Genomic DNA, 72,089 nt, shown 5'->3' with positions numbered 1-72,089 from the left:
TGGGACACATGTTGACTGTCCATGAGACAGAAGGTCCTGCAAGAGAAGAAGTCTCTCTCTCCTGGACATACCGATGACTCTAAACATGGTCTCCAGGTATTAACGCTTCTTTCTCGTCTCCTCAGGTGAGCAGCAGCCATGCTGTCATTGGACGAGCCGCTGGACTTGAAGCTCCCCGTCAGAAAGAGGGCGTGTCCTTCATCTATCTCCGCCCCTTTCTGCATCGCACGACCTCGCCTGCTGTGCTCCACATTCCCGTCTCCTCCCTCCTCACCAGGTAAGAGTTAACCAGGTGAACTGACAAACGTCTCCTCAGTCGTCACTTCACTGTTCTTCAATAAAGGATTGTATTTTTATCATCATTATGTTTACTGAAGTGTAATAATGTGTTTAGAGCTCGTGTTATGATATCATCTCTAATATCTATTTTATATTAACATGAAAACATCTCCTTCAAACTACTGGATCTATTCAAGTTCATCACCAGAACTACATTTTACAGATTACACATTACATTACATTACATTACATTACAGTCATTCAACATTGGTAATCAAAAGAACTACTAGTCACCAGAAGTCATAAGTACATTTCCTTTAAACAAGCATCTAAGAGCCTGAAGCAGAGCATAACTCAGAGCCAAAGTACAGAAACAAGAAAAACAGTTAGTGCTATAAGTAATACGAATACAATAAGTGCAACAAGCTAGTATGAAAACAATAAGTGGTGAGTGGAAGACTCAGGGTAGCACTTCCTGAAGAGGTGGGTCTTCATCCTGATGAAAGATGAGCAGCGACTCCGCTGTCCTGACGTCAGTGGGAAGTTCATTCCACCACTGAGGAACCAGGACAGAACACAGCCATGACCGGGTCGATCGGCCGCCAGGACCTCTGAGCGACGGGGCGACCGATCGCCCCGAGGCAGCAGAGAGAAGTGGTCGGGCGGGGGTGTAAGGCTTGACCGTGGCCTGGAGATAGGAAGGAGCTGTTCCTTTCACTGCCCTGTATTCTAGCACCAGAGTCTTAAACTGGATGAGCTCTTACAGGGAGCCAGTGTAGAGAACGGAGAAAGGAAGTTGTGTGGGAGAACTTGGGGCGATTGAACTCCAGGCGTGAAGACCAGATTACACATGAACACATCACGATAACGTTATAATTCACCTTCAGCCAGTACTCATCTTCACAGAGCAGAGCCTGAAGGCATCATGATGTAACTGAAGTGAACCTCCGTTGGTTAGCCGTTAGCGGTGCTGCTAACGTTACTAGCTCTCCTCTTGATTAGTTGTTAACAATGAAACATGATCAGAGATCAGAGACTAGAACCACATGTTCTACTCAGTACTGGAGGAGAACCAGCGTCAGTGAAACATGTTACCTAGAGTAGCTCTTCAACTTTAATGATCACATTCTATTGGAAGGTTTTACTTCGGTGTGACAAATGTAACATCATCTTGTTTTAACTCCGATCCAGAGTCCCAGTCCTCCCCTCATGAACGACCCGGGTCCTGCTTCAGTCCTCCAGCCATGGACCTCAGCCTGTCACCTTCCTCCCGCCATGCCTCCTCCCTCTCCCCGTCTCCTTCCTCCCCCGCCTCCCCCTTTCCTTCCTCCCCTATGGAGTCCCCTCGCAGCATCAACAGCCCTCAGCCACATCTCTTCTCACGGGTGAGTAACGGCTTGAACGTATTCTGTGATGCGCCTTGAAAAACATCCGCCTGACCATATCTGATATGAACAGAAGTCAACCACTGGTTCTTCAAGTGTTAAAGCTGCATTCTCTCTAGTGACCACCAGGGGGCGACTCCTCTGGTTGTATAGAAGTCTAGTCTAAAATGACTCTACTTCTCTCTTGATTTATTCCCTCAGTAAACATAGTAAACATGAGTTTATGGTCTCAATCTCTAGTTTACAGTCTTCTTCAATACAGCATGATGTTCATTTAGTACATTATGCTCCATTTAGAGTCAAACACACCATAAAGAGGGGGATGATTTAGGGGGGGGGGGGGGGGGGGGGGGGGGGAGACTTTAGTTGTCTAAACCTAACTCAGTAGTTTAGTTGTCTAAACCTAACTAAGTAGTTTAGTTCTCTAAACCTAACTCAGTAGTTTAGTTGTCTAAACCTAACTAAGTTTTGTTGTCTCGGAGTAACTATCCGTTAGATATCATACGGGCAGCTGTTTGAGATCATGTGGTTAACCGTACCTTCCTCTTCATCATCCTCTCTTTCAGGAGCCGACTCGTCATCGCGGTCTGGAGGGCGGAGCTTCACCGCAGGGTTATCCGTTTTATCTGCCGATTGGAAGCCCGCCGAGGGCGTACAGCTTCTCCTCCTCCGTGTTCATTGGTCAGAATGGAGATAAGCCAACGTCACCAGAGCCCTCATTGGACGGTCAGCTGGCCTGCCGTTGGATGAAGGTGAATATACAAAAATCAATGCACACTTGTCTCAGTACTTGTACTGAGCTGCAGGGATGACGTGTTTCTGGAGTCCAACAGGAAGTCATCATCACTGGTTCCTTCCTCAAACAGCCAATCACATTATTCCATGTGATTCTGGATTATTACAAAACATAATCTGTGTCAAACAATGGTTTATGATTCTTCCAGGTTTAGCTCATCAAGATAATCTTCACTAATGAACTCCACCACGGTCACGTGACTTCATGTTAGTCTATAAAGGAACTCCACCACGGTCACGTGACTTCACGTTAGTCTATAAAGGAACTCCACCACGGTCACATGACTTCACGTTAGTCTATAAAGGAACTCTTATTTAGACACTTTTTAGGATTCACCAGAGGGGCGTTCACTGACCTGTTTTATATCAGACAACTAAACGCTGGTGTTAAACACAGACCTGATTTCAGACTTCTAACCAGAAATACATTAAAAACATCACTATTTGAGAAGAGCAGTCTCACTTCATAATGGTCTTAGTTGTTGATTAATAATCAGATGCATTCAATTTGTCCTGAAAGAATATCAGAGAGAAGAAGACTGCAGTTATTTCTCTGACCACTAGGTGACGCCAAGAACCACATCTTTATTACTGACAGAAAACAGAAGAGAAAAACTAAAAATTGGTGCTGAAATGAATATTGGACACTCAACCAATCATTGTATTAATCTAGCCAGAAAATAAAACAAACATTTGTGTTTTGTTGAATATAAAATGTGAAGATTTGCTTCTCAAAATTTTATATTTTGGGGATTGAATAAAAGTGATTTATTATTATTTTAAATACTAAAAGATTAATTATTACAAAGTGTTTCACAAAATAAAAGTCACCCAGCACATAATCAGACGAATGGTATGTAAGTTTATTAAGTTGTTAATATGACAGAAGTCAACAACTGAACAAGGATTTAACATGGTTTAAAATGGTAGAATGTATACCTAATTTTTGTAATTAGATTTCAGATTTGATGAACGCAAAATTCAAAATAAAAATCAATTAGTGGAGTGGAAACATTTAAATCCAAAGGAAACCCGTAAATCGAGGATGTGAAGTGACATAAATAACTAAATGAAGTTTAAATCTGTCCTCTAGTGCCACCTGCTGTTCGACTCACTGCAGGACCTGGTGGACCACATCAACGACCTCCACGTCAAGCCTGAAAAGGATTGTGGGTACTGCTGCCGGTGGGACGGCTGTGCTCGAAATGGCCGGGGGTTCAATGCCAGGTATGATCTGACTTTATGACTGCAGGTATCCTGTTGATGGGGGAGGAGCTCCCTCAGGAACGGGTTCAGAACAACAGAGTTTATCGGCATCATGTTTACTCTGAAGTTATTTTTCAAGTTGTAGTTTGAAGTATTGTTTAAAAAAAATACAATAAAAAAAATGCCCAGAAAAAAAGTGCCGTCAATCACAATTACTGGAGTAACAATTGTTTGTAAATTATTGTTGATTATTATTATTTTTTAATTTACTGATTTATGTTTTTTTTAATTTGTATATAAAATATAAACAAGGGAAAATAATCCAGCACTCAAAATCATGTGTGGACATTTATTTAAATACAGTTATTTTACAAATAATAATAAAATTAATAATAATAATTATATTTATAATAATAGTCGGTGAGGTTCAAGATGTTTAATTATAATTATCAGCATGTATCAACTTTAAGGGATGTATAGAAGCCCAGAGGGGACTTTATTACAATTTAAATTTAAATTTGTAAATGTAATTCCACAATAGCATTGCAATTTTCCACATGTGTATGTGTTATTTGAGTAAAAAATGCAAATGTATTAATCCAATTTCTTTTTTCAAATTCCACGTTGTATTACCATGTGAGAATAAAAAATGGAGTATTACATTTTCAGTTTTAATAATTTGAATAAAGTCCCCTTTGGGCCTCCATATCCTGGTCCTACAATACCTCTGTTTAAAGAGAGTTTTACATAAACCAGGACACGGATGACTTAATGCGGCATGCGTCAGGTTTGAAAGTCAAATCATTTTCCAAAGGAAGCAAAAAGTGAGACGAACTGAAAGAACGTATGTAAATTATATATATTTAAATCTAGTCCAATTCTACACACAAAAGACGCAATTATCCCGTTGAATTATTCGGTGCTACAAGTGAGAATGTGAAGAGTTTATACTATTCACATTGCTGTAGGTTATTTCCCTTTTATTTGTTTTTATGCTTTTTTTTTTTAAATTAAAAAAAATCCTACCTCATTTTAATTTATCTATCAATAACATAACTTTGTTGCTTCTTTGACTGTTGAGATGCTGTAACTATTGAATTCCCCCCCCAATGTGGGATGAATAAAGTTATTCTCTTGGAGGCAAATCATCTGCGGTGTTCTTGAAGGGTGTTGTGTTTAAAGTGGACCAGAGCAACATAAAGTGCTGTCGTCTCCTGGTTCACAGGTTCTGTGTGGTGTTCCAGTTCTAGCAGCATAATAAAGGAACTGCTTCTGACATCTCCAGAGGGAGATCACGAACACTTCAAAAGCCGACGTAAACAGAATGTGTTTGATGTTTCTCAGGTATAAAATGCTGATTCATATCCGCACTCACACCAATGAGAAGCCGCACCACTGCCCCACCTGTAGCAAGAGCTTCTCCCGACTGGAGAACCTGAAGATACACACCCGCTCACACACAGGTGAGTTCACCAGGACACGTTCTATCTTCTGATTATTGATGATCAACTAAATGTCAAGAAAAGAACCAAACAAACAGTTGATCCTTTTATAGGTATAGCTTTGGTCATGAGGAGAAACCAGCAAGAGTACTCTAGATTTAGGTAGGTATGCAGATAGACAGGCAGCCAGGTAGGTAGGTAGACAGGTAGGTAGACAGGTAGGTAGACAGGTAGATAGACAGGTAGGTAGACAGGTAGATAGGTAGACAGGTAGGTAGACAGGTAGATAGGTAGACAGGTGGGTAAACAGGTAGGTAGACAGGTAGGTAGACATGTAGGTAGACAGGTAGATAGACAGGTAGGCAAACAGGTAGGTAGACAGGTAGGTAAACAGGTAGGTAGGTAGACAGGTAGGTAGACAGGTAGGTAGACAGGTAGGTAAAAAGGTAGGTAAACAGGTAGATAGGTAGACAGGTAGGTAGACAGGTAGATAGACAGGTAGGTAGACAGGTAGATAGGTAGACAGGTAGATAGGTAGACAGGTGGGTAAACAGGTAGGTAGACAGGTAGGTAGACATGTAGGTAGACAGGTAGATAGACATGTAGGTAGACAGGTAGATAGACAGGTAGATAGGCTGTATTTCATGTAACGAGCAGAAAACGACACGTGTTGCTGAACTTTTGTTGGAAAAAGGCTTTATAACTTTATATAGTAGTATAATAACTTTATATAGTAGTATAATAACTTTATATAATAGTATAATAACTTTGTATAATAGTATAACTATATAATACATTTATATAGAAGTATAATAACTTTATATAATAGTATAATAACTTTGTATAATAGTATAATAACTTTGTATAATAGTATAACTATATAATACATTTATATAGTAGTATAATAACTTTATATAATAGTATAATAACTTTATATGGTAGTATAATAACTTTGTATAATAGTATAACTATATAATACATTTATATAGTAGTATAATAACTTTATATAATAGTATAATAACTTTGTATAATAGTATAATAACTTTGTATAATAGTATAATAACTTTGTATAATAGTATAACTATATAATACATTTATATAGTAGTATAATAACTTTATATAATAGTATAATAACTTTGTATAATAGTATAACTATATAATACATTTATATAGTAGTATAATAACTTTGTATAATAGTATAACTATATAATACATTTATATAGTAGTATAATAACTTTATATAATAGTATAACTTTATATAGTAGTATAATAACTTTGTATAATAGTATAACTATATAATACATTTATATAGTAGTATAATAACTTTATATAATAGTATAATAACTTTATATAGTAGTATAATAACTTTGTATAATAGTATAACTATATAATACATTTATATAGTAGTATAATAACTTTGTATAATAGTATAATAACTTTGTATAATAGTATAATAACTTTGTATAATAGTATAACTATATAATACATTTATATAGTAGTATAATAACTTTGTATAATAGTATAATAACTTTGTATAATAGTATAACTATATAATACATTTATATAGTAGTATAATAACTTTATATAATAGTATAACTTTATATAATAGTATAATAACTTTGTATAATAGTATAACTATATAATACATTTATATAGTAGTATAATAACTTTGTATAATAGTATAACTATATAATACATTTATATAGTAGTATAATAACTTTATATAATAGTATAACTTTATATAGTAGTATAATAACTTTGTATAATAGTATAACTATATAATACATTTATATAGTAGTATAATAACTTTATATAATAGTATAATAACTTTATATAGTAGTATAATAACTTTGTATAATAGTATAACTATATAATACATTTATATAGTAGTATAATAACTTTGTATAATAGTATAATAACTTTGTATAATAGTATAATAACTTTGTATAATAGTATAACTATATAATACATTTATATAGTAGTATAATAACTTTGTATAATAGTATAATAACTTTGTATAATAGTATAATAACTTTGTATAATAGTATAACTATATAATACATTTATATAGTAGTATAATAACTTTATATAATAGTATAACTTTGTATAATAGTATAATAACTTTGTATAATAGTATAACTATATAATACATTTAAATAGTAGTATAATAACTTTATATAATAGTATAATAACTTTATATAATAGTATAATAACTTTGTATAATAGTATAATAACTTTGTATAATAGTATAACTATATAATACATTTATATAGTAGTATAATAACTTTGTATAATAGTATAATAACTTTGTATAATAGTATAATAACTTTGTATAATAGTATAACTATATAATACATTTATATAGTAGTATAATAACTTTGTATAATAGTATAATAACTTTGTATAATAGTATAATAACTTTGTATAATAGTATAATAACTTTGTATAATAGTATAACTATATAATACATTTATATAGTAGTATAATAACTTTGTATAATAGTATAATAACTTTGTATAATAGTATAACTATATAATACATTTATATAGTAGTATAATAACTTTGTATAATAGTATAATAACTTTGTATAATAGTATAACTATATAATACATTTATATAGTAGTATAACAACTTTGTATAATAGTATAATAACTTTGTATAATAGTATAATAACTTTGTATAATAGTATAACTATATAATACATTTATATAGTAGTATAATAACTTTGTATAATAGTATAATACGAATCGTTGTCAAACAGCAGAGAGACGTCAGAGCGGTTGAGTGAGTGATTCCTGACATCGTGGCAGACGTTAGGCCTCACTGGTCATCTGAAGATCTTTGACATCAGGGATGAATCAACATGAGAACAGGACTTCCTGGTGTTAAGCCAACGTTCCACACCCATTCAGTCGTGTACACAGAGTGAACAAACACACATTTCACACCGTGTGGTAACTTAGAATTTATGACAATGAAGAGTTCTTAGGAAATGTGACCACGGTGAGGGTGTCCCATGTCTCAAACAAAGACAGTCTTTGTTTGAGACATGGGACACCCTCATCCACTTTGTTTGAGTTTTAAACCCTTCTTTGGTTCACTGGTGTCCCACCCTGTGACGACGGCAGACAATCACCTTTTTATTTTCTGAGCTAAAATGTGTTGAAAACACATCGTGGTGTTCTGTTCTATTATTATTATTATTATTATTATTATTATTATTATTATTATATCATTTCATTATTTACAGTTCGCTTGTCACGAGGAGGACGGATGAGGAAACAACCGCGACACATAAAGTCTGTGTTACACTACACAGAGGTTCAAACAAAGATATCATTCCCAGTTGCATTATGGGAAGTGTTCTGAAGTGTCTACCGACCTGTCTATCTACCTACATGCCTTTATACCTACCTGTTGATCTGTTGTGCAACTTGCTGCTTTAAAGCGAAGACGGGATCGTTCTTTAGGAATCGGTGACTAACGAGACGTTAAATGTTTACACTGAGAGAAGAATCCGTTCAGTCCTGATGACAAATAAACCACTGAGAGCTACCGCACACATTTAATATTACTTAAATCCGCATTTGTGTTTATATATATTTTGCATTATGTTTGTGTTCATCCTGTAATGAAGTTCTTGTCTCTCCTCCAGGAGAAAAACCCTACGTCTGTCCTTACGAAGGCTGCAGCAAGCGCTACTCCAACTCCAGCGACCGCTTCAAGCACACTCGCACGCACTACGTGGACAAGCCCTACTGCTGCAAGATGAGCGGCTGCGTGAAGCGCTACACCGACCCCAGCTCGCTGCGCAAGCACATCAAGGCCCACGGACACTTTGTTTCAACGGAGCACGGCGCCGGGAGCGCGGCCGGGTCGGGGCCGGCTCTCATGGGGCCGCAGCGACTCTCTGATCTGCAGGGCTTGTGTGGGGCCCATCTCATCCTCCCCGGGGGCCCTTTCTCTGCTTTCTGCCACCGCGGGGCGCCGCTCTTCTCCTTAACGGGAGGAGGAAGCGCCGTGGGGCCGCTCGCCCTCTCAGACTCTCCTCTCTTACACTTTGGACTGTCGGCCGCGTCCGTGTTGGGGCTGGGAGCGCTGGGACGGGTGGCAGGGAGGCAGACGGACGGCGAGGAGGAGGAGGAGGAAGAGGAGGACGGAGAGGAGAGGGGGGTGCTGAACCTGTCTGCGGGGCACAGGCGAAGGGACCCCCCTCTGTCCTGGCTGGTCGTCCCCCCGAGGGCCCTCCTCCTCAAACCGGCCGTCGTCAGCTAGGATGTGCACAGATAGCAGGTAGTGTGTGTGTGTGCGCGTGTGTGTGCGTGCGTGCGTGCGCGTGCATGCGTGTGTGTGTGTGTGCGTGCGTGCGTGCGTGTGTGTGTGTGCGTGCGTGCGTGCGTGTGTGTGTGTTGTCACCTGCAGAGCCATAAAGAAACAAAACACTTCCGTCATTCCAGCTCAGAAAACAACAGAACTCGTTCTTCTGGGTGTCGGGTTGCAGAAGTCTTCAGTTCGCCTCATAGAACATAGTACGACAGATCTCCAGCTCACATTTCTGGTGGAAATTAAAAAGTACATTTTTATGAAGTCCCTGTTGTTTTTTGACGAGCATCGCTGACAACTCATTTTCTAGTGTAATGGGACTGATGTGGTGCATTCATGGTCCCCAGGAGACGGTTGCTTCTGACTCTGGTGATGCTGATGTTTTTCGATATGTTGAAAACCACGTCTGTCTGCACGGCTTGAAACACATAAGTGACAGAAATATGTGTGACTTAGGTGAACTGACCCTTTAATGTTTGTCTGAACCTCGACGTCAGATTCACTAATCTGATTATTTTACGTTTGACAACCTCCACTGACTGCTGAGCCCGTTCCACTCATGAATAAATACGGGAAAGCAGGATTATGGGGAGCAACGAGGAACAAAAACACAAATGAAAAACGTGTTGCAGACTTTATTAATATCCAATGTGACGTCCATCTTTATTGTCTCCTTCAGGCAAAGTGGGTTTGAACTGTACACAAAATTAATTTTAAAGAAGGTTTCTGTGGATTTAATATCTGGGACGTTAAGTCATCACGAGCACCTCAGAGGACCCGGCTTCAGTCTCAAGCCCACAAACAGAATAATTAGCCCCCTGGAGGAAAGCGAAGCTCAGAGGCCCAGAACCACGTGTTACGATGAACTCCTCAGCTGCTTCTAAAGAGAGACATCGAGGTTTACGACGTGTGACGACACTTCATCATCAGTTTGACCGTGTGACGCTTCAAGTCGCAAGAAACAAAGAAATAAAAGCGCGTTGACTGGATGTCGGTTTGTGGTCCACTAGCAGTGTAGTTGAACTCATTCTATTGTTCTATTAACCATTCCTCGACAACGATCTCGACCGGATCGGCCCTTTTAGAAAGAGACCAACACAGTAGACGAAAGGCGTGCATCTGGACGCTACGAGTACACATTTGCTTTACAAAAGACACACATTGGTTTTAAAAAGCGTCTGAATGTTTGACGACGGCCACATGCGGCCGCGAGCTGTTGATGTATCTCCTGTTCTTGTTTGCACATCCATACTGATCAAGGGGATCAGTATTTCAATAAGGTGCCTTGTGTTTCATCTGAAATATATCACACAATATATGAAACATATCTACACAGATGTAACATGTATGAATGTACTTTTCATTACATTTTTAGAAAAGATTGAATAACTTGGCGACAGATGTGATTTGGACGTCACCAGTGTCGATGACGATGACTTGATGTCAATAAACACAAATAATAATGAAAAAAACACTGTGTTTCTCGTTCTTGTTGTGTTTTATTTTGCCTGTAGAACTTTTTCACAAACAGATGTGAACTGATATAAAAACGTTAATACTTTGAACGCAACCCCCCTTTTATACGACGGCTGTGAAGTGATCGTCTGTTTGTTAATTTCCATTTACAACAATAGAGATTTACTGTATAGAAATAAATGAGCTAAAGTCAAGACGTAACCCGAAAGATTAGGGACGCCCCTCGAAACCTGGTCCTAAAAGAGAAAGACCCGTGAGTACTGATGAGGTCCGGAGTTATCGGTTCTGCTGTCGATACTTTCTTAGTTCCTGAGTCAGACGTCCTCTTTGTGCTTTACTCTGACACACACACCGACTCTACATATTAAAAAGTACTAATAAAAAGCAACAGTAACGTCGGGGTTTATCAATATTACCATCTTTAGTTATTTAGCACCGAGGCACGTTTATTACCCGATATGAACCAATATATGTTCAATATCTGCAATAAACCCTTCTACATGTTACACACTGTCCCTTTAAGAAACACTATTTACACGTCAAATCAAATAGTTTACAGGATATTTCATCTTAGTTTCTTTATAACACATTTAATACTTGACTTCTTTCTTCACAGGGTTTGTATGAAGGTAATAAAGTAGTTTATGAATATGAGGTATGAGTTTATAGATATTATAATCCCTCCTCTCTGTAGTGGAGGTTAGTTTATGGAATTTAGTCCGTTTCACTCGTTGTTTGTTTGATTCTTCACATTTAGTTTGTTCGTCCTGTGTTTAAGAGAATGAAGCAGCTCCTTCAGTATAAGCGTCTGCGGAGGCTACGATGCCAAACACGAAACAAAGCTTCAGTCATGTGTCAAAGGAGCCATGTCACTGACCACAACCACAGACATCATTATAAAGGATCTAAATTCTTCATCTTTATTTAAAAGAAATATGGCTCCTTTTCCATTTAAAGAGTTAACAGAAAAACAACAACATCAACATAACACACAAAGTCTAGGAAGACTTGTTGAGCTGGCGGACTTTAACGTGTGGTTCACGGTCATACTGGTGACAGACTTAAAGCTCACGTCTTCTACTAATTATATTGTGGTTCGGTTTGGCTGACACAAAGTCATTTTCTATTTGTCAGACCGCCATATGTTTTATTTTAGCTATGAATCCACCCTGTATTGCACAAGGTCAGGCAGACGGTTCTCCCTCAGAAGACGCCTGCAGGCCGAGAGAACTGTTGTAACAGATTATCAGGTTAACGAGGGGGAACCCAGTAACGTTAGCACAAAGACTAACCCAGTAATGTTAGCGCAAAGACTAACCCAGTAACGTTAGCGCAAAGACTAACCCAGTAACGTTAGTGCAAAGACTAACCCAGTAACATTAGAGCAAAGACTAACCCAGTAACGTTAGCGCAAAGATTAACCCAGTAACATTAGAACAAAGACTAACCCAGTAACGTTAGCACAAAGGTTAACCCAGTGGCGTTAGCTCAAAGACTAACTCAGTAACATTAGCACAAAGACTAACCCAGTAATGTTAGCGCAAAGACTAACCCAGTAACGTTAGCGCAAAGACTAACCCAGTAACGTTAGCGCAAAGACTAACCCAGTAACATTAGAACAAAGACTAACCCAGTAATGTTAGCACAAAGGTTAACCCAGTAACGTTAGCTCAAAGACTAACCCAGTAACGTTAGAACAAAGACTAACCCAGTAACGTTAGCGCAAAGACTAACCCAGTAACATTAGAACAAAGACTAACCCAGTAACGTTAGCACAAAGACTAACCCAGTAACGTTAGCACAAAGACTAACCTAGTAACATTAGAACAAAGACTAACCCAGTAACATTAGAACAAAGACTAACCCAGTAACGTTAGCACAAAGGTTAACCCAGTAACGTTAGCACAAAGACTAACCCAGTAACGTTAGAACAAAGACTAACCCAGTAACGTTAGTAACGTAACATTTAGTAACGTTCTAAATAAAGACGAACATCTGTAACAAAAGTGATTCCAGAATCTTTGAGCGCCGCTTCAAGAGTTTGAAGCATATTGAGAATATTATCAGGAAAATATTTAATAATCCTGAACCCTTCTCAGGACGGTTTGAACCACAAGGTTAGTCCTCCAACAAGGAAGTTATGTTTCTGTCTGTCTGTCTCTCTCTCTCTGTCTCTCTCTCTGTCTATTTCTCTCTCTCTCTGTCTGTCTGTCTGTCTCTCTCTCTCTCTCTCTCTCTCTCTCTCTCTCTCTGTCTCTCTCTCTGTCTATTTCTCTGTCTGTCTGTCTCTCTCTCTCTCTCTCTGTCTCTCTCTCTGTCTATTTCTTTCTTTCTCTCTCTCTCTCTCTCTCTCTCTCTCTCTCTGTCTGTCTGTCTGTCTGTCTGTCTCTCTCTCTCTCTCTCTCTCTGTCTCTCGCTCTGTCTATTTCTCTCTCTCTCTGTCTGTCTGTCTCTCTCTCTCTCCCTCTCTCTCTGTCTTTCACGGTATCTTACCGTGTATCCACACCAGGGATAGGTACCTACCACTAAACAACAGTAGCACACCACTATAGGGATAGGTACCTACCGCTGAACAACAGTAGCATACCACTCTTGGGATAGGTACCTACCACTGAAAAACAGCAGCATACCACTCTTGGGATAGGTACCTACCACTGAACAACAGTAGCATACCACTCTTGGGATAGGTACCTACCACTGAACAACAGTAGCATACCACTCTTGGGATAGGTACCTACCACTGAACAACAGTAGCATACCACTCTTGGGATAGGTACCTACCACTGAACAACAGTAGCATACCACTCTTGGGATAGGTACCTACCACTGAACAACAGTAGCATACCACTCTTGGGATAGGTACCTACCACTGAACAACAGTAGCATACCACTCTTGGGATAGGTACCTACCTCTGAACAAGTAGCATACCATCGGCCAGTTTTCGATCTCGGCGGCACTCTTGATACAAAATAGTATCAAGAACAGTGTAATAGAACTGCATCACAGCCTAGCTTATTAACAGGTCTTATACACATTTATAGTTAAGTTGAACTGCATGAACTCCCACATGAATGAAAACAATAAAGAGAGAGAACACCTTGAAAGAGGACTTGACTGCAGCGTCTGGCTGATATCCTCAATCTCTGATGACGAGTGACTGTAAACAAACACAATAAAAAATTTGAAACAATGTTCTTAACTTCTGGAAAGTTCTATGACATTCAGGACAAACACACTTTAAAGAAGCTTTGGGTGTGAGACTGTGGGTTTGCATGTGCCTCACATACGTTAAACATATCAGTGTCTTTACAAAAAGCTAATAGAACAACACCATACAGTTTAAATGAACAGACTATGTGATGAGCTGATTACGTCAGGTGAAGAAATGAAGCTAAGACAATGGACCACAATGGACTAACGTTCAACACTAAAATGAATTTGATCTGGTGTTAATGTTGCTCCTGGGATAACACACACTAACGTTACAGTTAGCGTTAACTTACCTCAACTGTTCATCGTCTTGAACACACGTCTGTGATTTCTGGTCCCCTCTCCATTTTGATAATCGTCCCGTTTGCGGTCCTACAGTCGGTTCTATAATGGCACAAGTAAACACAAGTTAGGTTACCAACGTTACATCTTAACACTGTAATTGGTGATTCACTTTATTTATGTTACCTTAACTTGCTGTTCTGTTAGCTAGCTAACCTTTCTAAGGCTACTTGAGCTCGAGCTAGCTAACGTTACAGAGTTAGCTAACGTTACAGAGCTAGCTAACGTTAGAGAACTAATGTTACAGAGCTAACGTTAGCTCCACCAATATAAGCAACCTAATGTAACAAAACAGACCAAGTGAAAAATCCTCTGAGATGTTAACAGTTCAATAATCATGAAGACAAAACAATAACGGAGACTTTGATAAGCATAAGCTCAGAATGATGAACTGAAGCTGTTGTGTCCAGAGTCACGTTCAGGAGCAGTTGGTCACGTCTTATCACTCAAAAAGGACTTGTACAATAAACAGTTTACGATAATAAAAATATTCTATCGTCGTTACAAACACATTAACCTACAATAGATGATGTAGATGGATTGTGATTCACTGAACTTGTACACAGACCTCTTCACAAAAATACTGTATCATGCTGTTACATTACGGTAGTCTGCTGTTATTGTTAATTTACGGCATTAACTGTTAATTTACATGCAAGGGACGAACATTTAACTGTATGTTATCATTATTATGAAATACTGTAAGATACCGTTTTAAATCCACCGTAAATTTACAGCAATTCATTACAGTGTAGTTTTTGCAAGACACAACAGCTCATGTGATGTCATGGATCCAACAGACAGGTCATAAGCTCATAAACACAAGTTACTCAAATACTCAATAAATACATAAATAAAGCAATGGTCTTCAATAGTTCATGACATTTTGTACGAAACATCTTCATCTTCAAATCGATGGACAAGAGTGTCAACAAGGATCCATCTCCTCCCTGTTTAATTACTCTGGTGAAACCCCGCCCTCCTCCGTGAACACACACACACACACACACACACACACACACACACACACACACACACACACACACACACACACACACAGATGACAGAATACTTGTGGTGGTAGAAGGATGAGCTGGTTTGAATTTAGAGGAAAATTCCCAAACAGTCCCCTCAGAGTCTCCCTGTGCGCGGGTGCGTAAAAGCGGGTGAAACCAATTTCCTTACACAAAACAAATAGTGGACGAAGGTGATATGATGCGTCCTTCCTCCTCCTCCTCCTCCTCCTCCTCCTCTCACCCTTGGGGCAGCAGCTCGTCATTCTTTAGTGATCTCATCCATGGCTGAAGCGCACTCCGGCCGGCAGGGGGGGGATTAAGGAAGGAAGGGTCGCGGCACTCATGGGGGTCGGAGGGTGCGGCTCAGGTGGGAACCGGCTGAAAAGGTAAGAAGTTTAAAATGCTCCATGTGTCCTTCAGCAGACCTGTGGCAACGAGCTCCAGCAGAACGTTCACGTTGTTTCTACGGATCGGTTCTGCTCATCAGCGGAGTCATTATTAGAAAGGAGAGACTCGAGCTGCACTTCAGCTTCAACAGAGAAGAAAATAAACTGAAACACGTTTCATCCGCTGCGTATTTTACGCACGGAGACGCACACCGGATCATGGAGCTACCTGTAGAGAGCATCTGGTCTAATGAGTCTCTACCTGAATTATTATGTCTCCTGGATGCTGAAAGTCTGTCTCTGTCTCTCTCTCTGTCTCTGTCTCTCTCTCTCTCTCTCTGTCTCTCTGTCTCTCTGTGTCTCTCTCTCTCTCTCTCTCTCTCTGTCTCTCTCTCTCTCTGTCTCTCTCTCTGTCTCTCTCTTTCTCTCTCTCTCTGTCTCTCTCTGTCTCTCTGTCTCTCTCTCTCTGTCTCTCTCTTTCTCTGTCTCTCTCTGTCTCTCTGTCTCTCTCTCTCTCTCTCTGGTCCTTCCCTCAGTTTCAGTGAACTGTTCATGAGAACTGGACTTCATGGTTCAAAGTTACTGAAGATTCTGAAATCACAAACTATGACGTCACATAGCGCTACTTATTGAATATTGTGACAGAAGCAGCAGCTCGTGAAACATAACATCACATGTTTCTCTATGTTGTGTATTTGTGTGTTTGAGTTGGTTCATGGGTGATGGAGTCTTTGTTCAGTGAGCTGCTCTCCTCTCTGATGAACCCTGAACCTCAGCAGCATGTCTGCACAGTTTATACTGTATATGTTTCATTATTTTAAAACACACAATACATAAACACTCTGCACACATTGTGAGAACTTGAAGACGCGCGCTCAAGACGCAGGTGGTCGGCGCCCCGTGGTCCACGCTGTCCCGGAGACTCCCCGGGTTCCCCTCCACCGAGGCCCATCAGTAAGCCCCCCCCGGCTCTTCTCTCGGTCTCACGCTTTAGCTGCAGGTGTCTGTCGGCTGCAGGTGTGCGCGCGCGGAGGCGGACCCCGGGTGAGGACTATACGGGATAGTCCTCATCATACTTGATACGTAAGATATGATGCGTTTATTTTTAGACTTATTGCTCTTGTTCACACCAAGTTTTTGCCAGAGCTCTAAAATACCTCATATTAGTAAAGACCAGATACAACTTTGTGTATAAATATATGAGTATAAGCAATAACCACACTGCTGTATTTATGAAATGGAGGTGACTCAGCTAGTTTAAATAACTATAGGCCAATATCTAGTTTATTTCTATTTATTTTTAAACAACTTAAGGAGTTCTTATACACCAATGCCATTTTATCAACCGATCAGTCAGGCTGACATAGCACTATTACAGCTGCACTGAAAGTGGTCAATGACATTTCTGTTGCTCTTGACAAGAAGCAACATTGTGCGTCACTGTTTATCGATCTGTCTAAAGCATCTGACACAGTTGACCATGATGTTTTAAGGCTAAGGCTCCTCAACTCAGAGCAAGCGGTCGCTTGGTTCACGAGCTACCTTGAGAATAGGTCTCAGTGCATCAGATATGAGGGTCTATCCTCTGATATTGCAACCGTCTGTAAAGGCTCTGTATTAGTTCCACTTTTATTTACGGTTTATATAAATAATCTGGGCCAAAATGTGGTGGACGCTAACTTTCACTTTTATGCTGACGACACTGTGATATATTGCTGTGCGTCAACTCTTGTGCAGGCAATTGATCTCTCGCAAAATGCTTTTAATGTTGTTCAAAATACCCTTTGTCAACTGAAACTGGTTCTAAATACAGATGAGACAAAGCAGGCCACAGAATATCCCTGCGGTGGTCACTCGTCACTCTTGGAGGAAGTGAAATAGAGGTTGTTGACTCTTATGAATATCTGAGTATTTTCATTGATGACTCGCTCACTTTTCAGCCACATGTGCAGAACCTGGTGAAAAAGTTGAGGTTAAAACTGGGTTTTTATTTTTGAAAAAAGCTGTGCTTTTCAACTTGTGTAAAAGAGCGATGAGTTGCTGCTACTTGTGTACCTGTGTTGGACTATGGAGATCTTCTTCATATGCATGCCTCTGCTAACTGTCCTCGTATGGTGGACCCAGCTTACCGTGCTTCACTGCTGTGACTCACCACTGTGAGTTCTACTCTCGGGTAGGATGGCCCGCTTTGGCCACCCGTAGGCTCAGTCATTGTTACACCTTCATCAATGGGACTCTCCTGGTTAAATAAAGGTTTAAATAAAAAATATTTTTTAATTATGACTAGATGACGTTATGTTGAGTGTTGATGGAGCTGCTACAACGTTAGCTTAGCATAGCAGCGATCGATCCAGACTCCAATCAGGAAACAAGTATTTTAAAAGTTATTTGCTCGTTGTCTTGAGGAGAGAACTAACAAAACATGAATTTAGATTTTTTACAAATCTGCATCAGGATGCAATGATTACGACATCATTTGTATCTGTTTATTGCAGTTAAATCACAGCAAAATACATATATGATATATATATGCGATATCATATATCATACCTCATGCAGTAAACCAGACGACGTGTGGCTCACTAGATACAGTGAATACAGCCTCCGGATGGTTCGTCATGTTTCTAACTTCTCTTCAGTATCACAGTGATGTTTGTCTGTTAATCCATGAGACTCTACTTCTTGTTTGCAGTTTTAAACATTGACCTTTCTTGTCTTTTTTTAGACCACTCGCCGACAGCTTGAAGAAGCCTTTGTTGCTCTCCTGGTTCCTGTTCCTGCTCGGTCTGGTGCTCCTGGTCTTGTGTTGCATCCTGTCCAGCAGCTCTCTGTCGCAGTGGGAGAGCCTTCCCCTCCAGTCCTACCACAGGTTTCTCAACCAAACCAGTTGGGTTAATCTACTTCCTCCGTATCGTGTCCATCCAAAGCACAGAGTCAAACCAACGGGAACGTATGAAACCACAGAACGCCCTACAGGGGCTCAGTTACATCAGGCCTACCCACGCAACTACCACTTCATCATGGACAACCAAGAGGTATGCAAGACCGAGACTCCTTTCCTGGTCCTGATGGTTCCGGTGGCACCGGAAAACGTGGCGGCTCGGGATGCAATCCGGCAGACGTGGGGCAAAGACAGCGTGGTTCAGGGTCAGGTGGTGGTCACGCTGTTCATGCTGGGCCTCTCTGGAGGAGCTGATGTCCAGGAGAAGCTCCGACAGGAGAATCTCCAGCGCCACGACTTGATCCTGAGCGACTTTATGGACACGTACTTCAATCTGACCATCAAAACCATGGTTATCATGGACTGGCTGGCCACTCGCTGCCGGTCGGCCGCATACGCCATGAAGGTTGACTCGGACATGTTCCTGAACGTCGACAACTTGGTGGTCATGCTGCAGAAGCCGGGCATCCCCAAGGTGGACTACCTGACAGGGATGCTCATGTGGAACAGGCCAGTCATCCGTTCAAAGGACTCCAAGTGGTACGTCCCGAAGGAGATGTACCCGGGTCCCCGATACCCCACCTACGCTCTGGGCATGGGGTACGTCTTCTCCAACGACCTCCCACAGAAATTTGTGGAGGCCTCAAAATCAATCAAACCCTTCAACATAGAGGACGCTTATATTGGAATGTGCATGAAGAAGCTGGGACTTGTGCCGGCGTCTCCGCCAAATCCCTCCCAGTTCAAGGCCTATAACCACAGATATGATCGCTGCGAGTACTCCAAGATCATCACCTACATCCTCGGGTCGTCACAAGAGTTGGTGCAATACTGGAGAGACTTGAAGAAGCCAGGACCACCTTGTTAGGACAATGAACTGCTACAGATGCACTGAGAAGGTTAGCGCAGAGTTCTACTGTACTGGTTTGTGATTCTCACGCCATCCTCAGGGATAAACTGCACTATTTTTTTGGGGATCTTGTTGTGTATTTAAAACTCCGTTTGTTGGGTTACAAACAATATAAAAATGCTAATGAAGGGAATGTGTGTCTGTGTAAATGAAAGGTTCCCCGAGGAGCTTGTGAACCACTGCTGGTGTTTTTGTTTGGTTTGTATGTTGGTTGTACTGCTGCAGGTTTACAAAGACAGCTACACATTAGTGCTAACCACAGGGAGCAGTAATGAGCTTTGTGTGTTTGTCTATGTGTGTGTGTAGTTGGAGGAGATCACTGCTGCATTGGGATATTAAATGACATCAAACCATTAAAGTACTGATCAATACTCCACCGGAGCCATTCAACACCGGGTTCCTGAACGCATCTCTACCTTCAGATAACATGTGAACGTCTCTCTAGAGCCAGTGGTCAGTTTGTCCGTTCTGGGCTTCCGTAGAAACACGGCGGCGCAAGATGGACGACTCCACGCGTGGATGTAAATGTCTTTTTCTAAGCTAAATAAAACATAAAGATTCTTCGTTTTAGGTGATTATACACTGATTAAAAACACAGTTATGAATATTTTATTCAATATCTGCCAATAAACCCCCCTAAATGTTACACACTGTTCCTTTAACAGCCCTCAACGTGTATCCACTGAGACATTGTGTTCCTTCGAGCAGTTAGACGATCACACAACACACATTGGATCTTTGTCTAACAGGTTTTACATCTCACATCTCATAGACCAGTACTTCTGTAACTGACGGCATTCTATTTCGGTCGTGACACACAGGAGAAAGAAGGGGGGGCTGTTATTTATGAGATTATTATTTGATGATCCCAATTTGATTTAATCTTTATGATCCAACATTCAGGACTGTTAATTATTGGGATAAATCTGCAGCTGGACATGCTTCCTTCTAGGCCTTAATAAGTGGTCCGGGAAAGCTGAAGCGTCATGCGGTTTGAGTTGACTTCCAGTCATTAGAAGTCGAGAAAGAAACGGAAGGAGAAAAGCTGTACGAGCTGTACCTCATCACAGACCCTGAAGAATGAATTCAGACTTTTTACAAATCTGCATCATGATGCAGTTATGTCAGCATCAGTTTAGTGCAATGAAGGTGCAGTAAAGTCTGTTTGTTTTGGGTTCATACAGCTGTAGTGTACGAGCAGCACCAGCTATTTCAGCTTCAACTTTTTTAATCTGTTGGATTTTTACATTTTCTTTGATGTCGTATATGTGATGTGATGTTTATGCATTTAGAAACATCTTTCTTTAGCACTGCTCACATGTTCTACCATTCCTTCTTCATCTGTACGTTCATGAAGAGCGTGGTTTCACCTCTGTTGACAGCACATCGACATGCATTCGAGGTCTGAAGTGTCTCGTGTTGTCCTATCGTCAGCATGTTTGGATCACATTGGAGGCTGGTGTTCTCGCTGCGCGTCATAGCAACGGCCCCCCCGACTGGGTGTCTCCAGAGCTGCACACCTGTTTGGAGGTTAATCAGTGACAAAGGTGAGCGGGACACACCTGGTTCTCATGTGCACATTGTGCCTCATCCAATATTACACTAGTACCACTGACATCATTCAGCGAACAGATGATTACTGACACAGACTCTAAACTGTGTATGTGTTTTATGAGTGTACTTGTCTAATCTGTAGACTGTGTGGGTTATAATAGCAAACTGTTTTATTGTGTATTCATCAAAACAAACGTTTCAGATAACTCTTGATAACATTGAAGTCATTGTGCCATCTAGTGGTGAAAAAAGCACATTACATCATTCATTCAGTCTCGTGATGTGGGATCATTTGATGGGAGGGTTTAATAAAACAGCTCCTCTGATGATCCACCTGTGAATGAAGTACAACCCTGATTCAGGAAGCTGAATGATATATATATATATATATATATATATATATATATATATATATATATATATATATGTTATATATATATATATATATATATATATGTTATATATGTTATATATATATATATATATATATATATATATATATATATAATATTTAAATACGACACGTGTTCAGCCTGGAGTATTAAATCTAAACGGAAACATTAAGGGTTGAAGATGGAAAACAGATAAGTACCGGTTTTAGTCCCACTGCGCATGTGCACTACCCACACAGCTCCAGGCTGTAGCCCCGCCTTCATTCTGCGGTCTGGTCGGGGGGGGGGGGTCAGGTCTGGTGAGACTCGGGGTGTGGTCAGTCTCAGGTGACGGTGATCCACAATCATCAGAGTGTGTTTGGAGGATTTTTCTCACCACCGAAGAAGAAGAAGGCTCCCACGTCACTGTGGACGTCAGGTAGGGACTGATTTTAAGGGTTCCAACGGTTTAGACGTCACGGTTTATGTTTGAATCATCAGGTTAAAGCTTTTTATGAATACAACATGAAAAGACAGTAGTCCATGTTAGTATCAGGAATACACACGTACTGTGAACTATAGATGTAGTACATGAAGTACTGTGAACTATAGATGGTAGTACATGAAGTACTGTGAACTATAGATGGTAGTACATGAAGTACTGTGAACTATAGATGTAGTACACAAAGTACTGTGAACTATAGATGGTAGTACATGAAGTACTGTGAACTATAGATGTAGTACATGAAGTACTGTGAACTATAGATGGTAGTACATGAAGTACTGTGAACTATAGATGTAGTACACGAAGTACTGTGAACTATATATGTAGTACACGAAGTACTGTGAACTATATATGTAGTACACAAAGTACTGTGAACTATAGATGTAGTACATGAAGTACTGTGAACTATAGATGGTAGTACATGAAGTACTGTGAACTATAGATGTAGTACATGAAGTACTGTGAACTATAGATGGTAGTACATGAAGTACTGTGAACTATAGATGTAGTACACGAAGTACTGTGAACTATAGATGGTAGTACATGAAGTACTGTGAACTATAGATGTAGTACACGAAGTACTGTGAACTATATATGTAGTACACAAAGTACTGTGAACTATAGATGTAGTACATGAAGTACTGTGAACTATAGATGGTAGTACATGAAGTACTGTGAACTATAGATGGTAGTACATGAAGTACTGTGAACTATAGATGGTAGTACATGAAGTACTGTGAACTATAGATGTAGTACATGAAGTACTGTGAACTATAGATGTAGTACATGAAGTACTGTGAACTATAGATGTAGTACATGAAGTACTGTGAACTATAGATGGTAGTACATGAAGTACTGTGAACTATAGATGTAGTACATGAAGTACTGTGAACTATAGATGGTAGTACATGAAGTACTGTGAACTATAGATGTAGTACATGAAGTACTGTGAACTATAGATGGTAGTACATGAAGTACTGTGAACTATAGATGTAGTACACGAAGTACTGTGAACTATAGATGGTAGTACATGAAGTACTGTGAACTATAGATGTAGTACACGAAGTACTGTGAACTATATATGTAGTACACGAAGTACTGTGAACTATATATGTAGTACACAAAGTACTGTGAACTATAGATGTAGTACATGAAGTACTGTGAACTATAGATGGTAGTACATGAAGTACTGTGAACTATAGATGTAGTACATGAAGTACTGTGAACTATAGATGGTAGTACATGAAGTACTGTGGACTATAAATGTAGTACACAAAGTACTGTGGACTATAGATGTAGTACACGAAGTACTGTGAACTATAGATGTAGTACACAAAGTACTGTGAACTATAGATGGTAGTACATGAAGTACTGTGAACTATAAATGGTAGTACATGAAGTACTGTGGACTATAAATGTAGTACACAAAGTACTGTGGACTATAAATGTAGTACACAAAGTACTGTGGACTATAGATGTAGTACACGAAGTACTGTGAACTATAGATGTAGTACACAAAGTACTGTGAACTATAGATGGTAGTACATGAAGTACTGTGAACTATAGATGGTAGTACATGAAGTACTGTGAACCATAGATGGTAGTACATGAAGTACTGTGAACTATAGATGTAGTACACGAAGTACTGTGAACTATAGATGTAGTACATGAAGTACTGTGAACTATAGATGGTAGTACATGAAGTACTGTGAACTATAGATGGTAGTACATGAAGTACTGTGAACTATAGATGTAGTACATGAAGTACTGTGAACTATAGATGGTAGTACATGAAGTACTTTGAACTATAGATGTAGTACACGAAGTACTGTGAACTATAGATGTAGTACATGAAGTACTTTGAACTATAGATGTAGTACACGAAGTACTGTGAACTATAGATGGTAGTACATGAAGTACTGTGAACTATAGATGTAGTACATGAAGTACTGTGAACTATAGATGTAGTACATGAAGTACTTTGAACTATAGATGTAGTACACGAAGTACTGTGAACTATAGATGTAGTACACGAAGTACTGTGAACTATAGATGTAGTACACAAAGTACTGTGGACTATAGATGTAGTACATGAAGTACTGTGAACTATAGATGTAGTACACGAAGTACTGTGAACTATAGATGTAGTACACAAAGTACTGTGGACTATAGATGGTAGTACATGAAGTACTGTGAACTATAGATGGTAGTACATGAAGTACTGTGAACAACAACCCTGAACTGATAACCAGCGTCGCCTCAAGTAGTACTTTCTGCTCCACTACCTTTCAGAAGGAAGTATTATTTGCTCCACTACGTGTACTTGACACTTTGAGTTACTTTTGACATAAAATAAAACCCACGATGAGGCAGTAATCTAGCCAGAAGTACACAAAGTACCTCAAACTGTGATGAACGACTACATTAAAATGTACTTCAGTGATAGAAACAGAATATGAACGTTCTGCATATTTAGTACTTCAGGCTACATCGTGCAGCATTACATTACAACCACAGAACAAGAGCCATCAGACAGAACCACAGACAGAACCACAGACAGAACAGACAGAACCACAGACAGAACAGACAGAACCACAGACAGAACAGACAGACAGACAGAACCACAGACAGAACAGACAGACAGACAGAACAGACAGAACAGACAGAACAGACAGACAGAACAGACAGAACCACAGACAGAACAGAGGGGGCGACTCCTCTGGCTGTATAGAAGTCTAGTCTAAAATGACTCTACTTCTCTCTTGATTTATTCCCTCAGTAAACATTGTAAACATGAGTTTATGGTTTCGTTTAGTGTATCGGCTTGAGGGGGAGGAGGAAGAAGAAAAAAAAGGAGGAGGAGGAAGAGGAGGAGGAAGAGGAGGAAGTCAGACTTCATAACACAAACAGGATTCAGCCTCTCTGGTGACGCTTGCTTTGTGCTGCGGATCACATTTACTTCAGCTTGTTTGTGTCGCTGCCGTGGGTCACGTGTGTGTGTGTGTGTGTGTGTGTGTGTGTGTGTGTGTGTGTGTGTGTGTGTGTGTGTGTGGGGGGGGGGGGGGGTGTGTGGAGCAGATAAAGAAGTGTGAGACCAGAGAGTGAACGTAAGAAGAGTGAGAGAGGAGGAGGACAGCTTCGGGACGGAGGCTCTACTTCCTGGTACGGCACCATCTTAGTTCCTCTGCTTCGGACTGAAGCGTTGAGCTCATTAATAAATGGGTTACAATGGGTCGCTATGGGTTACAATGGGTTACAATGGGTTACAATGGGTCGCTGTGGAATGGACCTCACAGTCTGAGAACAAGAAATATTGACCTACATTTCATTTATTGTATTATTATTTAGATTAAATAGTATTTCAGCTCAGTACAATTAGATATTTACAAAAGAAATGTACACAAAGTGAATCTGTGATACCACAGTCTCCAGTGATGTTTGTGAAGACATCGTTCACCTCGGACCTCAGGTCTCTGTTATCCGTCCAGAGTTTAGAGGAAGTTCTTCTCAGTAACACGTCAGCTCCTTGTTGTTCGGTCTGCGTTTCCACATCCAGGAAACGAGGCGCGTGCTCAATGATTTAGAAATGTGACGAAAACCTCATCCTTTTTAACCAGTTTAAAGGTGTGTGTGTGTGTGTGTGTGTGTGTGTGTGTGTGTGTGTGAAATTCAATAGGCCTTTATGACAGAAGTCATCTCTTGAAGAGATGGTATCACCTTAATGTTAGCTTGCTGTTCCACAGAGATTCTTACTAAGACAAGTAATATCCAAACAAATACAGCCAGCTCAACTTTGTTGACAGCATCATTAGCATCATTAGCATCATTAGCATCATTAGCATCATTAGCTCCAAAAGTCTCTAAATCTAGAGAAAGTGTCCAAGTCTTCATCAGTGACAGTCCGCCCCTTATGGTCTCCCTCCAAAGACACGCCCCCTAAATTATAATAGTGAATGTAAACAACCAACATGGCCGCCGTTACAACTCACAGCTGTTAAGACAGACGTTGGAGGAAGACTCTGGCGATGAAGAATGAGGGCACCATTTCCCTGCAGCTTTTGTTTGTTACATCATTTACTCATCTCTCAAACATGGTAGATTGCTGAATTGTGTGTTGCTGTCAGAATTATCTTTGCTGAGAAAAGAGTCTCGTCATGATGACATAATGAGTCTCTTCTGTTTGTAGTTTTAATGGAGAACGGGAGGAGACACTTCAGACACCTCTTGATCTGCATCCTGGGAGCAGTGACCATCTTCTTCATCTATCTCAACTGGGACTGGACCTTCGTAATCAGGATTACTTCAGCGCCGTCGTCAGATCCTGGACCGTATCACGTGGCCTATCCACGAAACTACCAGTTCATCATGGACGACACGCCCACGTGTAACACCAAGACTCCTTTCCTGGTCCTGATGGTTCACGTTGCAACCGGTGACGTTGCAGCTCGGGACACCATCCGGAAGACGTGGGGAAGTGACAAACTGGTTCTGGGTCAGCTGGTGGAGACCCTCTTCGTACTGGGCCTACCCGGGGCAGCTGATGCCGAGCAGCAGCAGGAGAAGCTCAAACGGGAGAACCTGCAGCACCACGACCTGATCCAGAGTAACTTCCAGGACAGCTACCGCAATCTGACCATCAAGACTATGGTGATGCTGGAGTGGCTGGCTGCGCGCTGCGTCGGGGCTTCCTATGCCATGAAGATTGACTCTGATATGTTACTGCATGTCCACAATGTGGTGAAACTGCTGCTGGATCCCAGCACGGCCAAACGCAACTACATGACCGGTCTGGTGTGGTGGCACAGCCCGGTTTTACGAAACCCATTCAACAAGTTCTACATGCCCAAACACGTGATAGCGGAGCCAGAGTACCCCCCGTATCCTCTGGGCATGGCCTACGTCATGTCCCTGGACCTGCCGGCCAAGATCCTGGCAGTCTCTCCTCAGATTAAAGCGATCTTCATTGAAGACGCCTACCTGGGTATGTGCCTGAAGCGCCTGGGCATCTCCCCCACCGACCCTCCGGAAGAAACTATGTTCATCGTCGCCCCGGAGCATCCTCTGAGCGGCTGCAGCCTGTCAAAAGTGATCGCAGCGACGACGACGAGCATCGCTCAGATGACGAGCTACTGGGAGAGGAGCAGACAGCCGGACGCCAAATGTTGAACTTGTTTGAGGTTTACCAAGACTGACTTTACACTGTTGGGGGGGGGGGGGGGTTAATGTTTTTTTAATTTTTTAAAGTTTTGGATCATGGAAGTGAACCTGTGGCAACCTGAATCTGACAATTACAATATGTACAAACTTCTTGAGCGGCATCAGCTCTCACAATACAGACTGTAACTAGAATTGTCAGCTCGTCTGAAATATGTGTTGAACTCACAACTGTTGACTGAAGGCACTCAGAGGGGCCCTGAGAGACCGTAAGAAGTGGACAACTGAATTCACAGTTTCCTGCTCCGGCGCCACCTAGAGGGTCACTAGCGCTGTACTAATGCACATTACTCTGTGGGACATTACCGTTTGACTTGCTAACCGTGTTCTCCATAAAGGTGACTTCTTTAATGTATATGGGTGACTGTAATGTATATATATGTATTTTGTTTACGTCTTTCTGGTAAAAGTGATGTTTATCTCAATCAGACTTCTGCTTCTTCTTTCACCAGGACACTGATGTCCATTCATTTAGGATGCACATAGGTTCACCTATCGAAGTAGGTTGTACAGCTTGTGTACCTCTCGTGTAATGATAACATGGTTGTAATGTGTTGAGTAATAGATTCAACTGATGAGGGTTTGTTCGGGGATTTATATCAAACTGTTCTGTATTAAATAGAAGTGGAAGTGGACTAGTATTCATTCTGTAAAGGAACGTTAAATGAAAGAATCAAGATGGTTCTTAAGAGCCACAGCGAGCTGAAACACTTCTGCCTCTCCGGTCACTGAGGTTCTAATATGCTCCAACAATGATGATGAACATTAATGAATGACATGATTCACTGATTCTAACCCTCATGTTGATCCTTATTTATGGTATTCCTCATGATGATCTGTATTCATTCTGGCTCTGAAGATACCTGAGTATATGTTGTAGAGTAATCGTATCCTAACGCCTCAAGATGATGCTCCTAACATTCTTCATGCTCTCATTGTCTCCTTAAATGATCAATGGAGTGTTTACAGCTGTTGTGTGACTCATTGGGCCTGTTGTCTCCTTTAGTCAGTGAGCGTCCTTTGCTCTTGTGTTGATGCCTTTACTTCTGCATTGATACGTTCAGCTCACAGTGAAAGCAGAGCTTCTGCTCGTCTTGATGCTCCGGATCAAACCTCCGGTGAACATCAACCCTACTTCTGATGACTCGGTTACTTCTGCGTCCTCCTTCCTCTGAATGGAGCCTCTACAGTTGTAGCTGTTGCTCAGTCCAGAAGAGGGCAGACTAACATCAGATACCTCTCCTCTCCACAGCTGAGCGCTGACAGTAGTCATTTAAGTGTTTCATCGTTCATATTCTTTCCCTCGTCTTAAAACAAGACTTTTCTTACTGTTTGGGTGCAGGAGGAGGGAAAGTCTCCGGTAACAGAAGAGTGAAATAAAGACGGACATATTTGTGAAAAGCGCTAGTTCATGTTGTCATAAAATACCACATGACTTAAAGGAAGTGTTGATGAGACGACCTATCATTGAGACAAAGAGTCGGTCCGTGGTTCATGAAGGCAGGTTCACGGCGTCGTCATCAGGACTCCTGGTCTGGTTTTAAACTTAAAAACATAGAAGCTATGCCCCCCCCGGTCTGGTCCAGATTTACAGGCAGACAGGTGCTTTACTGCCCCCCCCCCCATGCTGTCCTCTCTGTCACCCTGAGGAGACAGAGAGCTCTGCAGGCTCATAAACCTCAGCTGGTCCTGTTCAGGCCTCAGACATCTCTATGGACCCTGAAGACTGGAACAGTTGGTCTCTGACTGCAACGTTTACAAGAACGCAGGTTTCTCTGTGAGCTTCCTGAACATTCAGAGCTTCTGTTGAGGTTTATGTCTGTTATATGTTTTATGTTTATATGTTTTTTTAACGTCTGTCCTCGTCTCTAATACAAAATGCAACTCATTTGATTGATGCAGGAGCTTTTCTGACCGCAGTGAACATGTTTTTGAAAGGTTAAATACACCAACAAATATGGATCGATGAAGAATATTTCCTGAGATAAAAACATGTTGTGAATGTTATATAATAAACAGTTATTTATATATATATATATATATAAATATAAATAACTGTTGGATGCTCTGGAGTTATTGGAAATAGTTGAATTTGAATAGTTTTACTATTCAAGTTTTTTAGTTTACTTTTTTGCGACGTGTTCTGCTGCCGTCACTATGAGCAACCAGGAAGCGTTCAGGCTGAGAGTCACCAGGTAACACGGTCACTCATTAAACCAAAACACTGGTGCCCGCCCATTTTAAAACTTCATGAAGTCAAGTACACTCAATAACTAATCACGGTCCTCTCAGCCCTGTTTGAGGTTTCCATCGCCTCCTCAGGAAAAAGACTCGAGTGGGTTTGTTCGGCCCGGTCTGTTCGTTTGTAAAACGGCAACATGAAACACAAAAACTCTTTGCTGGTGATGGCGTCAAGTGACTGAATTGGATTCTAATCTGGTATTTGATGCCGTTACTTTGGAAGCCAACAGTCCAATAAAACCAGGAGCAACACACGCGGGCATGAGCAGCCGTCAACGTGAACGAAAGCCAGACTCGTGGTGATTTAAGGCTAGCAGACAGTGGAAGGGTAGAGGCCAAGCTCTGGGTCTCATAGTATCTCTCTCCATTCAGCAGAGCATAAATAATGGTGAGGGAGGCCGTAGTAAGAGACGAGAAGGACGTCCTGCTGGTTAGGGTTGTATAAATGCTCCACTGGCGATGACTCAAACGGAAACAGTCAACAGGTAGATCTGTGGGTGTAACAGGTTTACACAGATTCTCTTTCAGCCTTCCTTGATCCGAGAACAATAGCAGCCTTGTCCATGTTTTCTCTGACTGTGGTTTGCTGTTGACATGTGCGAACGCTGCTGTTCTCCTTTTGGAAAGTTCCTCCTAACCACAAGGACTCGTGCCGCTCAGGTTCTCACAATCCCGGTCAGAGTACCGTCGCTCTGTGGGCTGTGAGAACCTGAGAATCAGTGACCAACTTAACATATTTCAAGCCGGTCCTCGTGAGCTTCAGCTGCGGCAGCTACAGTGTTCGTTAGTCACTGCCTCGAGCGAGGCAGTTCAGGTATCTCAGGGTCTTGTTCAAGTTGTGAGGGTCTAATGGAGGCTCTACATTCACTGGTCCTTCTAGACCCTCAGCTGTGGTCGTGAGCTTACGGTAGTGACCAAGCGTCTGAAATGACTCGTAGGAAACCTTGGACTAGAGATGGGGAGAGGAGACATCCAGAGGAAGCTCGGTGTAGAGACGCTGCTCCTTCACGTTCAAAGAGACCAGCTGAGGAGGTTCAACATCTGATCAGGATCCTCCTGGACGCCTCCCTTTAGAGGTTTTCTGGGTAGTCCAACTGGTAAACGGCCCCAGACGGACGATGGATGATGGACGATGGAGGGACGGATGGATGGATGAATGGAGGGACGGATGGAGGGATGGATGGAGGGACGGACGGACGTCGTAGTTCAAGTGTTTGTTGTTTGTAGATTGTAAATTTCCTCACAAGTGATTCTGCACTTTGACTCAGAGGAAGATTTATTAAATGTAATCTTCATTGTTTTGTCGTAGGTTGAGTGCTTATTGTATAACATCTGTATCTGTATTGTTTTATTAGGAACAGTCTAATAAAAGAGATGAAGAGGTGAAGACAAATGTGGAACAAGGCGTGACCCGGTGGTATGAAAGTCACGCGAGTCATGTTTGTCATAAACTATAATTAAAACGCCTGTCCTGTGATGGGCTGTTTGGTAACAGTTCATTATGTTCCTTTCTTTTTGAAGATAATTGTGACCATAGTCGGGTTTGATGGAATGTGACTCCACCTGTTAGCACACAGGCTGTGGCTTTAGCTGGTGTGAAGCATTAATAACATGAGCGATACATAGATCATCACTCAGTTATACAACAGTTATTCAACGCAGCGGATCCAGTTCCTCCTGAACCAGAACCATAATGTGTGGATCCAGACTACGAGAGACTGAAGGTCTTCACATGAGCACTTTCACACAGAACGGCAAAATGAGCTGGTGAAAGAGCAGCGTCTCAGTTTCAATGAAGGCAAAGTGACTCAAACAGAGAGCAGAATAAAAACAGACATGGACTTCTGTCTTCTTCCTGTTGTCTTCCTGTTGTCTCCCTGTTTTCTTTTTGTTGTCTTCCTGTCTTCTTCCTGTTGTCTCCCTGTTTTCTTCCTGTTGTCTTCCTGTCTTCTTCCTGTTGTCTCCCTGTCTTCTTCCTGTTGTCTTCCTGTGTTCTTCCTGTTGTCTCCCTGTCTTCTTCCTGTTGTCTCCCTGTTTTCTTCCTGTTGTCTCCCTGTTTTCTTCCTGTCTTCTTCCTGTTGTCTCCCTGTTTTCTTCCTGTTGTCTTCCTGTCTTCTTCCTGTTGTCTCCCTGTTTTCTTCCTGTTGTCTTCCTGTCTTCTTCCTGTTGTCTTCCTGTTGTCTCCCTGTTTTCTTCCTGTTGTCTCCCTGTTTTCTTCCTGTTGTCTCCCTGTCTTCTTCCTGTTGTCTTCCTGTCTTCTTCCTGTTGTCTCCCTGTTGTCTTCCTGTTGTCTCCCTGTTTTCTTCCTGTTGTCTTCCTGTCTTCTTCCTGTTGTCTTCCTGTTGTCTCCCTGTTTTCTTCCTGTTGTCTCCCTGTCTTCTTCCTGTTGTCTTCCTGTCTTCTTCCTGTTGTCTCCCTGTTTTCTTCCTGTTGTCTTCCTGTCTTCTTCCTGTTGGGTTAGGGTTACACACACACACACACACACACACACACACGCAAAGGTGTGACTGTCCCTCTCGTTGTCTCGTCCACAGGGAAACAGTCACGGAGTCCTGTCCTCTGTGGACGGTCATAGACACTTCATAGCTCAGTGTTTCTCTCTCTGTGTTTTGGTTCAGTGACAGACTTAAACCTCTTGGACCCTTCATGGATCAGCGTGTCCTCACACAACGTTACTGCTCACATGTGTGTTTCTCTACCAATACTTGGTTAGGTTAAGGAAAAGACTTGAGAGTCGTCAACAGAAGCTCCGTTTCTGGATGGAGACGTTTGGAGATGGTAAGAACACTGATGGGGATCAAACCTGTGGATGTTCAGAGCTTCATCATGAAAAAGACACAAGAGCAAGTTCACTGCATTCACTGCAGCCTGCTCTCGGGGACGCGCCCCCGGCTTCAGACGGCTCCTCCCACTTTCCTCAGCCCGTTTTAAGCGCGCGCCTCCTCCGCTCCAGTGAGCGCTGTTTCAGACGGATCTGTGCGCCTCCTGAACGCAGGCGGACCCGGGTCTCCAGCCGAGACAGACGGACAGCAGGACACATTTTGGGGGTTGTTTTCTCTCGTGTGGACAGACATGAAGAGGACTGGGACAGATTGAGGCTGTTGCACGCGGACAGAGTGGATACAAAGCGGTGTGGAGGAGGACGAGCTGCTCGAGCGCAGTCCCGCGGACTTTGGATAACTTTGTTTTTTTACCAAGGTGAGCTCCTCTCGTGCGCCTTTTACCTGCTCACAAGTACGTGTGTGTTGTCCCTCTGGTGTCCCTCTGTTGTCCCTCAGTGGACATTGCAGCGACGTGTGTACGTCACGGAGGCTGCTATCGATCACAGACTCGCAGTCAATCGCTTCTTCTTGGCGCTAATCGATCCGCTGGCTCCTCCGGCGCCTCCTCGCATTCCTCTCCCCGGCGCACGGGTCGCTGTCTCGGGTCAGGATCGGGTCCGGATTTAGCTCCTGTGTGGACCGGGTTGGTCCTCTCCTCTGCTGGGAGTCTGTCTTTATGGAGACGTTTCCTCTCCACATCTGCAGCAGCCTGGACAGATGTTTAGTCTTTATAACCGATCTTTGTCTTATTGTTCTGATATTTGACGTGAGAGTGATGAGAGTCGGTTGGTTTTGCAGCTGATTGAAATATGACGTTAAGAGCCTAGTCACGTGATTGATGATAATCATAAATGAATGGTTTTAATCAGACTGTGGACTCTTCTGGAGATGAACAATATATATATATATATATATATATATATATATAAAGGAGATATGATACGTAAAGATGAGACGTTCTTCACACTGAAACGTGTTTGAGAACAAGAAGCTTTGTGTTCTCATGAAATGAGCAGAGAGAAGTGAGCGTTTGGGAAAAGTAAAGAAAGGAAGAGACAGAGGCAAAGCAAACATTCCTGACTCGCTGTCTCAGCGATTTAATTAAGGTTTCTGTGAGACGCTGCAGAGAGCAGCTGGAGGTGAAGGCTTAACCTCCACACACACACACACACACACACACACACACACACACACACACACACACACACACACACACACACACACACACACACACACCCCTGCTTCCAGCTTGGACTAATCCCAAGGGTCAGTTAATAAGTGTCGGGGTCATACCACCATGACAACCAAATAGGGACGAAGCTCCTCAATCAGAGGAGTTAAGAGGTACAAGGTGAAGAGGACACACACACACACACACACACACACACACACACACACACACACACACACACACATTCCCCTCAGGTCACAGTTGGGTTACTGGTTGGGTAGATTTGGTAGATTTGTCCAAGTCCTTCAAGTAGAGGTGTAACGGAGTAACGGACCACTGTGGATCCTGGATCCGGTCTGACCCCCCCTCACGGTTCAGCACGCATGTGAACCTCAAGATTAATTCTACAGTTTAACGTTAACCATCACAGTGTAAATAAAGTTCTGCTGACGAGATCCTCCGATATAATAACAGAGCGGATGAAATGAGTTTTGGAAAATATTCTGGATCCTTGTAGACCAGCTGCTATAATCAAACAGCAGCATGGATCATCAATGATCAAAAACGTGATCGAAAAGTTCTATTTGCGCCTTTTGTTCTTTTGTGTCGATCCAATCCGTGAGTCTGATGATCCGTGAGTCTGATGATCCGTTGCTCCGCTAATTTAAGTGACTGATACAGAATATATATTTCAAAGCCAGCTGAAATATTTGCTAAACTTGGTTTCTGTTTTCAGCGACATAAGAAGACTCACGTTACGTCTTTACAAGGTGGTTTGACACCAGAGGAGTTCTACCCCCCCCCCCCCCCGTTACTAACCCATGAAGCGTGTCTCTAAGTACCCCCCCCCCATCCTCCCGGTGTGTGTTTCATAAACACGGCGGTTCAGGAGGAAGGTGAAGACTCCTCGTAACATTCCTCTGTGGTACCAGGAGGAGATGCTCTGACAGCAGGTCTTCAGATGACGTGTTGAAGGTTCACAGACACAGAGACCATGAGCTCCAGCACATATTTCACCAGGGGTCGGATCTCAGACCTTTTAGAAAAATACTAAATATTATACTTTTACTTTAAGTAATTTAAAGTGTTTTTTTCTTCATAAAATCACACAATTCAAATGATTAGGAAATAAAAGATTGCATTTTTATTGATATCCCACTTATTTTGTATGTTATCCATGTAATCATGACGAGGAATTATTAAGATACGAGTCCAGCAAACAGATCTTTCCTCCAGCAGACAGAGTAGTTTAGTTGTCTAAACCTAACTCAGTAGTTTAGTTGTCTAACCCTAACTAAGTAGTTTAGTTGTCTAAACCTAACTCAGTAGTTTAGTTGTCTAACCCTAACTAAGTAGTTTAGTTGTCTAAACCTAACTCAGTAGTTTAGTTGTCTCGACCTAACTCAGTAGTTTAGTTGTCTAACCCTAACTAAGTAGTTTAGTTGTCTAAACCTAACTCAGTAGTTTAGTTGTCTAACCCTAACTAAGTAGTTTAGTTGTCTAAACCTAACTCAGTAGTTTAGTTGTCTCAACCTAACTCAGTAGTTTAGTTGTCTAACCCTAACTAAGTAGTTTAGTTGTCTCAACCTAACTCAATAGTTTAGTTGTCTCAACCTAACTCAGTAGTGTAGTTGTCTAAACCTAACTCAGTAGTTTAGTTGTTTCAACCTAACTCAGTAGTTTAGTTGTCTCGACCTAACTCAGTAGTTTAGTTGTCTCAACCTAACTCAGTAGTTTAGTTGTCTCAACCTAACTCAGTAGTGTAGTTGTCTAAACCTAACTCAGTAGTTTAGTTGTTTCAACCTAACTCAGTAGTTTAGTTGTCTCGACCTAACTCAGTAGTTTAGTTGTCTCGACCTAACTCAGTAGTTTAGTTGTCTAAACCTAACTCAGTAGTTTAGTTGTCTAACCCTAACTAAGTAGTTTAGTTGTCTCAACCTAACTCAGTAGTTTAGTTGTCTCGACCTAACTCAGTAGTTTAGTTGTCTAACCCTAACTAAGTAGTTTAGTTGTCTAAACCTAACTCAGTAGTTTAGTTGTCTAACCCTAACTAAGTAGTTTAGTTGTCTAAACCTAACTCAGTAGTTTAGTTGTCTCAACCTAACTCAGTAGTTTAGTTGTCTAACCCTAACTAAGTAGTTTAGTTGTCTCAACCTAACTCAGTAGTTTAGTTGTCTCAACCTAACTCAGTAGTGTAGTTGTCTAAACCTAACTCAGTAGTTTAGTTGTTTCAACCTAACTCAGTAGTTTAGTTGTCTCGACCTAACTCAGTAGTTTAGTTGTCTCAACCTAACTCAGTAGTTTAGTTGTCTAACCCTAACTAAGTAGTTTAGTTGTCTAAACCTAACTCAGTAGTTTAGTTGTCTCAACCTAACTCAGTAGTTTAGTTGTCTAACCCTAACTCAGTAGTTTAGTTGTCTCAACCTAACTCAGTAGTTTAGTTGTCTCAACCTAACTCAGTAGTGTAGTTGTCTAACCCTAACTCAGTAGTTTAGTTGTCTCAACCTAACTCAGTAGTTTAGTTGTCTCAACCTAACTCAGTAGTTTAGTTGTCTCAACCTAACTCAGTAGTGTAGTTGTCTAAACCTAACTCAGTAGTTTAGTTGTTTCAACCTAACTCAGTAGTTTAGTTGTCTCGACCTAACTCAGTAGTTTAGTTGTCTCAACCTAACTCAGTAGTTTAGTTGTCTCAACCTAACTCAGTAGTTTAGTTGTCTCAACCTGTGACACAGAACGCTTTTGTATTCTGACATCTAATATTTCATAAATCGTTAAGATAACACCTCCACCTGAGGGCTTCTTTTCCTGAGCCTCTTTCTCTTTTCTTCCTGAGGGCACATAGTGTTTCATCAACCAATCAACAGCCCTCATTTCCCTACACACACACACACACACACACACACACACACACACACACACACACACACACACACACACACACACACACACACACACACACACACACACAGAGGCCTCTCTGCAGCTGGCAGAGGATTAGAGGTGTCAGGAGTCCACCCAGAGACCAGGACACCAAACTGACGAAGCAGAAGAAACACAGAGGGAGAGAGAGACAGAGAGAGAGATTTTTTAGATTTTTAGAAAACCTTTATTTCTTAAAACAAAGAAAGAACAAAAAGCATTGTCATGGCATCAAGAATGAAACAAAGCAAATCAAAAGCAAAGAAACACTCAAGTCCGTTTCTCTTCACAGTTGAATATTAGTCCAACTCCAGACACACATTTTGTTTCATTGCTGCACCGATTCTCAATGAATCCTGCATATTGTTCATGTAAATAAATAAAAACAACAAAACATGTCCTAGAGTTGCTCTTAGGCTGGGAGACTTTGGTCACCATCAGCTCTTTCATTGTTCAGCTCTTTATTGATCTTCTGAGCTATTTTCTTCAGTCTGTAGCCTTCCTTCACTGTTATCCCTCCTCTGTCTTTACTCCTCATGTGTGACCTGAGAGAGCTGGAGAGCTTCTCTTTGTCAGAGAAGTAATCCTCCACATTAACTCCTTTCACACTTTTAGTTCTCCTCAGAAACCCCTTTATCTTCTCCACACTGTAGTCTCTAGAGCTCCTACCGCTGCCAGCCCTGTGGTCAGAAGATTCACTGTCAGCAGCAGAATCCTCCTCCATACTGGACTCAGGGTCTCCTCCCCGGCTGGACTCAGGGTCTTCCTCCAGACTGGACTCAGGGTCCTTCTTCCGACTGGACTCAGATTTAGCTGCAACTCCGTTTCCTTTCGTTGCCGCTTTCTTTGCTTGTGAGCTTCCATTGTTTTCTTTCTTTTTCCTCTTCCGCTGGGGGACTTTGAACTGCCCCTCGTCTCCCTCCATGTCCACCTCACTGCCTTCCCCCACCTGTCCTCCATTACTCTCCCTCCCCACCTGTACCTCACTTGCCTCCTTCTCCCTCACCTCCTTAACCCCACTCGTCCCCTCCTTCCTTACCTCCTTAACCCCACTCGTTCCCTCCTCCCTTACCTCCTTAAACCCACACGTCCCCTCCTTCCTTACCTCCTCAACTCCACTCGTCCCCTCCCCCCTCACCTCCTTACCCCCACTCGTCCCCTCCTTTCTTACCTCCTGGACCCCACTTGTCCCCTCCTGTCCATCTTGTTTGTCTCCTCTGCCCTCCTCAGAACCTTTCTGGTTTTGGTTCTGGTCTTTATGAGAACCGTTTTTTCCAGGACAGGCTCTGCTCTGATGTCCCTGTTTCCCACAACTGAAGCATTTAGAATCCTCAGTTGTCGCAAAAATGAGGTAATCAAAGTCCTCCACTGTGACTGTGAACACGAGGTCCACCTGTCTGCTCCTGTTCTTGGGGATCATGAGGAGCTGTCTCCTGTGAGACACCACGTGCCTCAGAAGTGGAGACTTGGCCCCAGATGACAGCTTCTTAACTTTGGACACGATCTTTCCATGTCTGGACAGCTCTCTGGTTATCAGCTCATCCTTGATGAACGGTGGCACGTTGGAAACAGTGACTCTTACCGCCGGGTCGCTGAGAGGATAGACGGGTAGGAAGCCGCCGTTCACCTCGATCCCGGTGTCCAACACCAGTTTCGTATCCTCTTCGGTATTACAAAACACGATCACCGCACCGTTCATCCGTGCAGCGGACCTCACGTTGCTGTGACCGATGATCTCCCCCACTGCCAGGCTGCAGTCCTCCACCGAGCACGGGAAACGCGGCGGAATCTTCACGCCGTGTTTCCGCGTTAGTTTGGTGAAGTCCATGGCGGCGTGCAGCACGCCGACCAGCGCGTGCTGATCGGCTGCAAACACCACCAAAAAACCCACCTAAAACCCCCCAAGTGTTCACCCAAACACTATGAGCCCTACACACCACAATACACTGTCATATACAACGTTAAAAAACGAAGCAAAATGTCGAAAAATCGTTAATAATCACTCTCAAACACGCTCCGAAAACTCACCACTCCCTCCACTCAGAGAGAGAGAGAGAGACAGAGAGAGAGAGACAGAGACAGAGAGACAAAGAGAGAGAGAGACAGAGATACAGAGAGACAGACAGACAGACAGAGAGAGAGAGACAGAAAGAGGGACAGACAGAGAGACAAACAGAGAGAGAGAGAGACAGAGATACAGAGAGACAGAGAGAGAGAGAGACAGAGATACAGAGAGACAGAGAGAGACAGAGATACAGAGAGACAGAGAGAGAAAGACAGAGACAGAGAGAGACAGAGAGACAGACAGAGAGAGAGAGAGAGACAGACAGAGACAGAGAGAGAAGATGATGGACCGCCACACTAAGGCTTCTGACTCTGTTTGTAGAGAAGTTGTTTCATAGAGGTGGTTCAGTCACACATCTATCATCATTAACGTTTTACCATCACAGGTGTTTTGTCTTTGTTTCCAGGTGATGAACAAAACAAAACGTTGAACATATATTATAAGAAGTGACAACACTGATGGCAACCTTTAAACCCCTCAATGAAAGAAGTCGAGAGGGTGGAGTTACATGATCCACTTAATACAAAGTAAAAAAATCAAACTACAACAGCTTCTACTGCTATTAAAACAGGAACCCACATATTACAATATGCAGTTTGATTTAAACCAAAGAGAAACTTTGAACCCTTTTGATTATGAATTCATTACTTGTTTTATTTACCTTTGAAGAACAAGACAAACAGCTGGTGCTGTTAGCGTTCCTGTAAATAATCAGGATCATCTGCTCTTCACTCATCCTCTGTCCTAACACGTCCTTCATCACGTCTTCACCAATAATTCAATCATTATCTAAAGTACCAGAGGTGGAGGACCGGGTGAACTTTCATTCCTTCAAACAGCTCCTCTAAAAGTTATAAATATATATATATATATATATATATATATATATAAATATATACTATATATATATATATATATAAATATATACTATATATATATATATATATATATATATATATATATATAAGATATACTGTATATATATATATATAAATATATACTGTATATATATATATATATATATATATATATATAAAGATATACTGTGTATATATATATATATATATATATATATACACAGTATATCTTTATGTAGGTTAGAGTGTAGGTTGGAATAACAGGATCCTGGTATTTTCTGGTTTTACTGTCTTATGGGACATACTGAATATATTTCTGGCAGACTGAATAATAAGGGTTTTTGGCGGTCGCCATCTTGTTTTTTTTGCAACCAGAAGTGAAACCAGAGGGCGGAGCTAAGAACTACAGAACGCTCATTGAGACATTTACACATTGTTACAGTTAACTTTGATGAAGTGAAAACACACTAAAGGGTTAAAGCTGCAAGACGAAAAAACAGGGACAACTCTCTGGTAGAGACCTGTCAATCAGCGTGTAGCCCCGCCCCTAAATCATCCGCTCTTTATGGTCTGTTTGACTCTAAATGTTTCATAATGTACTAAATGAACATCATGCTGTATTGAAGAAGACTGTAAACTAGAGATTGAGACCATAAACTCATGTTTACAATGTTTACTGAGGGAATAAATCAAGAGAGAAGTAGAGTCATTTTAGACTAGACTTCTATACAACCAGAGGAGTCGCCCCCTGCTGGACACTAGAGAGAATGCAGCTTTAACACGCTTCAACTATGTTTATTTTGTTATGCGTCTGTGCCTCATAAATACTCATCACTTCCTTCTCTCATTAGAGAGGAAGAGAAAATCTGAAAAACCCGTCTGGCCTCTAAAGGACAACAAACAGAACCGTGGACCTGAACAAAAAGAGAAGAGTCGTCTCTTAACTTGAGCTTTCTGTTGATGAGACGTCATCAGAAGTTAACGAGTCAAACGTGACGTGATGGTTCCATGTTCTCCTCTCTCTCTCTCAGAGGACCAGCTGTGTTCTTGTTAAAGGTGATGCTCTGATCCAACCTCCAACATGAGAACCTGTGTGTGTGTGTGTGTGTGTGTGTGTGTTCACTCTAAAGGATCTGTCAGGAGTTTAAGTAAATAGATGAGTGACAAAGTACACACACGCACACACGCGCACACACACGCGCGCACACACACACACACACACACACACACACACACACACACACACACACACACACACACACACACACACACACACACCAAAACTACGTCCTCCTTCAGGGAAAGATTTCTACACATCAACTGTTTCAGCCTCGTGTTAAAACATCGTCCTGTGTTCAGGATCCTCTGAACGTCAATAAATGTATTAAATATGTGTGTGTGTGTGTGTGTGTGTGTGTGTGTGTGTGCGTGCGTGCGTGCGTGTGTGTGTGTGTGTGCATGTTCCATCTGTAGTTTAGAGGCGTGGGTATCGTGGTATAAAGGAAGGTTGTTAAAGTTCAGATCAGATGTAAATGGTACAGTGTCTGTCTAGACTTGTACACCCCCCCACCCCCCATCCAGTCCAACCTGCACCCAGCCAGAGGCCAGACTGGGCCTGACAGCTGGCTTAAAGAGCCTGAAGGGGCCCCTGCTGGGCGAGGGGCCCTCCATCACTCAGTCACCAGGAGACAGAGGAACAGACCAACAGTAACAAGTGAACGATGGAGGGATGAAGAGTACAAAAGAAGGACAGAGAAAGTCCAGTGCAACAACACCAGTTCACTACTGAGTAAACATATTCAGAACTTACTCAAGCTTTCTCAGACAACTGGAGACTTTAAGGTGACAAAAGACGACTTTGCAACTTTACCTCTGGGAGGATTAAAGAAATTAGTACGAACATTTATAAGGGCGGAGCGAGGACAGAGGAGGCGAGGAAAGAGGAGGCGAGGAAAGAGGAGGCGTGTTTGAGCGCGGTGTGTTCACTGCCAGCTGGCTCACCTGGTTAATTAGAGCTGCTGACAGGCGGGAACTAACTGTGCTTCTGCTGTTGTACTTTTATCACCTCGGTGGGAAAACCGGAGTCGCAAACTAGTCCTGACTCCAGGTGTGTGTGTGTATGTGTGTGTGTGTGTGTGTGTGTGTGTGTGTGTGTGAGAGAGTTAAAACCAAACCAGGCTGGTTGTCTCTGTATTCTCTGCAGGTCACTTCTGCATTAATGTGAGTCTGTGCAATGAGAAGGTAGTCGACCGGCCGGTTTGAATTTGAGTTATCGCTGGTTTAAAACTGTTAAATGTCTTTAGTTCTGCTGCAGAGGAATGTGTCGTTCTGCTGTTGAATCTCTACGAACACGAGGATGAACGTGTTCCTCTGCAAGGAATCATCTCGACGCTTCTAATCGATTAGTCGACAAAACCTCATTCGTGTTAGTCGACTTATGTTTCCAGAACTAGTGTGAATGTAACGGAGCTTGAATGTGTTTACTGTGATATATATATATATATGCATACAGTATATATATGTTGATGTTCTCACAGTTCCCTGTCATGTGGAGAGTGAAGCCTTTATTCTAATGGTTTGAACCCTAGAATAGACTCACAGCTGCTGCTGGCCGGTCTAGACAGCAGTTGTCAGCTCAGGTGTTTAGTGCCGATCGAAGCTGAAAGAGACGCTCTGGATATCTCGCCGTCTCTCTTTAAGCTCACGTCATAAAAACCCACGAGGCGGTTTTAACACCGAACGCCTCTTTGATGGAGACGTGACAGCGAAGACCATCAGGAATGGCTTCGCAGGCCTCTTCCTCCTTTTTGTTTCCTGTATTTCATCAGTTTCTTCGGTGGATGTTAAAAGCTTTTGCAACGTGAATAAAAGCGTCAACGAATGACGTTCTGAGGAACCACCAACCACACGGAGGACTCGTAGTCTGAAAGACCAAAGCCAGCGCAAACCACATCCACTCCTTCTGTTTTTCACCTTCACAATAAAAGCCCCAGAAAGATATTAGTCGCAGTCGAGTATTTAACATTTTACCCCCGGTGTGTGAAGACGGTAAGTTACAGTGTTTACCGTCTAAAGAATGACTTAGAATGAGCTACAGGCAGACATCGTGTTCACACATTCATGGTCCCCAGAGGACAAATGGATCTTTCCGTCATCAGGGCATCGTGTTCCCAACTGCAGTGAAACATATATATATATATATATATATATATGTTTCACTGCAGTTGGGCACATGAGGGGGGGGCTAAGAGTTTTCGAGAGACTGAAGCTGTTAAACTGATTTCAGCCATGAGGTAATAGGATATTCCACTTTGGGGAGTGGAGGGAAGGATTGTACCACTAACTCACGCCCTCCATGAACATGCAGTAATCTCCCCGTAGACCAGGTTTCTAACACGATTTATGATCCCGCTCCCTCTGGTCTCCACAGGTCCTGAAGTCTGGTATTTGATTGTAGCTTCATGTTCAGTGATTAAAAGGTCTAGTGATCTATTGATAGTTTAACTGTGTTCACTTAGTCATGGTGGACGTTGCTGCTTGTTAATTATTCTAATAGAAGCTGCAGAAGTAGCATTAATACACTATGTCTGATAGTGAGCGGGATGCTTGGGATCCTCAAAAGAGCAACTTCTACTGACGTATTCAGCCGCAGTTCATCTTCTAACACGTGGAACTGTGTGGAATGCACAGCAGCACCTGCTTTAAAGACTAAATGGTCTAATTTGGGGGTTTGTTTACAACCGGGTTGTGGGTCTGACTTTGGTCAGAAAAACGACGAGTCTGCACGAGTTTGTTTTTCGACGTATCACAAAGACGTTTCCGTGGGGAGGAGGCAGGAGTGGACGGACGGGTCGATCTAACGTTCATGTCAGCTGTGAAGCTTAAATAACGGAACAAACACTTATTATATGGTCAAGCCGCGATGGCTTACTGAACATCACCTTTTAGAACTGTGACCGTGACGCCGGAGAAGCGTTGAGCGCCATGATTTTAGGAATCATGACCAAACCTCCTGAAATAGTATCCAGGTCCTCATCTGTTCTTCTTCAGTAACAGTTAGAGAGTTTTGTCCTTTGTTTACAGCAGAGTGAGGATGAATGGAGGACACTTCATCTCTCCCTTTAGCTCCAACCCTCCCCCTCTCCTCCCTCTACCTCGCTCTTATCAACCGGGGGAGGACAAAGGTTTATGTGGGCCTTTCACTCTGTCTCACGGTGAGAGATGGCTGCAGTGCATTGTGGGTAACAGAATCCAGCTGTGTGTGTGTGTTTGTGCTGGTGTGAACATGTGCAGGAATGTGTGTGTGTGTGTGTGTGTGTGTGTGTGTGTGTGTGTGTGTGTGTGTGTGTGTGTGTGTGTGTGTGTTCTGTTTCGTGTCACGGTGATGGCGATGTTTGGCTTTTATCACGCCGCCTTATCCTCGCTCGTACTAAAAGAAAAAGGAAAAGAGGATGAAATCAGGAATTCATGACGGAGAAGAGAGAACCCGTTCTGCTTCGGTTGGTTCTCAATGTGAAACCCCAGAGCAGGGCCGATGATGAAGAAGAAGTTATTGATTATTGTTACTTGAATATCGAGCCGCTGTGGTAGAAGTTCAAGAACTGAACACGGCAGTCCAAACTAAAGGAAACTAAAAGACGATCCACGAGGACTCGTCGAGAAGAAAACATGACCGAAGCATTCAAATGCCTCCACGAGTAAAGTGAATAGTAGAGAAACATGGAAATATCATAACTCAATGCTCCCATGAAGCTGCATGAAGGAGCTCAGACCGTCAGCTGGTCGACTCCATCAAGGACTCAACGTCATGTAGCTTGTAGTCCTGAATGTCAACAGAGGCAACATGAAGACTCTTGAAGAGTCCATCGCCTCTGTCTACACGCACACAGATATTCTTTTCCTCTACCTATTCAAATAAAATTCTGTCTACCTTCGTTTTAAGAAAACATCTCAAGACGTTCGCCGGGTCAGGAGGTGGTGATGACGGCTACGACGTCAACGATCCGTCAAATACCAGAGAAGAAGATGATGGTAAAGCTGAGGTGGACCCAATAACATTGAGACGCCTCCGTTTGTCTGTAAAGTGTAGCAGAGCTAACCCACAAACACTCCGCTAGTCCGCCATCTTTTCTTACCTTCTCTGACGCTCATTGGAGAAAACAGGCGTTCCCAGATTGGAGAGATGACGTCATCGTCTCCCAAAGCACACGTCCACACTGATACGAAGTAACTAAAATCTAAAACCTGAGAGGATGTTTTACAAAACATGTGTTTCGTGTGCAGCTTGAGGCCTACACATAGTGGAGAATATCAGTTTAATAAAACGTCTGTATATACATGTAGAAGAAGATCCTTTGTGACCTTCTGTCTCAGCTCGACCCCGCTGGCAGGTCAGAGGTCCGGTTCAGCTCCAGACTAACACCCCTGAAGCGTGAAGGGTTTGAGTTTCTTAAACAAGGAGGCTTCAGCAGCAGGTTTGAATCCTGATCCTCTGCGGTTGTGGTTTGTTTCTACCTGACCACCCAGACACTAAGCGTTCAGGAACAGCAAAGCTGCAAGACACGCTCAGCGTTTACTTGGGATTACACGTCGCAGACGAGTGTTCCATGAGATAGAATACATCCAGATGTGTGCAAAGTGGATGTGAACTTGTCAGAAGCGTGTGCATGAGTAGTTTCTCTTCTCTCTCGACTCGTTCGTCCATATTCCATTCATTCCTCAGTCATCAGATCATTCAGGCAGAGTGTCAGCAGCACCCTGACAGGAACGACGAGCAGCTCTTATTATATTGTTCTTGAAGAAGAGCTGCTCTCTGAACTTAGACATGCACTGCAAACAAAAGCAGTGAAATGCTCTTTGTGGCGGTAACACCTGAGAATAACGGTGATGATAACAGCTCCTTTTCTTCTGGCTGACAGATATTTTCTTTATGTTCTCGTAGACGTAACACCTGCACCAACACTAGAGAGTTATTTTAAATTCAGTTGAATTGTAGTAGAACACGTGAGACACGGTGTCTGATTCTGCACATTGGATATTAATCCAAAATGTTTGTCCCTTGGATGATTGAGCTTCACCATGCAGAGTGATTTTGACTAAAGGCTGTTTTCTCATTCATCTGCTGAACGTTTTTTCCTCTGAATGAAGGTTTGACAGAAGTCTTGGTCGTACGAGCAGGATTCGTGTTCAAGTGCTGGCCCAAAAACAGAAACGGTGACTTCACCAACAAGTCTCTACGGAAACCAAGTTGTACTCGGAAGCCGATTTATAAAACCTGAGAGCCTGTCAGAGATCAGACATCACTCTGTGGTTTACAACAAGACGAGGCAGAGAGAGAGGGATCTATTCCACACTGTGTTTGTGTCAGTAGCAGATTGTTCTTATTTCTCACGTTGGCTTATTGTTTGTTGGTAGAGGTTTGATCTCTAAAACTTCTGGTTTGTGTTAAAAGTCCCAAATTTGGTTATTAAACCTTGTGTTTGTCACGAAGATGTCAAAGCTCTTTCTGTCAACAGTCACTTTTCTGTTTCCTCCACTTACTTCCTTTCCTTCCCCCCCGTCTTCCCTTTGCGCTTAATAAAGACTTGATAAAGATTTTGAGAGAATATTGCAAATTCCTGCCAGCTGACGGGCTCTGACCTGGTGAGTTATGAGTAGAGGGGAACGAGTGCAGAAGACAGAGGGCAGAAAGGTACATTGTCTGTGTGTGTGTGTGTGTGTGTGTGTGTGTCAACACACTCGCAGCATAGTGTATTTACCTTGGATGTGTTTGTATGTAGCCGAGTGTCGGGCTGCATTACTGCAGACTCGGCTTCACAGGGAAAAGACCGTGTTGTAAACACATGGAGGAGGATGGCGGGGTTCCTCACTTACCCCCAAGAGGGGTCACTCTGGGTGGGCCGTGTTAACCCGTGGCCTCGGCCTCTGGGGTCCTGATCCCTTGGGGTGTCTGCTCATCAAGGATTTAAAAACAAAATATTCACTGTGTGTGGAAGTGAAGGTTTGTTAGGTAAAGTGTGCTTGAATGCTTTGAATGTGAGTGTTTGTGGAAGGGATAAAGACAAACTCCTCAGGCATGTATTATGAGCAAATAGAATTAAGGGTTTAGGAATTGGATTCAGAAAAGACTTCTTGCATAACTTAAATTTCTTCCTCAGTAAGGACATTGTTAAGAGTCAAACTATTTACTGTAAAGCCTCCCTTTTTAACTGTGACCTGCTTGTTAAGCGAATGGTGATTAACAGCAACCATTTTCTGTCTTTCAGAGATTAAGACCTGACACCATGCTGCCTTACGTCCTGGTCTTCTTCCTCTCATCTGGTCTGGCGTTATCCTCCGACTGCCCGGCCGACTGTTCCTGCCAGGGACAGGACTCTATATTCTGCATTCAGCGGCGCTCCAGCGTCGTGCCTCGTGTCCCCACCACCACCCAAAATCTGTACATCTTCCAGAACGGCATCGACACTTTGACCCAAGACGACTTCAAAGGCCTGGGGGAGTTGGAGTTGCTGGATCTGAGCCAGAATGAGCTGGCAGAGATTCCAGATGGTGTGTTTGAGATGCTGTCAAAGCTGAAGAACTTGGACCTGTCCTCTAACCACATTGCCCACATTTCCAAAGACAGTTTTTCTGGGTTGGTCCAGCTGGAGAGGCTGTATCTCCACGCAAACCGCATTCAGAGCATCCATTCGGAAGCTTTTGAAGGTTTAGAGATGTTACTGGAACTTAAGCTCCAAGGAAACCAGCTCACCTCTCTGCCATCCCTTAATTTCCCGAGACTTCTGCTTCTAGACCTCAGCTACAACAACATCCCAACCCTGGGACCCTCAGACCTTCAGACTCCCCACCTGGAGGCTCTTAAGGTGGCCTCGCTGGGGCTTACCGCTGTGGATGAGGGTCTCATAGCTTCTCTGGGGAACCTCCATGAGCTTGACATCTCCACAAACCAGTTAACTGAGGTGCCACAGGCCCTGAAGCAGGACTCCCTCAAGGGGCTGATCAAGCTCAGCCTGGCTACCAACCCATTGGGTGAGCTCAGGGTGGAGGACTTCCAGAAACTGAGTGGGCTTCAAGAACTGGATCTCAGTGGACTTAATCTCCAGGGATTTTCCCAGAGTTTCTTCCAGACCTTCCCAAGGTTGATGCACCTGACTGCAGCTGAGAACCCATTTAACTGCTTGTGTCCATTAGCCTGGTTCCCAGTTTGGCTAAAGGATAAGGATGTGAATCTCGGGAGGCCTGAGGAAACCAGATGTCACTTCCCTCTAGTTAATGCTGGGAAAATGCTTTCAGCACTCGAGCACAAAGATTTTGGGTGTCAACCTACCACAACGGTGCTGATTGGCTTCCCCATTGGAAGTACTCTGGTTCCCCAGATGCCCACCACATCTCCAGAGACCATCCATACCAACGCTATTCCTCCTCCTCCTCCTCCACCCAGTGAGGCAACCGTCTCCTCAAAGACGGTCAGCGCCCTTTCACCAGGACCTCCAGTCTCCCCAAGCTCCACCAGCAGGGATCTAGGTGAGCACATCTGCCCACCAAACATCTGCCTCAATGGGGGCACTTGTAATTTTGATCCGTTGGGTCAACTCAGCTGTCTGTGTCCGTCGGGAACCTCTGGCCTCTACTGTGAAAATGTGGATGAGGTTCCTGAGACACCGAAGCCTTCAGCAACAGAAGTTTTGCTGGTTGCTCCTGCGGTGCCGGCTGAGCTTGATGCTATCAGTTCTCGGCAGGTCACCTCCACTTCCATCCTTCTTGACCTGCACCGCTTCATCGAGACACGGCCACACATCCGTGGCATCAGGTTGACCTACCGTAACCTCTCAGGGCCTGACCGCCGCCCCATTATCCTGAGTGTTCCGGCATCCTACCCCGAGTACACTTTGCGTGGGTTGAGACCCAACTGTACCTACTCGGTCTGTGCCAGTCCCCTGGGTGAAAGAGTCAACTCGAGGGCCAACAGCTCTGTAGAAACAGGGTCGTGTACGGAGGCTCGCACCGAAGGGCTTCCACTGTCGTCCTCGGAGTCCAGGGTGGAGACACAGAGTCCGCTGACGTACACGCTCATCCTCGCCATGGCTGCACTGGCACTGGTGATGGGGGTGGCCGCGGTGGCTGGGGCAATCATCTGTGTCCGAAGGAGGAGGCAGTCCAAGGCAGGAATGGAGCTGGAGCTGGGCCCAGCAGATCCTGATCCCATGGAGCTGGAGGGGATAAAGGCCTGCCTGGAGAATGGGGGAAATGGTACACTACCCCACAAACAGCCTGAGATTGACCGCTGTCACACTCCTCAGCCGCCTCCATCTTTGCAACAGAATGGGGGTTTGGACTATGAATTACCCTTGATGCAGGGACACTGCCCATCAAATAACAATCTATCATCCTTAAAGCCATCTTATTTCTAAGATGCAATAAACTGAAAACACTTGTAAAGACATTGGAGCCAGTGGGCCCACCAGGACTTGAGAAATTAAAATTTTCATTCCAATATCAGATATCCACAATTTGAAAAGTGGCACTTACTATCCTTTTGTTGACTGGATCATCTATTTTAGAGACACTGAATGATGAATTTAAGATTACAGCATATTGGAAATTTGCTGAACCCCTGTGGGACCGTGATCAGGATGGTTTAAAGTCATCGAGTCTGATGGTGGTGAAACCTAAACAAGTGATTAAACTAAGTGCAATCGACTAGAAGGGTCTTAGTAGCTGACTGAAAACGGAAGTGCCTTTTTTGCATTGACACATCTGTAACCAGTGGCTCTTTTTTTTCTGTCTGTGTTTGTATAAAAGAAACTATGTGAATACGGTGTAATCCTTTTGCTGGATTTGGGAGGTACTGTCTGGAGAAAAAGGGCCCCATCAGCGTTTGGGCTACCGAACCAGAGGAAGTGGTTTAAATGAAACCAGTGATGCAGATGTGAGACGACCACACGATTCGGTATTAAAAATGGGTTTTTCAACCAACTCCAACGGCTCCGTGGGGACCACAAAGAGCCCTCGCACTGAAAAGAAATCATTATTTTCCTTTCCAGTGTCCCGGTTCACAAACTGCCGCAAGACTGATGATGGTCACATAAAGAAATAGCTTTGCAAATAGGTTGACGACAGTAAAAGCTGTCTGAGCATTTTTCTGTTGACATTGTTTATCTGAAACAAGAGTCTTCACAGTTGGATTCTTCAGTGTCAACAGATCCACCGTTGCTCTCTCCACACATCCTGAAGCTTTTGGTTGTGTGGGAGATGAATCTGCTGTGAAAGATAAAAAGGACTGAACGAATGGACTCACTGTGCTGTTCTGTGCCGTGACGGGAAAGCTGTTTTGTGTAGCTTATACCATGATATTCTGTTTTTGTCATGTGTTTATTTTGTGTTTTTTATCGTGTGTTTTTGTTGTTGATGTCCATTCAGTATTTTGCTGCAAGTTGAACCATTATTAATTATTCTCTCTTGGAAAAAAAGTCAGCTTGAGGCCCGATCACTCCGAGACGCGTCGCCGGCAAAACCATTGTTTTACTTTCGGTGCGGCCGCGTTTTTTCAGACGTGCAAAGACGTTAAAATATCTTCAACTTGACCGGCAGCCAATCAAATCTAGCAAGAGGTGGGCTTTACTACTTTACAGCCTACTTCCTGGTTTGATGCCGGTAGATGTGGTAGGAACGGACAAAAGGCAAATACGGATATGAAATACGTCATTGAAGCTCAGCTTATCATTCAAACACTAATCTAAGAACACATGCATGGCGTTGCGTGAGCAGCCATGTGGATCCGTCTGGACTTGAATTCATTCGTCCCCGTTAACTACGTTTGTTCGCCTGGTTGTGCACGCATCCCCACTCCACAACGCTCACCAGCTGTTTTTGCCAACAGGCGTTTTTTGAAGCGTCCCTTGCGAAGCGTTTCGGTGCGATCAGCCGCTAAGTCACCGTGGATCTTTTAGTTTACTATTTGCATTTTAGGTGACATGAAGCTGAAACTTCCCGGAGCTACATGTAGTGAGTGCAGAGTAAACACAAGCTTAAATGAGCTGAAACCAGCAATAGTCAAATATCACAGTCATCTCTACATCACAGAAGGATTTAGTACGATGTTTAGGAGCTCACCAAGTGAATGTAACTCAAGTGTCAGACAGTTTATTTTCTCCGCCAGCGCTCCACAAGGACAAACCACAGACATTCATTCACAGCCAAACCTCCCAAAATTGTGTTCAAAGGCCTTTTTTCTTTTTTTTTGCCACAGAACCCACTCCTATAAAGCAGAACACACGTGCCGAGAAAAGAAAGCGAGTTCAAAGAGCTCGAGAGAAGTTTGCTGTTTAGGCTGCAGACCCAACTGTTGGTCCAGACATCTTCAACCCTCCAGTGTGTTCTGGTCAACACGGACTATTGGTGTGTTTATGTGTTTGGAGACTGTTTTGCTTGTTTGCAGCCAACCAGACGGTGAAATGCTCCGTTCTGATTCATTTGTTCCCTCTTTTCTTTCTTGTCTGGGTGTTGTTAGTTGTTCTTTCTTATGTCCTAGCTATCTTAGCAATGTGCCTTAGCAACATTCGTGCAGAGCGTAGTGGCATATTACACGCTGATGTGTATTTCAAGAGCATTTAGCCTCACATGACAAACTAAAAGTGAAGAAATGTATCAGTCCTTGCTTCCTTATCAGTTGCAGTAACAGCAGAGAGCCTGGGCGACTGGGTTTTATCTGTTCGTTTGTTCAGGTGTTTGTGCACTTCACTCCAGCACTGTCCAAAGTCAACTGCTCCACTTTCTTCATTCTGTCAGTATTCCACGACAAACACAGACACAGATGCTCGATATATCAACTGGAAGAGAGGCAGGAAATGTTTGGAATATTCTTCAAAGTGCGTGAAAACCTTCCCTGATTATTTCGGGGGAGCTTTTCTTTTTCGTATTGTTTTGTGTTTGTCGTTTACGTCAATTCCAATTGTGTGTGCGTTTGCCAGAGAAAGCAGTGCTGAAAGAAAAAGAACAGTATTAAAATGTCGAATGTGCCTGTGAGTCTGAGTCTCTGTTATAACGGTGCGGTAATGTTTCCTTGTGGATTTGAGGAATTTGGTCCCATCGGAGGCTGTAAGTGAGTTGTGAATGCTGTCGCAGAGCAACAACAGAAGCCGATTACACAGCCTGTATCTCTCAGTACCTCATTACACACACACACACACACACACACACACACACACACACACAGACACACACACACACACACACACACACACACACACACACACAGACACACAGACACACACACACACACACACACACACACACACACACACACACAGACACACACACACACACACACACACAGACACACACACACACACACACACACACAGACACACACACACACACAGACACACACACACACAGACACACACACAGACACACACACACACACACACACACACACACACACACACACACACACACAGACACACACACACACACACACACACACACACACACACACACACAGACACACACACACACACACACACACACACACACACACACACAGACACACACACACACACACACACACACACACACACGGACACACACACACACACACACACACACACACACACTAGGCTCAACCACCACAGGGTCACTGTGGACCACGTGTCGGTTCGTGGATGGAGCTCATTTAAGCTAATAGTCAGGAACAGACGGCGGTGGAAACTCTTACTAAACAACACACAGTTAGTCCAAACACAGACACTACGGAGCTCTGCTGCTTTCATCTGTCGGCTGCTTTATTGCTGACTTGGCATCTGGACATCTTGCACAAAGTAAACAAAGGAACAGCAAAAGGATGAACGTCCACACTTACAGTGAGCATTGTGTAAATCTTCACAACCAGGGGAACGTTTTGATTATTAATGCAGCTTTAAACAAACAGGCAGTCCTGGTTCAGGGTCACTGATCGGTCTCCAAGGCAAACAAACAGAAACATTAGTGACTTCACCGTGCAGGTATGTCTGACCTCAACCAGCGGTCCACACTGGAGACGTCCAGGCTGAAACACAGGCGTGGAGGATCATTTATGGGTGTTTTGATATGTGTTGAACTCACTTAAATAATGACTACACATCATTTAAGAGTCCCAGGTAGTGGAACACGAAACTGTTCTCTGTGGTCAACGGAAAATGACTGTTGTTAGTTTGTTATGGTGACAACATGTTCAGAGGGGCTGTAAAGTTTTTACAGCTCGCTGGGAAGAGAGCGGACGCAGACGATGGCTGGTTAGTTAGCTAGTTAGCTAGTTAGCTTGTCCTCCTCTGGGGCGGCGGGGGACAGTGAGGTGCTGCTGGTCACAAGCCTGCTGTTAGGCTCCTTTTCTGCAACCAGTGTAGCATTTAAGCATGGTGGAATTATCTAGCTAGCTAACAAGCCAGCTGTCCACTAGTTAGCTTAAATGCTACACTGGATACAGAAAAGGAAACCACCATGAGATCCAAGTCTTAAAGCTGCATTCTCTCTAGTGACCAGCAGGGGGCGACTCCTCTGGTTGTATAGAAGTCTAGTCTAAAATGACTCTACTTCTCTCTTGATTTATTCCCTCAGTAAACATTGTAAACATGAGTTTATGGTCTCAATCTCTAGTTTACAGTCTTCTTCAATACAGCATGATGTTCATTTAGTACATTATGAAACATTTAGAGTCAAACACACCATAAAGCAGGGGATGATTTAGGGTCCATTTCAAGCGTTTCGAGTCTGAGCAGCTTCACCCCATAAAAGAACAATCACAGCGGACCAAATCCAAAGAATACTTTATGGATGAGAATCTCAGAGTATAGATGGTTAATGTGATATCGATTGACACTGTTGTCTCACAATTCAGAGCATGATGGAAGTGAAGGTTCAATGGTTCTCACTGTTCAAACTGTTGCTTTGTACCGGGTTTCATAAGAGTAACTTCATACCAACTGACAAAATATTGACACAGTTAAACAGCGTTTAACTAGATTTAGATGGTAACTTGCTCAGCCTTCTTCAATCAGAAAAAGACAGAAGAAATGCATTTAGAAGAACTGCATACTGAGGTCTGAATCAGTCACAGTTTGGCAGAAAACCAGCAGAAAGTATTTACAGAAACACAAATAGCTAATTATATAACCACAGAAGAGATTATAACCCTTCAGCTTCGGATGAAAGGGAGATTTAAAATGAAGAGCTGCAGGATTGAAGGAGTGAATTCCACAGAAAATGACTGGGGGGGGGGGGGGGGGGGGGGGGCAGAACATTTTTGTTTGGTCGTGTTTGCTAAAACAAGAGCCACTTTAGAAGGGTGTGGCCTCGGATGGCTTGCTTTAACTGTGAGTTTCTCTTTTTAGGATTCAGCTGAACACAAAAGTCTAAATTGGTGAAAGAAGAAACACTGAAGAAATAAAAAGTTTAACTGTCAAAGGAAGCTGAATCACCACAGGTTTGATCACAGACAGGTTAGTGGGCTCCGTTCGACAGGTTGTAGAGAATAAGAAGGTACAATAACGAACGTGTGTAAAATATCTGGTGATGCTACGGAGACAGTGTGTGAAACGTCACATTTTAAACTGGACAAGCTGATCAAAGCTAAACATCTTTGAGTGAACCTGAAGTGCTTCTGTTGCTTCAACCTAAACGAACGCAGTTGCGAGACACGATAACATTGATGTACACTTATCTAGAAATGTTAAAATGAAACTTATTTTTGGTTCAGATATTTTAAGTCTGGTCTAAAATGACTACTTCTCTCTAGTGTCCACCAGGGGGCGACTCCTCTGGTTGTATAGAAGTCTAGTCTAAAATGACTCTACTTCTCTCTTGATTTATTCCCTCAGTAAACATTGTAAACATGAGTTTATGGTCTCAATCTCTAGTTTACAGTCTTCTTCAATACAGCATGATGTTCATTTAGTACATTATGCTCCATTTAGAGTCAAACAGACCAGAAAGAGGGGATGATTTAGGGGCGGGGCTACACGCTGATTGGCAGGTCTCTACCAGAGACGTATACGACGTCTCTACGTCACTCCTCCTCAGGCCAGATGTGGTCACTTCCTGTTCACTGGTTGCAAAAGAATAATATGGTGATGGCCGTAATCCAAGATGGCGACGACGAAATCGCCAAACTCAAGGCTTCAAAACATCCACCAACCAACGAGTGACGTCACGACGACGACGTCCACTTCTTGCTTTCAGTCTGTGGTCTGAACCAACATACAGAGTCAATACTAACACAACTCACTCATCAGCCACAAACCTCCCAACTTCACAGTCCATCTGCCTCTTTAACCCCAAAATGTGCTTCTCGTTTAGTGGCTTTCCTTCGTGGACGGCTGCAGAGCGCTGAGAGACAAGAAGGAGACGGAGACGGGAAAGAGAAAGCGGGGGGGGGGGGGGGGGGTGATTTATTTAAACAATGTGGTTGTAATGAAAGCAGTCAGGGCTTGCTGGAGGCGGATAGATGGATGGTGCAGAGGAAAGAGTGAATGGGCTGGAATCCAACCGCAGACAGATTGTTGAACTTGATAATGGTTTAAACGTGTGTGTGTGTGTGTGTGTGTGTGTGTGTGTGTGTGTGTGTGTGTGTGTGTGTACACTATACCTAACCCACCCTAGAACAGCCATGAATTCCACATGCAACTCATTTGTGCTGCAATATATCTTGCGATCGAAGCTGCTCTACCTGTGTAATACATGAGGTTCATGTCTCGGTTTAAAAGGGAACCACATCCTTCAGTGTTGAAACTCATTTACAGATGCACTAAACACAGGTCTTTGGATCCCTTCTCCGTTTCTACTCCTTAATCTTTCTGGTCTGAGGTTTTGATATCCCATGTGGTCCCTGTGAATCCGAGTCCTCCAGATCAAACAGCTCTGTGTCGTTTTGTCCGAACCCTCGACACATAGAAGCGATTAAACGTTTAATGCTCACGCTATGGTTGAGGTCTGGTTGGGTTTAGGGAACATCATGGCCATCACTGGGAACGTTCTTTGTCACGGTTACAACAATAAACGCTGGGTTAAGTTTTCAGGGACGGCCGTGGTTAGATAGAGGATCGAGCTAGTGATCGTTAAAGGTTCTCTTATTGTTAACGAATGAAAAGACCAAACCCTGATCTTTTTCCTTTAGCTAAACTAAACTAAACTAAGCTAAACTAAACTAAGCTAAACTAAGCTAAACTAAACTAAGCTAAACTAAGCTAAACTAAACTAAGCTAAACTAAACTAAACTAAACTAAGCTAAACTAAACTAAACTAAACTAAACTAAGCTAAACTAAACTAAACTAAGCTAAACTAAGCTAAACTAAACTAAGCTAAACTAAGCTAAACTAAGCTAAACTAAGCTAAACTAAACTAAGCTAAACTAAACTAAGCTAAACTAAACTAAACTAAGCTAAACTAAACTAAGCTAAGCTAAACTAAACTAAGCTAAACTAAACTAAGCTAAACTAAACTAAGCTAAGCTAAACTAAACTAAACTAAGCTAAACTAAACTAAGCTAAACTAAACTAAGCTAAGCTAAACTAAACTAAGCTAAACTAAGCTAAACTAAACTAAACTAAGCTAAGCTAAGCTAAACTAAACTAAACTAAGCTAAACTAAGCTAAACTAAACTAAACTAAGCTAAACTAAACTAAGCTAAACTAAACTAAACTAAGCTAAACTAAACTAAACTAAGCTAAACTAAACTAAGCTAAACTAAACTAAACTAAGCTAAACTAAACTAAGCTAAACTAATCTAAGCGAAAATAGGCTATGCTAAGCTATGCTAAAATAAGTGTTTCCTGGCTACTTTATAACTCAGATGATTCTACTTCATAACTCAGAGGATTCTACTTTATAACTCAGATGATTCTACTTTATAACTCAAAGGATTCTACTTTATAAATCAGAGGATTCTACTTTATAACTCAGAGGATTCTACTTTATAACTCAGATGATTCTACTTTATAACTCAAAGGATTCTACTTCATAACTCAGAGGATTCTACTTTATAACTATATATATATATATATATATATATATATATATATATATATATATATATATATATAAGAGAGTCCAGGTTTCCTCCTGGAGACGGTTTGAGTGTTTTCAGTGGAGGTGAGGAGGAAAACAGAAGCTCAGTGAATGAATCACACCTCCAAACGTCCAGACTGTGAAACAGTGAACTGGGTGGAGTACGTCTCCAATATTTCATAAAACTATTTATAGAGCTTTTGTTTTTTATTCCACCTCATTAAAGTCTAAAATAGTTTTTCATTCTGCATGAATCCTCTGGTGTAGAACAGGACGTCTGACCTGCGAGGAACCTCAGAGGATGGAAACTCATTTCTATTCTCTCACACTCGTCATGAAGCTGAACTAAACCTCTCTCCGCTCTGAGCTCCTCCTCACTGTGTCTCTACTAAACTCTACTAAACGAGTGGGATGACATATTTCATCTGGACTACGGACTCCAGCAGGTCCAGGACGACGAGCGCACAATGATTTCACCTGGGAGACCAGGACGGACCAGGTCGCTATGAGACCCACACACACACACACACACACACACACACACACACACACACACACACACACACACACACACACACACACACACACACACACACTCATTTACTCTCTACTGTTTCTACTCCAGTGCTGACTGACGGCTGGAATTAAGAAGGTGCAAACGCTCTGGCAGCGCTCTTTGCAGTACCTCATAACGTTTAATCAAAACCATGTCCGCCACTTGCCCCCCCGACTCTCCACCGCAGCAGAAGTTAAAGCAGTGCTTTCTTTCTTCCATACAGTGGAAGGTTTACACGAAGGCGAGCCTGATCCCCGGAGCCTCTCTCGCTGTCTCTTCCAAATACCTGCAGGATGAAATCAAACTCCCTTTAAAAAAAGAAATCCCATTTTAAAGCCGTTCTGACTCTGTCAGATCAGTGCAGCTTTCCCACTCTCCGTCACTCTGTGGGCGTCGGTGCACGTCTTAATTAACACAAGGAGGGTTTCATGGCAACAAGAGTTCTGCCAGAGAAAATACAGGAAGCTGGAACCGGTAAGATACGGTTCAGATGGATGGATGGTGCACTATTAGCAGATGATGCTCAACCAGGAGGCAACCGCCGGTTCTGAAGCGTGAAGCCGATGCTTCACGTGTTAAAAGCTGCATTCTCTCTAGTGTCCAGCAGGGGGCGACTCCTCTGGTTGTATAGAAGTCTAGTCTAAAATGACTCTACTTCTCTCTTGATTTATTCCCTCAGTAAACATTGTAAACATGAGTTTATGGTCTCAATCTCTAGTTTACAGTCTTCTTCAATACAGCATGATGTTCATTTAGTAACTTATGCTCCATTTAGAGTCAAACACACCATAAAGAGGGGATGCTTTAGGGGCGGGGCTACATGCTGATTACCATGTCTCTACGTCGCTCCTCCTCAGTCCAGATATGGTCACTTCTTGTTCACTGGATGCAAAAAAAGATGGCGACGACCAAATCACCGAACTCAAAGCTTCAAAACATCCACAAACCAACGAGTGAACTATGTCTACTTCTTATATACAGTCTGTGGTCTGAACCAAAGTCTCCAATATATATGTTGTCAAAGCAATAAAATAAATATTCCAAATAAAGAAAAGTTCCACCTCATTTTTCTCATTTAACTCTTGGAACAAAAGCTGTTGAACTATTCTTTTAAACTCTGAAGACAATCAGAGAAAAATAGGAAAACCAGACTTCTGCTGATCTGACAGAAAACAGCCCAGATATGAGGACAGTGATGAAACCAAACAGGGAAGCAAGGACACCAAACATACTGAGTTTATAGTACAGCATGAGGGTCGATGAAGAAGGACGTGAGCTCCTACAGCACGGTGCATTAGTGTTGACAGATCAAAGCAGTTCTGCTGAGAATCTAAAGATGTGGAGGCTGAAGCTTTAATTCAGAGATGACTGAACAATTCCTTATCCGTAGTCTATTCCTCTTAAATTTATACCCCACGATCCAAAACTCATATTTCTGTTTCCTTCACGTTCATATCCATAAGTCTAACGGCCTCGTTGGGTTGGGGCTTTTTCCCTGAACCTCAAGGCAATGATTCAAGTTTGGAGGACTTCCTGACAATTCATGTGAAGTGTATTAAAACGAGGCTTTGAGAAAGAGTCTGAGTCTGAGTTCATGTGTGCACTTTTACTGTATGTATATATATATACTGTATATATATATATACATATATATTTATACATGACAGAAACAGACAAACCACCGATCACCTCACATCGTTTACATTTTTCTCACCGCTACTAACAGCTGAGAGGTCGAGGCCCGACCGCCCGCTGGGTCACCGAGGTTTATTCTAAAAACAGATGAGAGGACGGTCGTCTCTCCGTCGACATGTGGGTCAGGAAAAACCACCGTCCTCTATTTAGGTCTTTGAAAACAAACTGGACAGCAGAAGAGTTTTCTTGGAGAAATGCTTTAAGAAACATCAATCTGAGAAACCCGGTTTATTCTAGTCCAGTTTAGTCCAGTCCAGTTCAGTCCAGTCTAGTTTAGTCCAGTCCAGTTTATTCAACTCCAGGCCAGTTTATTCTAGTCCAGTCCAGTTTATTCTAGTCCAGTTTAGTCCAGCCCCGTCCAGTTTATTCTAGTCAAGTCCAGTTTGTTCTAGTCCAGATTATTCTAGTCCAGTTTAGTCCAGTCCAGTTTATTCTAGTCCAGATTATTCCAATCCAGTTTAGTCCAGCCCAGTCCAGTTTATTCCAGTCCAGACCAGTTTAGTCCAGTTTATTCTAGTCTAGTTTAGTCCAGCCCAGTCCAGTTTATTCTAGTCCAGTCCAGTTTATTCTAGTCCAGTTTGTTACACATTAGAGTGCACATTTTTTCAGAACTTGTAGATATTTTTTGGTTCCGTCTCGGTTGATGTTCCAAGTTAAAACACATGATTGGTCGGAGGAAATCGTCACCAGCGTGAAATGGAACATCAAGTTACCGTCAATAACTACAGATGTTTCTTCATCCACTCAACCAGATGTGTTCTTTTTAAAACTATGACAAAGATGAGACAATTCTCTGTCGATGAGAGAAAAATAACTGATATCAAAAACAGTGAGGATAAGTTTGAAATGAAAGACTTTGATCATAATTCTGCCATCGGAAGGAAGAGACGTTCCTCTGTCTGGTTGTGGATGAAATGATCCAGCGAGTGAGGACCAGCTACAAAACCCGTCTTCACCGCAGAGGAACTCTCTGCAGAGAGAAAAGGACCTGGAACCAGAATCCGAGTCGCGTCTAGCGACAGTAGAAACACGACTTCACTCACTGATGTCCTTCCTTTAATCACCCCTGTGTCACACGCACAGAACGTTTTAGAATGGGTTCTTATGACTCCAGAGTCTCCTGCCGCCTCGTCTCTCGTTTCTTGACTCTTGCAGCTCTGTGCTGTCAAAACATGCTGGAGGACAGTGAACTCCTCTTCCTCCCTCATCGTCCCTGATGAAGGCTTTGGCCGTGTTAGAATAGTGATACGAAGGACACTAAGTGCACTAACTGAGGTAAAGGCGGAGCTAAAGGCCTATAAAAGAGCTACTTTCTTCACAGAGTGTCTGAGGATGAGGATGAACACAGCGTCTTCCTCTGTAGAACAGTGCTTTCCTTTGTGCAGATGGATGTAATCCGTCACCCTCGCTGCTCTAAACACGCTGCAGCCTCGGGGCGTCGAGCGGCTCAGGTTCCTTCATCTCTGCGTATGTTTCCACACATTCAGACTGAAGACCACCAGAGCTGCTGAACAAATAAGTCTTTAACTAATTGTTAAACTTTAAACTTGAGGCTCTTTCTTGTTGGTTCTAAGTAAAATTACTTTATTGATTAAAATGGACAGTTTATTGCATTACATGTAAATGGGGGGTGAAGGGAGAGAAACTAAAATGTATATTATGATGATGATGTTATATGATTATATGACCTGTTCAATTAAAGAATGTATTGAGGCTACAATACAAAGTGCGTCAACATGTCAACGTAGACCATCAAACCACAGAGCCCAACCATGTCCAAACCAACGGTGCATTCCCTCCCTATAGAGGCACTTTGCAGCCTGAACAACAACTGATGATCAATTAAAGCCCAGAAGAGAGGAACAACTCTTACAACAAATAAAAGAGCTGTGGACACCGCGGCAGGTGCAACAAGCATCAATAGGCTGCATAAAATAACCAGCATGAAGCATCTTATGGAACCAGCAGCAGAACAAAAGATCACCAAAGCAGACATCAGCGACATGTACAAACAGCATTAACTCTGCAGCAGCTGCAGCCACAAACGCAAAAGTGAAGCAAAAAAGAAAGCTGCAAAGTTTGTGAGCAACATGCAGCGCACACGCACAAAGTTGACATTCTCCTCTGGAGAGAGGTGGTGCACCATGAGTGTTGTTGCTGTACTCACAGGTCTGAGCTACATCTAGAAGTCCTCAATCTGCTCCAGGTTCAACTTCTCAGCTCGTTCAAGAACCGCTCCACTCGGCCTCTCAGTCCCAGTATACCCAGTCCACCAAAAGCAGCCAGACTGAAGTCAGCAACTACCTGGTGAACAAAAAGCAAAAAGGAGAGTACAAACAAATTATATTTAATCTTACTATAACAAATCAGGAGTATTTAAAAACGTGTACTTTAACTTTAACTTATCTCAAGGTACTTTGCGACATTTCAAGTTGTGTATGTTACAGAGTAAAATCAAAAGTAGGAACGTCCTTATAAACTGTGTGAGAATGGAACAGAAGAAAGAAGATGCAGGTGTGGCACTGGTTTAATGCTCCACCCGGCGAGTGAGCCAAGTGACCCCAATCAAACACAAAGCTCAAAGACTAACCCAGTAACGTTAGCACAAAGACTAACCCAGTAACGTTAGCTCAAAGACTAACTCAGTAACGTTAGCACAAAGACTAACCCAGTAACGTTAACACAAAGACTAACCCAGTAACGTTAGCACAAAGACTAACCCAATAACATTAGCTCAAAGACTAACCCAGTAACGTTAGCACAAAGACTAACCCAGTAACGTTAGCACAAAGACTAACCCAGTAACGTTAGCTCAAAGACTAACTCAGTAACGTTAGCACAAAGACTAACCCAGTAACGTTAACACAAAGACTAACCCAGTAACGTTAGCACAAAGACTAACCCAGTAACGTTAGCTCAAAGACTAACCCAGTAACGTTAGCACAAAGACTAACCCAGTAACGTTAGCTCAAAGACTAACTCAGTAACGTTAGCACAAAGACTAACCCAGTAACGTTAACACAAAGACTAACCCAGTAACGTTAGCACAAAGACTAACCCAATAACATTAGCTCAAAGACTAACCCAGTAACGTTAGCACAAAGACTAACCCAGTAACGTTAGCACAAAGACTAACCCAGTAACGTTAGCTCAAAGACTAACTCAGTAACGTTAGCACAAAGACTAACCCAGTAACGTTAACACAAAGACTAACCCAGTAACGTTAGCACAAAGACTAACCCAATAACATTAGCTCAAAGACTAACCCAGTAACGTTAGCACAAAGACTAACCCAGTAACGTTAGCACAAAGACTAACCCAGTAACGTTAGCACAAAGACTAACTCAGTAACATTAGCACAAAGACTAACCCAGTAACGTTAACACAAAGACTAACCCAGTAACGTTAACACAAAGACTAACCCAGTAACATTAGCACAAAGACTAACTCAGTAACATTAGCTCAAAGACTAACCCAGTAACATTAGCTCAAAGACTAACTCAGTAACGTTAGCACAAAGACTAACCCAATAACATTAGCTCAAAGACTAACCCAGTAACATTAGCTCAAAGACTAACTCAGTAACATTAGCACAAAGACTAACTCAGTAACGTTAGCTCAAAGACTAACTCAGTAACGTTAGCACAAAGACTAACCCAATAACATTAGCTCAAAGACTAACCCAGTAACATTAGCTCAAAGACTAACTCAGTAACATTAGCACAAAGACTAACTCAGTAACATTAGCACAAAGACTAACCCAGTAACGTTAGCTCAAAGACTAACTCAGTAACGTTAGCTCAAAGACTAACTCAGTAACGTTAGCACAAAGACTAACCCAGTAACGTTAGCTCAAAGACTAACCCAGTAACGTTAACACAAAGACTAACCCAGTAACGTTAACACAAAGACTAACCCAATAACATTAGCACAAAGACTAACCCAGTAACGTTAACACAAAGACTAACCCAGTAACGTTAACACAAAGACTAACCCAGTAACGTTAGCAGGTACAGGTACTTTCATGACTGCTAATATATTACATTACTATTAAAATAAAAGCTAAGAGAGCTTGTAGCGAACTCGCCGCTTGTATGCAACGCATGAATGAGACTATTGTAGATAACGTCTGATCATTTAATCAATTGTTGATATAAATATTGATCATTTCCTCCGGTGGTGAGGCCGTCAGCCTTTTAGCTGAACTCTGTTGGTCAGAAGAGTGTATTTCTTGGATGAGCCCAGTGAAAGCAGCTCAGACTGATGGTGTTTAGCTTGAGATGACCCACAGTGACCCACAGGGAGAAGTGGACATCTTGAGCCGGCGCTGAGACATATGTGAGTATTTAAATAGCTTCTGGCGGCTCTTTGAGTCCAGTGACTGTAAACCAAACAGCAGAGAGAATGAGAAGGCGACTTTGTGCTGAGTAAGGCCGAGGAGCACTGGGTTGTAAAAGAAGAGAAATAAAAAGAGGACTGAAGTCAAGAGCAATGTGAGAAGTGAGAGAAGTTTTATTTTCACTGGAATGTTTCTTTGTGGTTTATTTGCTTTCAATAACATCAGCGAAGTCGAACGCTTTTCTGCTGCAGAGGATTTAAGTGATCTTTATTGTCTCATCTCTTGAGTCCTTTTTTGTCTGTGTAGCCCCGCCCCTAAATCATCCCCTGCTTTATGGTCTGTTTGACTCTAAATGGAGCATAATGTACTAAATGAACATCATGCTGTATTGAAGAAGACTGTAAACTAGAGATTGAGACCATAAACTCATGTTTACAATGTTTACTGAGGGAATAAATCAAGAGAGAAGTAGAGTCATTTTAGACTAGACTTCTATACAACCAGAGGAGTCGCCCCCTGGTGGACACTAGAGAGAATACAGCTTCAACACATGAAGCTTTGGAGAACTTTAATGAACCGGAGGTTGACGCCTCTGATTCTTCTAAAGATTATCTTGCCAGATCTTCCTGTGGTGTGAAGTATGTAAAGAGTGTATCTTTCATCCTCAATCTTAAATCTTCAAATCACTAATATGCAACATGTGCAGTCTGTACGATCAGATAGCGAGTTGTAAGCAGAGAAACCTGATTATTACATGCTGCATCTCTCACATTTTCAACATCTGTTAAGATTTGAAAAATCTCTCATTGTGAGTCACCCCAGATATCTTCTGTTTTTGATTAATATGAGAAGAATTGAATTGTGCAACGGACTGTGAAGTAAACAGATGAAAGAAAGAAAAACTGAGCTATTTGACCACTAATGGATGGAATCTTAGTACAGATATTCATTGTTCCAAGAGGATATATGACTAAAAATGACTTATAAGATATATAAACTAAGATATACTCTTGTATTCTTCATGTTGGACTGTGGACTAAGTTTTAGTCTAGACTTGGTGACCTGATATTGGAATGAGAGCTAGTTCTGAATGCATCCAGGGTGAAATATTATCTGTTTATTTGTTGAGCACTGCCCTGCTGACAGGAAAGGTAGAAACATCACAACCACCGAGAGAAAACTCCACAGCCAAGAGTTAAAGCTAACAGGGGAGGAACTCTCTATTCCCTCTCTCCCCTTCCACCAATCATCCAGACCCATTTCACAACAGCCTTTTCTCTTTATTGACCTGGGAAAGTTTGCAGGGGGGACATTCAGAGACTCAGTGGTTTTAGAAAGGGGGGGGGGGGTATATGTAGAGGCTGGGACAAAGTCTCTCACAGATAAGTCTGATTGTTAAAACAGGGTTCTCTGTGAATCAGGAGCTTCTCAGTTTGAGGACAGAACACTTATTTGCAGCCTTTAAAGTTGTATTTTTTCCCTTAAATGTCTGATTATTGTGCTTTAACGCATATCAACCACTCAGCAAAGAAAAATGTGCATTTAAATGTGCATTATGAGGCGAACAGGTTCACTGTGTGAGGGCGTATCTTCTGTCTTCTGCATGAAAGTTGTTTTGAATGTTTCTTCTTGCGCAGCAGAGGGACTATACGACGGGTCGTAGAATACCACTAACTGAAGCTTGAAGCTCACTACGACTGGAGCACGACTTCCTGCACTGGACGTTCACTCGTCCAACATGGACATCATCAAAGTGTCTGTCAGCTTTCCTTTGGACAAAGCAGAGGCCAAGAAGACAGACAGGAAAGAGACATCACAGTCTCTTTCAATCCACAGATGATGATTCAGCTTTTAGCACACACTGCTAATGTTGAAATAAAGCTGGTCCTCTCTCAACTCTGACTCCAGTCTCACATCTCATGTTCCTCATCGGACCGGAAACAAGCAGCGCACAGAGACGGAAGTCTGGGCTCGGACATCGGAAACATGATAAGACAACTTCAACAAGCACGACGATCTCAAAATGTTTCAATCTGCTAAAAATCCTTCAAAAACCTGTTGATGACAAACAGTTGATGCAGAGCGTGAAGTATCATCCAATCACTGTAGTCGTTAGCCGGCCGGCCGCGTGCATGTTAGTGCATGTGACCGTGCATGTGACCGTACATGTTAGTGCATGTGAGCGTGTATTTTAGTGCATGTTAGTGCATGTGGGCGTGTATTATAGTGCATGTTAGTGCATGTGAGCGTGTATTATAGTGCATGTTAGTGCATGTTAGTGCATGTGAGCGTGTATTATAGTGCATGTTAGTGCATGTGAGCGTGTATTATAGTGCATGTTAGTGCATGTGAGCGTGCCCCACTGGTTAGCTCTGCTCTGCTCTCATACGGCGGTTACAGCTGATAACACCATCCAGACCGACAGCGTCATCGTTAGCACCGTTAGCATCGTTAGCACCGTTAGATAGCTCTGTTAGCACCATTAGCGCTGTTAACTGAGAGCTGCCGGCTCAGCCTGTCGCCATGTTGAGAGCCGTGTGGAGACAATAGGAACGCTCATAAACAAAAAACAATGAATGATTTAAATGTTTTGGGATCTTGGAAATGTAAAATAACATAGATTATGTCCGTAAACTTTCTTTTTTTATTCCCACAGCAGGAAGAGTTGCTGTGCTTCTGATCGTGTGCGGTGTGTTTTCTCGGCCCCTCCCTCTCAGTGAGGTCACGCCTCCGTCAGGTTGGCGGTGCGCTGGGTGGCGTCCTGCAGCTGTGGAGCATCGGGTTGGAAATCCCCCTCATCCTCACGTCCCGGGCCTCCGAGTGTGTTCACGATGAACACGAGCGTACCGAGGTGTGTGTGTGTGTGTGTGTGTGTGTGTGTGTGTGTGTAGGTGGATGGTTTGGATTGTGGACTCGGCACACATGTGGTTGTGTGTGTGGCCCAATGAGAGGAGGCGTGTGGCCTGAACTGTGTGTGTTACATGGAGACAAGAGAGAACTCTTATAACTGTGTTGTGTGTGTGTGTGTGTGTGTGTGTGTGTGTGTGTGGACAAGGACAAGGTCTGTTTGTTTAATAAACTTTCATAACTTTTTCTTTCTGCCTTTATCGTTGTGGATTACATCCCAACATTCTCTCTCTGTCTCTCTCTCTCTCTCTCTCACTTTTGCCCTCATTTTCTCATCCCCCTCTTAACTTTCGGTACACTCCCCTGGAAAGTAGTCCCTCTCCCCTCGAGCTCCGGCGCCCCCGCTTTCCCCACCGCACGTCCACACGGAAACCCCACCACACACACACACACACACACACACACACACACACACACACACACCAACACCATTGGTGTGTGTTTGCAGCGTCTCTGTGATTGAAAGCAGAGGATGAATGCTGGAGAGCTGAGGGTTTCTACAGGATGTTGTCTTTCAAATTCAAATCCTCTCTTAAAGTGGCGGAACATAAAGGTCTCGTTTCTCTGCCCCCCCCCCTCATTAGTCGACCACTTGTCAATCAAACATAGTGGGAGGTAAAGGACTTCTATAAGTCTATGATACATTATATTCACGTCCAACTAAACCGCGTTCAGAGGGAAACATATTTACTCCCAGATTAAAGTCACAGTTTTAAACTGACCTCCTTTCTGCGCCGTCGCCCCATGAGGTCGTCATCATCTACATTCACTGATCCAAACACTATTTACACGTGTGAACAAGTCACTTTTAGAAGCTTCAGAAACAGGAAACCTTAGTTTCTTTGTAACACATTTAACACTTGACTTGTTTCTTCACAGGGTTTGTATGAAGTTGATAAAGTCGTTTATGAATATGAGGTATGAGTGTATTATGATGCCTCCTCTCTGTCGTGGAGGTTGGTTTATGGAGTTCAGTCGGTTTCACTCTTCTCAGTTCATGTAGTGTGTTGTCCTCTGGTGTTTCAGAGACTTTAAACATTGACGCCTCAGAGAACTCTCTCCATCTGTGGAGACGCTCCGACGCCAGAGAGTAGAAAGAACCTTCAGAGTCATTCAGCTCCGACTGCGGAGGCTCCGCGTTGTCGTCGAGATCACAACGCGATTGGTCGAAAGCTCCGAAAAGAAAATACTTATGACAAAAAGAACAGTTTGAATTGAATATATTAACGAGTGAATTAACTGAACAAAAAGGTGCAGAGGCCTTAAAGGAAACGTCGCTCGTGTAGTTTGTACAAAATGAAGCACAGTAGCGAACCTTGTGTCCTGTAACAACTCAACACTGAGACAGCTCTTCTTCATCGGTCTAAATATAGACGCCATGTTTATCTCTTACAGCTCCTTTATTTATCTATTTATTTTAGTTGTTTTCAGGCTGGAGGATCTTCCCACGATGCATCTGGGAGGAAACCAGCAGGACGAGTGTCGCCCTTCACCCCTAATCTCTCACACACACACACACGCACGCACGCACGCACGCACGCACGCACGCACGCACGCACGCACGCACGCACGCACACTCACAGACACACTCACACAGACACACTCACACACACACACACACACAGACACAGACACAGACACACACACACACACACACACACACACACACACACACACACACACACACACACACACACACACACACAGACTCGTCACCCTTCACCTCGTCCACATTGTGACTGATTATATTTAAACTTAAGCCGAATGTCATAAAAACACAACATGACATAATAAATGACATAATATGAGACATATATGCTCAATGATGACGCTACGCTACGATGAGACACTAATCTGAATGAAGTAGATGTGAACACTAAGCTGTTAAACTACTGTTTATAGATGACGTGGTTCTTTTCATATCAGCTTAAAACGCCTCAATCGTTAATGAACAGATACAAACGACGGCTTCAATTACTGCGTTTCATAAGTCAAGTTCACCTTAAAGTCACCAGGATTTAACCTTCATGTTGTTGTCCCTCCATAATAGATACTTATTTCATGTAAGTGTGAGGATTTAAACTAGAAACACAGCTATAATTTCTGCTAGCTGGCTAGCTAGCAAGCCGAGCTAACGGCGGTGTTGTTGTTGTGGATCATCTGTTAAATGTACAAACATCAAATGTGTAATTCATGGCACAATTCAAACTGGACTGACTTTGGCGCTCACTCAGACTCAGGAGACAACCTCCGCTTCTTTAAAGCTCTTCAAAGCTTCATGTGTTGAAGCTGCGTTCTCTCTAGTGTCCACCAGGGGGCGACTCCTCTGGTTGTATAGAAGTCTAGTCTAAAATGACTCTACTTCTCTCTTGATTTATTCCCTCAGTAAACATTGTAAACATGAGTTTATGGTCTCAATCTCTAGTTTACAGTCTTCTTCAATACAGCATGATGTTCATTTAGTACATTATGAAACATTTAGAGTCAAACAGACCATAAAGAGGGGATGATTTAGGGGCGGGGCTACACAGTGATTGACAGGTTTCTACCAGAGACGTATACGGCGTCTCTACGTCTCTCCTCCTCAGTCCAGATGTGGTCACTTCCTGTTTACTGGTTGTAAAAAAACAAGATGGCGACGGTGAAATCGCCGAACTTGAGGCTTCAAAACATCCGTCTATAAACCAATGAGAGACGTCACCACGACTACGTCCACTTCCTACAGACAGAATATGCTCAGACCTGACGGAGGAGTTCCTGCAGCTCCCAGCAGACCTCGGGGTGACCGTCAGCTTCCTACTGTTGTGTTAAGAGTCCGTAGAGGAACCTCTTGGAACGGGTTACATTCTTAGCTGAAGAGAGCCGAGACGTAAACAGCTTGAAACTCTTGGAAACCTTTCGGGCTGAGGTTCAGGAAAGAAGTCGCAGTCGAACCTGCTGAGCCCAGAAGCAGTGAGGGAGATTTGATTTATTCCTGCTGTGGGTTCAACTGACATTCTCCTTATTTTTCAAACCATCCACGCACACGTTGGACAGATATTTCACTGTATTCAACCAAGACGAGAGTTCTTAAAGGAAACTCCTCCCAGGAAAACAAGTATTAGTGATGTTTATAGCTCGAACCAGCAGATTATGGAAAATTATGGAAAGGATGGAAATATTGGGTGGAGAAGGTTGAGTGGGTGGAAAGAGACGTCAAAGTCCAGAGGAGGGATTCATCATAAACCGGGACGGAGGAGGAGGAGGAGGAGGAGGAGGGAAAGTCCCGAAAGGTGGAGATGAAGAGGAGTGAGTCATGGTCTTTGTTATTGTTGGAGAAGAGCAAAGTGTGTGGTGTGTCTCCGACTGACTGCTACCTGACACCATCGACACTCACGTCTGTCTCCGACTAAAAAGAAAAAGTCATTCATAGTTTGACACAAAACTCAAAAGTTGTCACTTCTGTTTTGGAAATACGCTTATTAGCATGAGAAAATCAACAGCACGGATGTCTTTAAGGTAAATATGAAGCTACAGGCCGCAGTCGCTTAGCTTAGCTTAGCTTCTCTAAAGTTCACTCTTTAAATCAGATTGGATCTTCTTTTCTTTTTTCTCTGCAAACAATCCAGATGTTGGATGATCTGATGTAGTTTTGGTAGTTTGGTGTCAGAAGACTTGAGTATTCGTTTATTTAGTCTAACATCATTAGAGTCGTCATTTCTTTATCTGTTGTTGATGTCTCTGTCCAGACTACAGACTGTATTGTTCCCTCTCAACGCTGACTTTTCTCTCATTTTGCTTCATCACATCACATTGTCACATGACCGACAATAAAAACATGTTTCGGATTTCTTTCTCACCAGTGTTGTCTTTCATCAGCTGGCACTGTGCCATCCCTCCATACAAGATGACCACGGATATTTCACAGAGTAATCTGCAAATCAAGTTCTAAATCAAGTCCTGAATCAAGTCCCAAATCAAGTCAAAATTCAAGACTGACAAGTCCCAAATCAAGTCCTAAATCAAGTCAAAAGTCAAGACTGACAAGTCCCAAATCAAGTCCTAAATCAAGTCAAAAGTCAAGACTGACAAGTCCCAAATCAAGTCCCGAATCAAGTCCCGAATCAAGTCCCAAATCAAGTCCCAAATCAAGTCCTAAATCAAGTCAAAATTCAAGACTGACAAGTCCCAAATCAAGTCCCAAATCAAGTCCTAAATCAAGTCAAAATTCAAGACTGACAAGTCCCAAATCAAGTCCCAAATCAAGTCAAAATTCAAGACTGACAAGTCACAAATCAAGTCCTAAACCAAGTCAAAATTCAAGACTGACAAGTCCCGAATCAAGTCCCGAATCAAGTCCCGAATCAAGTCCCAAATCAAGTCCTAAATCAAGTCCCAAATCAAGTCCAAAGTCAGGTCAAAACACACCAAAGCATTCAGGATTGTAACCAGTAGGTTTATGTTTATGTCTGCGTTTCTCTAAATATGTTCAATGTGTTTTGACTGCAGCTGAAGTAATAAACCTCATGAACAAGGACTTGTCTTGGATAGTGTGCGTCGAGATAGAAACCAGGAAACATGAATCCTCAGCCCTCAGACAATAGCAGCACGTGATAACTGAAGTCTGGACTTTAGTAGAGACCGGGTTAACTTTTCACTTCTTGTCGCTAACGCCGCTCCCTTTCCTCATATTCTCTCACTCAATGAGCCGGAGAGACAAACTCTGAATGGTGAGTTTACAAACCCACGACGGCGGTAGAGCACACCTTTATACATATCTAATGATTTGGTGAGTGAGGGCTCGTGTTTCCTGAGGAGAGAGCGTATTTGGCCGCATACAGAAAAGTCGTCTATTTACAAAGCTGGTTAGAGTGGTGATATGTTAAAACTGTACTTTTACTTGAGTTAAATAGTCCGGTACTCCTTCCATCAACATATGATTCACCAAATCTCATATTTCCCATAACAAAAAACAAGAGAAAGAAAAAGACACAAAGAAGCGAGCGAGCTAGAAACAGAAGGAGTGAATCTAATGAGGAGCTGAAGTGACAGAAAGGGTGGTCTCATGTTTAAAAAACCACCGAACACGACCTCAACAAGATGCACTGAAGTCATTCGAGGTCTTTGTGAAGACCACCGACCACCACCGGGGAAGTAACCAGTGTTTACAACGTGACTCACTGATCTGGTGGCACCGCTAACTGAACCAGGCTACAACATTAAGTCTCCGTGTGTTTTCTTTCTCCAGTGCCACCATGCTGGGAGCTGGACGGGTCAAACAGGAAGGACTCCTGAAGCTCCTCTGGAGAGCAACTTGTGTCAAGAGGCTTCTCACCAAAACAACGTCTGTCTTTATACTGTTTCTTTAACGCACTGACTCACGTTCTGGATCAATAGTGAAATATATCATTAATAACGTAGGGCTTTACTGGATTCATGCGATGCAAAATGTTAGTTAGTGAAAAACATTTTGCAGTTACTAGAGGAGGAAAAAGGGAACGCCGTCAAGTCCCAAATCAAGTCCAAAGTCAAGACTGACAAGTCCCAAATCAAGTCCCAAATCAAGTCCAAAGTCAAGACTGACATGTCCTGAATCAAGTCCCAAATCAAGTCCAAAGTCAAGACTGACAAGTCCTGAATCAAGTCCCAAATCAAGTCCAAAGTCAAGACTGACAAGTCCTGAATCAAGTCCCAAATCAAGTCCAAAGTTAAGACTGACAAGTCCTGAATCAAGTCTCAAATCAAGTCCAAAGTCAAGACTGACAAGTCCTGAATCAAGTCCCAAATCAAGTCTTAAGTCAAGACTGACAAGTCCTGAATCAAGTCCCAAGTCAAGTCCCAAGTCAAGTCCCAAATCAAGGCTTACAAGTCCTAAGTCAAGTCCTAAGTCAAGACTGTCAAGTCCCAAGTCAACCACCAAGTCAAGTCTAAAGTCAACTCCCAGTCCCAAACTTTGAATTTCAAGTCCTAAACAAGTCCTAAAGCGGTCTTCACCAAATTGATGCCATTTGCGTCTTCTGTCATTTTCGACCCGAATGTTTTAAGAAACTCAAAGTTCTTGTTTTCTTGACCACCGCGTAGTTTTCTCTGCAGGTTTCTTCACTTTGCTCTGACGTCTCTCTGCATATCTGACAGCTGTAATCC

At 42.6% G+C, this 72,089-nt stretch overlaps 4 protein-coding genes across 5 annotated transcripts in view; all 4 read left to right on the top strand.

The window, feature by feature from the left end:
• The window catches only part of LOC137866656 (zinc finger protein GLIS2-like), an 18,573-nt gene extending 7,693 nt beyond the window's left edge, over positions 1–10,880 (top strand). The window contains exons 2-7 of the mRNA XM_068702699.1: positions 126–277; positions 1,471–1,664; positions 2,231–2,416; positions 3,553–3,686; positions 5,010–5,128; positions 8,763–10,880. Of these exons, the coding sequence (XP_068558800.1) occupies positions 139–277; positions 1,471–1,664; positions 2,231–2,416; positions 3,553–3,686; positions 5,010–5,128; positions 8,763–9,382 (1,392 nt within the window). The 5' untranslated portion in view covers positions 126–138 and the 3' untranslated portion in view covers positions 9,383–10,880. The remainder of the gene's footprint in view (positions 1–125; positions 278–1,470; positions 1,665–2,230; positions 2,417–3,552; positions 3,687–5,009; positions 5,129–8,762) is intronic.
• A 4,645-nt stretch (positions 10,881–15,525) lies between these two features.
• Positions 15,526–20,102, top strand: LOC137866659 (beta-1,3-galactosyltransferase 2-like). Its single transcript, XM_068702703.1, has 2 exons — positions 15,526–15,861; positions 18,587–20,102. Exons 1-2 carry the CDS (start codon positions 15,818–15,820, stop codon positions 19,668–19,670), a joined length of 1,128 nt encoding a protein of 375 aa, XP_068558804.1. The 5' UTR covers positions 15,526–15,817; the 3' UTR covers positions 19,671–20,102.
• Positions 20,103–21,980: 1,878 nt separating this feature from the next.
• Positions 21,981–27,781, top strand: LOC137866660 (beta-1,3-galactosyltransferase 2-like). Its single transcript, XM_068702704.1, has 2 exons — positions 21,981–22,076; positions 26,329–27,781. The coding sequence occupies exon 2, from the start codon at positions 26,334–26,336 to the stop codon at positions 27,306–27,308; it is 975 nt and encodes a 324-aa protein (XP_068558805.1). The 5' UTR covers positions 21,981–22,076; positions 26,329–26,333; the 3' UTR covers positions 27,309–27,781.
• A 4,791-nt stretch (positions 27,782–32,572) lies between these two features.
• LOC137866652 (vasorin-like) lies at positions 32,573–50,833 on the top strand. 2 transcript variants are annotated; one of them, XM_068702696.1, is made up of 2 exons: positions 32,573–32,795; positions 46,697–50,833. In XM_068702696.1, exon 2 carries the CDS (start codon positions 46,715–46,717, stop codon positions 48,839–48,841), a length of 2,127 nt encoding a protein of 708 aa, XP_068558797.1. In that variant the 5' UTR covers positions 32,573–32,795; positions 46,697–46,714; the 3' UTR covers positions 48,842–50,833. The 2 variants fall into 2 exon arrangements, with proteins under 2 accessions (XP_068558797.1, XP_068558796.1); XM_068702695.1 differs by lacking the exon at positions 32,573–32,795 and adding an exon at positions 40,404–40,487.
• The last annotated feature ends 21,256 nt before the right edge of the window (positions 50,834–72,089 follow it).

This window comes from Cebidichthys violaceus, unplaced genomic scaffold (assembly GCF_023349555.1).
Source record: "Cebidichthys violaceus isolate CVI_PGR_0920_01 unplaced genomic scaffold, fCebVio1.0.p SCAF_88, whole genome shotgun sequence".
In the NCBI taxonomy this organism is placed as follows: domain Eukaryota; kingdom Metazoa; phylum Chordata; class Actinopteri; order Perciformes; family Stichaeidae; genus Cebidichthys; species Cebidichthys violaceus.
This window is presented reverse-complemented; position numbering and strand designations above follow the sequence as displayed.

Coding starts and splice junctions, on each gene's coding strand:
- LOC137866660 (XM_068702704.1), top strand. CDS start 26,334: ATGGAGAACGGGAGGAGACACTTCAGACACCTCTTGATCTGCATCCTG.
- LOC137866659 (XM_068702703.1), top strand. CDS start 15,818: ATGGGGGTCGGAGGGTGCGGCTCAGGTGGGAACCGGCTGAAAAG. Junction 15,862..18,586: donor GGTGGGAACCGGCTGAAAAG/GTAAGAAGTTTA, acceptor GTCTTTTTTTAG/ACCACTCGCCGACAGCTTGA.
- LOC137866652 (XM_068702695.1), top strand. CDS start 40,440: ATGTTCTCCTCTCTCTCTCTCAGAGGACCAGCTGTGTTCTTGTTAAAG. Junction 40,488..46,696: donor CAGCTGTGTTCTTGTTAAAG/GTGATGCTCTGA, acceptor TCTGTCTTTCAG/AGATTAAGACCTGACACCAT.